Raw genomic sequence first — 72,089 nt, 5'->3', positions numbered from 1 at the left:
TTATTATTCTCACTTTAACAGATGAAAATAAACAAGGGAGATCGGGGAAATGTAAGTTTTTGATTTAGCTGCATAAAAATTCTGCACACTGATAGTTGCCTAATAATTGTGCACACATGTGTATTCACCTGATAATGTTCACGCTCACATTTTCTTTGCATAACATTCAGGTTTCAGGTTTATTAACATTTTGGATTGACTGATGGCACTGTATTTGTTTCATATTAAAATTAATCCCAAAAATACAACTTGCCTTATAATTGTGCACACAATGTAAGAGACTTAAAGTCAAGTTTAAATTCATTCAAAGTACAATTATTTTCTGAAAGACGTACATTCATTTTCAAAACACAGAGGCAGAACATGGATGAAACTCTTGTGTAAGTTATAATTGAACCATTTAGTTTGTTGATTCAGTAACAACATGTTGATCAATAACATGTTCATAAAATTATTTTGCATGTTTTTCTTATGGGCCTGGTTATGTTGTTTTGGCAGCATCACATGTTGTCAGGCTTGGGATCTGCTTGCATTGTAATGCATTACATTTTATTATTCATGTAGAACATTAGACTAAGGCTTAAAAGTTTGCTCTGCACTTTTAGGCTATGACTATTTAGATGTTCATTCAAACGTTTGTGGATTAGTTTTTTGTTATGCCTCTGGTTCTGATTCCTGCCTAGACTCTAATTATTAATTTTGTTTGTCCCAAAAAAAAAACCTCTGCTTATCATCCATCCATCCATTATCCAACCCGCTATATCCTAACTATAGGGTCACGGGGTCTGTTGGAGCCAATCCCAGCCAACACAGGGTGCAAGGCAGGGAACAAACCCCGGGCAGGGCGCCAGCCCATCGCAGTCTGCTTATCAGGCCTTAAGCAAATACTAAAACTAAACTAAACTAAAATTATTTCTTCAAAATGTCTCATATATCTGTCTCTTTCTTTTTTGCCCGGTGCTGTATTGACATCATGCACCAGAATGCGTGAGCTTAATCCGTGCAAGCAACCGTCGGCAGTTGCTTGTGCTATATCACGCTTGACTTGGCAGCGATCAACGCACATGTACTGTACAAGGCATGCACGGGGGCCACTGAGAAAAGAAGAGTGTTCTTTGCTCAGCTTGCAGAGGAACTTCGTCATCGCTTCTTACAAGAAAAGGCGATGGATAAAACAAAAGAGGATGCAACATCGACAAGCTTCTGTTCCAAGACAGCCACTTCCCCCAGGAAAGCAAACTCGGTTAGTCAGTGTCACGCATCCCTTCGATGTAATAGGTACCACAGCACAGAGAGAAGTGTGTACATTGCAACAGGTACACATGTCGTAAACGTAGAAAGGACGGTCCTTGGGTGTGTGGGAACTATTAACATTTGAATCTGATGATTGCATATAGCGCGGAACTGACCTCTCTGTACTATTCTTTCCTCTGCATGTCCTGGAATACAAAAGAAAGAGCACTGTGCACCCAAAAGTGGACACTAGCAAGATCGAAAAAAAAATGCGATCACTGATTACAAGCGCAAGAAGGCATGCGAATGAATATGAATAATGTTACATCAGTGCCACAATGTTTTCCAAAATGTACTATACAGGTCATAAAATGAGTTATTCCAAATATCATATATACTGTATATTAAGGAAAGTAGATTTCATTTATCTAGAATGCTAAAAAGGTCACTAATTAAAAGGATATTTCAAAGATGTAAATCATAGGATGGCATCGCATTAGCTAACTTCTATCTTTACAACTTGGTTGTGAATATTCGTATTCAGAGAATATGGAAGGAATTTGACACTAGTAGAAGAGCACTTGCTTAGTCAACCTTACAAAAAAATTGTTCTCAAAATGCCTTAATTTTCAGTTCATTCATCAATGACCATTGTCAGTTCACAGGCTGTGCATTACTTGCTCAGTTACATACTCCAGCCTTCTGTAACTAATATGGTTTTTAATTAATGAAAGTCATTAGGTATCTGGAACTTCAAAAATGTATATACTGACAGTGATGCCTTGATCAACTTATCTTAAGATATGAAATTTGATCAATGAAATTCCTACTTTTGTCTGATTACAGGTTAAAAGCATTGTTTAAAAATAACATTGCAAACTTGATGATCCATCAATGTTTATAGCTGAATATATTCTAGACAGTAAGAAGAAGAATGTAAGTAGCATGTCTAGATTTTATGAACTAACTTCTGGAAGTGAACATCTACCTGATCTTGACAATGACGAGCAAAAATAATCAGAAAATCTCCGAAGATGAATGAAAATTCAGTCATTCATAACATACTTTCTTCAAAACATTGTGCAAACATGATATCAGTCAGCTTAACATTACACACTGCACAGATATTTCAAGAGAAAAATTACCCAATTATCCAAAATAAATTAAGCACCTGTCCCTATAGAAAAATACCTAATCATTTAGCTGTACTGTGTGAAATAACACATGAATTGGACAATATTAGTTAAATAATAACTTCATAGAGATTTTTATACTGCATTCAGTAATATGTTTACTTTTTTGCAATGATTGGTAAGAACATTTATTAATCTGTCTTAAAATAAGTCTATAAGGCATTTGCCTGTTGATGTTTTTGTGTGTTACAGTATATATCAGGGACCATTTTCTTATGGGTCCTTTGTTCACATAGTTCTCTGAATTGGACAGGGGTAAGGCAGTCAGTGCTCACTTGTAGTTTTAATTGTATTTTACAAGTTGTAATGTGATGTGTAAGCTCAACAATATTAAAAAAGTCTGCACACAGTTTGGAGCTTAAATTTACAACTGATATGCAGTAGTTAAATAAAGTTTTGTTTGTTACATCTGGCAGAGTAAATACTACATCAGTGAGTTGCTGGAAATAGGATATATTTTATCCCACATTGCCACTTTCAAGTGTTTAAAACATTGGCATATGTATCTAAAAATGTTGTTTAATTGAAAATCCAAAACATTATTTTGATTTTGGTTAAAGAACAAATGAGCCAAAGTAAACTCAAGTAACAGTATACTGTACATCAAAAAAGAAACAAATGTTATAATACTTTTTTAATTTTAATAATCTTTCCTGGATTGGGAATTGTTATTTTCTATTAGTTTTCTTATGCTCAGGAGCAGTTTTTGATTAAGAATATAATCTTTTATTAATCATGTAACAGCTTCTAATTCCTTTCCCGACAGAGTGTGCCAGCTGTTCTTTAAACTTATTATGTATTAATAAAAAAAATGAAACTCTTTCTAAAAGTTAACAATGTAGTTAGGAATCTTAAATCACTTAAAGTCATTTTAGTTTTGTAATCTTTTAATAGTTCTTTAATGGGTCCCAGATGGTTATCAATTATCTGTTTTATAAGAATGCCTGTTTAGTTTTTTTTTTTTTAATTGTTCTCTGTTGTGTTAATTGGCTAAGTAAAGATTTAACATTTTGTGCTAAATATTCACCATTTAATCAAGTATTTCTGGATTCATTTTTTAAGTATTTACTAATAATGCTATATAATTTAAATACTGTGGTTCCCAGGCAGGTTTTGTTTTTGTTCCCTTTGAGGACATTTTCTGGAGTTTACTTCAAAATAGTTGCAGCCTCTTCTCATTTATTCTATTTCCTTTAGAGAATGTGTGTTGGTTTTCTTGGGTTGGTCTATTCTCCTTGTAGGTGGTACTTGACTTCAGGTGGGCTAACCAGTTCTTTTAAAATCATGGCATATTTTTCATTCCATATGGTAAACTCAATACTAGTGCTGACTGGCTAAATTCACCTGTGTGTTTTACAGCAAATATGCTGTGTTCGCTTGTGACCTTGTTCAGCAAATATTTTCCATTAAATTTGCAATGAAGTCTGGAACTCTGTGAGTGCAATGCTATATGTTTTTTTTTTTTACGTATTGGTAGTTTGTGGCCATTTATTGTATTGTTTGTTTATGGCTATTGTTCAGTCTGCATCTTTTGTTGTTTAAGGCACAGTGGTGCAGTGGTTAGCACTGCTACGCTACAGTTAATGTCACATTTTTGACCACGATAATCAATCAAGCACAGTTGGCAGATGTTTCCCTAGCCCTCAGCAAAGTTACAGAACATTTCTGTGATTTCACTGAACTCACAGCGAAGTGAACTCGGTGGTGTTTGGTCACCATTACTCATTATGTTCCATTGTGTACAAGGTATAATTTACTTTTATTGCAGTCATTTTCTGCTAATTAAAATATTTTGTTAATATACAAAACTTTGTTCAGTGGCTGTGTTTGTGCAATTGTACCATGTTATTTTGCCATTTTAGGTCATAAATGTTTATATAGTATGCTTTAATGTTAAAATTTACAATCATAAAAAAAATTAGTGGAGCAAATTTGAAATTTAAGAATAGCATAGTTTACAAGATAACAAAGTTCAGTTAAAAATCCATCCTTTGCTTTCCACAATAACTCATCATCATTAACTCACAATGGACCAATTTAGAGTCATCAGGTAACAACACAGACATGACACTGTGTAAATGGATGGAGTCGGGGCAAATTCTGACTGTTTTCTTGCCCTAAGCCAGACCTCCTTTGGTGCCCCTTACGAACCATCACCAAAACACACATACTGTACATGCACAACACAAGTCACAGCCATCATTATGCTTCCGTTCCGTAAACAGGATGCAGCCTTCATTAGTTTATTAAAAACTAGGAGGCTCTGCCCCCTGCTTGCTTCGCTCGCTAATCCCCGCTGCGGACCCTACACGCTAGTCATTTCCCAGATCTACTGCTTGTGACTAATCATGCTGTGCTTTTAGATAAACACGAATATCAACTCTGTCTTCGATATCTCCGTCTTTTGAAACTATTATCGCTGATAGTTCGTCAAATGTTGGTTTATTATATATGCAAGCGTGATCTTTCGGATTCATATAGAAATCCAAGAAAAATTCTTTGTCCGTGTTTTTCAGGTACATTTCGTGTAAAGTACGATACTTTTGGATATATGGATTTGTATTCATTATTGGCTGTAGAATTTCTAATACATCCGATTGTTTAACTCTTTCAATTCTATGTTGCATTGCTTCACCGTGATTGTAAATATAATCCTGACCAAATTGTGGTTTCTTTGAAATTAAACTTGTAGTTGCTTTAATTGTTGCAGGACCATAGATTATCATAGCGTATGGTCCTGAATCGTGTAAATCTACATTTTGAGCATTGAATGATGCGAACGTGAATGGATTATTGTAGATTCTGATATTTTGCCTGTAGTGTTTGTGGATTCCACTTTCACCAAATAACAAATCTTTTATTTCTTGCGGATATGCCTCTTGGGTCTCATCTCGTCCCAAAATTTTTTTATATAATAGAGAGACAATTCAGCTTTTTATTAATACACTTAAATATCAAAATTATGTTTAAGAAGATAAATAAAGCCACAATGCAATAAATAAATAACCATTCAAAATTCAAATGAAGTAACGACCAAAATAACTCCATTAAATAAATTGGTGAGGACAAAAGTGCACTTGTTTTACATTGATCGTTCATATCATTAAACTCAATGACTGGATGTGCTATTTGTAATATATGATAACACAATTCATACCATGGTAAAGAACCTCAACTTTACACCTTATAGTCTTTTCTAAGAGCAGTAAATTTCATAAAGAGAATTTTATTTTTATTGGTAATAAAACTTATTATCTGTTTAAGTTAATCAGAGTACATAACAGTTCAAATATGAGCTGAAGAAAAAACATAAAGCTAATACAACATAGACGACTGAAAGATTACCTTTAAGAAACAACATATTTAACATCAGAGGAACTGACTCCAGCAACGGAGAAATATTCAAGAATTCAAATGGGTTGACACTCACTTTACCTATTACCATACAAATCAGTTACTTACTTAAAATAACAGAAAATAGATTGTCAATATAGTAATATTATGATACTGTTTGTGATTCCAGGGTCTATTTGGAACAGGTAAAAGTTGTGGAAAATCCATGAAGAGACCAGAAATTGATTTTGATTGATTATATTTTTCATAAGCTTTAACATAACCAATGACAATTTGCTTTACATTTAATAATAATTATAATTTTATTTATATAGTGCTTTTCCCATGCTCATTTGTCCACCAATAATGCCCAGTAATAAACCCCTTAGTCGTTTCAGTTACCTAGATGTTCCACAATTAAGGAATCACAACACTATAATAGAACAGAACCAAATATGAATCCTTTACGATATTCTCCAAAAGTAACACATCCAACAAAACCAATTGCTTTAATTCAAATGAGTCTCAAATTTCCACTGGTACCAGACATGTTTCATTTACAATAAGTAATTCTTCTTGTTTTATGATTTCAAATTGAAGATTAAACATAATCTGTCCTCCTGTTGTTCTCACCAGATGAATAAATTACTAGAAATTAAAACTTTCTTAAACTCAACATGCCTGCATTGCTTTTAACTCTTTTGCTGTTATTAAATTTTTCCAGTCAGCAAATACTAAAGGAATCTTGAATCCTTCATACCAGTGTCTCCATTTCTCTGCAGATAATAGCAGAGATAGCAGATAATCGCAAAATGTCCTTATTAGTGACATCAAAAAGTTTCCAAGAAGAGAAAGTACACAGGTGTAAACTTCCTGTGTCAAGAAGAAGTTAAGTTAACCTAACTACACACAGCTACAATTTGGAATTGTAAATAAATATCAAGATGTTATAAAATGGATGCAACTTTAATAATTTCTGAAAAGAAAAATTTTATCTTTATTTCTGTTTTCTTTTGTTAGGGACTTTTTTCTGCGGTGGGCTAGCGCCCTGCCCAGGGTTTGTTTCCTGCAATGTGCCCTGTGTTGGCTGGGATTGGCTCCAGCAGATCCCCGTGACCCTGTAGTTAGGATATAGTGGGTTGGATAATGGATGGATGGATGGACTTTTTATGCTATTTTCATTATTCCTGCATCATTCTTTTGGTTTCTTGTTTATTTTGGGGGTGACTCTATTTTCATATGATTTTGAGATGGATATCGCGATATCATTTATATCAACAACACTCATAGCTGTCTACATGGATGTGGAGTAAGAGGTCATATGAGACGTCCACAGTGACCATTATTAACAAGGAAGCATTTTACTAAGGTTTAACCAAGACTGTGGATCCTAATAAAATGCTCTCAAATATTCTAGTGAGGTTGGAAACAGTTATAGACAGCATTAAGGACTTTTGCTGTTTTCTTTACTTGTATTGTCATTTGGTGCTTTTAAAGCTAATCTTGTTTACAATTATTTTTGTTTTCGTCTGACTCTTGTTTGTTTGATTACAACAATTCAGGATTGCAGCTTAAATGTTTAGTTTTCTGATTAATAATTCAAACAGTTAGTCAATATGTCTAACTTTATACTAACAAAGACAACAAAAACTACTATGGCAGACTCCAAATGTTTCTTCAGAAAGAAATGGTTTAGGCTATTTTAAGTTATGTAAAAAGAGCCTGACGGTAAATCAAAAATAACTCCACACTGGGAAAGAAAGCCCCAGTAACTACTACGGTCTTGTACATAATGTTGCAAGTATGGAATCAAGTTTCTTTGTTACTATTAAAGGAGTATCAGCACTAATATTCTACTGCGGTTCTTCCATTTCTACTACTAACTGTTTGACTGTTGTTGTTAATAATGAATCTTGAAACTGAATATTACCTTCTTTAGCTTGCAGAGTTGTCACCTTAGGATTTAAACGTGGAATTTCCAGGTCACTTATCATCTCACATTAAAAAATGCACTAAACTACACTTAATTTAAGTGTACTTAGTATACTTCCATATTGTATCAAAAGTGAGCTATTTTCAAGCACTAATTTTGTACTTATATTATTAGTGTAACTAAATATTTACTTAAACACAACTAAGTGTGCTTGGATGTGCTATTTTGAGACACTAGTAAAATGTGCTTAAATATGCTTAAGTACACTTTTTTATCATTTCTGCACTTTTATAAATGTGGTTTATTCCCACTTGGATTTTATTTGAATCCACCTTTCAGTTACTTGCTACCTTACATAGGAAATAGATTTATATTTCAATCAAAATGCAAAGATAATACATTGAAAACGTATTTGTGATATAATTCAAAGTATTTGCAATTCAAAAATCATATACCTTTGGTATATTATGGAAGCATATTTAGTGTACTTAAATTATGTGTACTTTACTGTATTTTTTTCATTGGTCTCTGCAAATAAGTGTAAGAAAGTGCAACAAAGTGCTTATGGTTGGTACAAAAGGGCCAATCAAAACAGTTACTCTGTCATAGCACATTATTGGAATTTTAATTACATTTCAAGCATTCAAACAGACTGCAACAAACACTTGTGTCCAAATGAACTTCTGTGGGAAATTGTCACAAGATAATGAAGGTTATCTGGTATGGAATGAAAAGGCTAAATGAATGAAATGAAATAAATGCTCAAGTGAGCCCAGGGCACAAACATAAACAAAACACAGAATCAACAAACCATTTTATCACACAATTTTACATTTTGACTGGGGCAGAAAATTTCAGTGCCACAGACCTATTCCTGTGTGAATGTGTGTGCGTCTGTATATGCTTGTGTGTGTGAAGAGTTAAAAAGCCAAAAGAACTTAATATTAAACTTTAACTTAACATTATGCTGATTACAAAATCTTTGTCGGAACAAAATTCTCGTTGTTGCACTTCAGGGAGTGTTGTCCCTGGAAATTTAGAAATTCATGTATCTGTAGAAAAAGAAAAGGACAAATGAAATGACATTAAAAATAATGTTTGTTTGTAAGGCATGTGGCACCTACAAAAATAATAGTTGTTTTTTTGTTTTTTTAATTGACTGATGAGTATTAAGACATAAAACGAATGACACAAAGAAGAAAAACAAAAGGATAATAACAAAATAGATTCAATACAAACCAACAAGGGCATTCAACTTTTCAGAGTCCAGTTTATCCTTCTGTGATACAGTTGATGACGACTTTACTAGTAAGGCTTGAAGATGCCAGCACATCCCGCCCAAACAGCGGTGAAGAGGAATATTCTGGTCCTGTTCAATCTGTGGAAGCAGGTTTTGCTGACCTGGATCCCAGTGTTACACAGAAAAATCTGTCCGGGAAATAAAGTATCCACATTACTATACACAGTAGATTGTTTGAATGCAAACTGAGAACACATTAACCAGTAAACAGCAAAATATTTAACTTTAGCCATCAACCAGCCAGAAGTTAAGCTACGTTGATCTATTATGCCAGCTATAAGGGACAACAAAGATGGTCAGCGACAGCTAAAATTAAGATGTTACCAGAAGAAATTTCTTAAATGACAGTAGAGTGAGTAGAGTGTGAGAATGCCAAATGTCTGCAAAGCTGTCATTTCTGCACATGGTCTTTGAATCAAACATATGCTGAACAGAACAATTCTATGAAAGAAAAAGAATGTCAATGTATCGACTATAATTTATGATCAGTGTGATCCTGCAATGGAAAATACAAGTAACATTCAAAACATGTAATTCTAGACAACTGCAAATACTGAGCAAGAAATTCACTTTTCTAATTGGCTGGGAGGTGGCTATTAATTCCATACAACAGGACAACTACTGTATCAAGTAGATCTGGCAAAACATTTAGTCACCTTCCTCTGTCTATATTCTGGAAACTTTAAACAGTAACTATAACAACAATAGTAACCAATGGTTGATTGAAAAGCTGCCCATCAATAGGGGCTACTACAGATGAATGAACTAAAACAATCTCATTTTGCTGAGTGGTGGAAACGTGATGAATTTTGTGTTATTTGAGATGCTAGCAAGTCTTCTCAAGTGGTAACATATTTTGATAGCTGTCAAATGTGAAATGAACCAAGCTTTGAAATATGTGCTTTCTTTAATGACAATAAAAGTACAAATTTAAAAAAATATATTTCAAGACTCTCCTGTCATATATTGTAACAGCATTATTAGAAATGCTGGTTTATGTGTCACATGTTATTCTTTGTGTTCATCCAAACTCAGTTAAAAAGAAACACAAATTTTAAGTACTGCTTAAAAGCACTGGTAACTTTGAAGTTTTTTACAAAAGAAAAGTCCTGTTAAAATTAAGGAAATTAACTTTTTTATATATGTTTTTTACACTGATCAAAACATACTTTAAAAGAAAGGACTACATGGTCACTAGTTTGTATTGATTTATAGTGTATTTTGGAGGAATACAAAATGTAGTCGTTTTAATCATTAATACACCTTATATAGTACTTCAAAACTGCTATGCTAATAATACCTTAAAAACATATTGTGTGACAAAAGTAAACTTCTTAATCGATTAAACACACTTCATAATTTGAAACTCCATCATTTTATATTTAAAGCATTGAAAGCACACTATTCAGTAATTATTTTTCTTTGTGGTAGCATGCTTTATCTGAATACCATACATATCAATTGAAGTGTAAGTGGTAATTTGTGTGTTTATATTAAGTACATTGAAGTATTATGGAGGTAGAAATATACTTGTAACTAGTACATTTCCAATATTAAAAGCAGGAGTTGATAGCAGTCCACTAAAATTGAACTTCAATTTAAAGCTTTTAAAGCACACTATTAAGTAACACTAACAATACACTTCTGTTTATTTCAGGGTATATCAGAATGCACTAAATATCAAGTATTAGTGGTGATTAGTGCACTTACTTTAAATAAACTAAAGTACTACTCTGGTAAAAAATATATTTGTAATTAATCCATTTCTAATGCATTTTCTTGAAAATCCAGTAAAAATGAACTTGACAATAGTGTATGAAAGTACATTAAAATTGAACTTACATTTAAAACATACATAGTACAAAATTAACTAATGCATGTACTCCAGCTTGATTTGCACTCTTTTGGAGACACATTCTCAGCACAAACCTCCGCACTTAACTATATTTCTGAGCAGCTGATTTTATATATATATATAATTTTTTTTTTTACCTGGAAATCCAAAAAGGGAGCAAATGAATCATGTATCTTAAAATAGTTTTTTATTCATAACCTTTCAGTTCCTACCAGGATTCATCATCAGAGGAAAATGATTAGACTTACAGGAATCCAAGGTAATTTATAGTAAATAAGGAGGGTAGGACAGGTAGATATCATTGCAGGGTTTGGGGGGATTGATGACATGGCGTTCGGAGAGTGTTGGTCAAAAAGTCTTATTATTTGCATGTTCTTTTCAAACCTACATGTCCAAATGTCTGTTAAAGGCGTTTTCATTGGATAGCCACATTTCAGCCAGTTCTCTGGCACTATTTAGCCTTGAATTTCACTTGCACTGAGTCCAATTTAAATGTGTGTCTGGTTGAATTTGTATGTTCGTAAATCAGAGACTACGAATCCTTCCTTCTGACTGCATTGAGACGTTTCTGTATATGTGTGTCTTCCCCACATATACTGCTGGACATGCATTGCATGGAATGCCTTAAACCATGTTACATGTCTCTGCTACTGATTTCTTGCTTTTAGCATTAAAAAGGACTAAAAGCAAGAAATCAAGATCATAGGTTGCTGCAGCATTCCATCTAATGCATGTTCAGAGGTTTATGCGAGACAAACATCAAAAGCAACGGCCACATTCCGAACCTCATGTCATCAATCCCCCCCGACCCTGACATCCACCTATCCTCCTCTCCTTAATTTGCTCAATATTGCATTGGATTCCTGTAAGTCTAATCATTTTCCTTTGATGATGATTCCTGGTAGGAATCGAAAGCTTAGGAATAAAAACATTTTATGATATATGATTCATTTACTCCCATTATGTATTTCCAGCTACAAATATGAAAAGCATATCACAGACCTTTGCTTCCGTATATAAAATACAAAGCTGACCCACTCAGTCACTCCTTCGCTCACTTATTCATTTATCAATATATTTATCAATACAAACACTATTTCTAGCTTACTTCAAAAACTGAAATTTGGCAAGATAATACATTTAGAGCAATAGGCATCTGCTAAGAAAAGACAATTCAGCATATCAATAGTTAGGGGTTAAAACAACTCCTACAATAATAAAACTTAATATCCCAAAGTTTAAAAAGATTTTATTGATATTCCATGAGGTTATAGAAAATGAAAATTACCAGACAATTAGTCGACCTGTGTTTTTTTTTTTTTTATTGTCGATAAAAATACCATGGTAAGTAGGCTAGGGTGAGGCACTGGGTACTTTTATTGGCTGAGCACTTGAAGGGAATTGTTCAGAGACATGGAGCTTGTCCATTTATGCAAGTTAAGGCAGCCAGCAAAAGTAAAAAAGGAGATCAAGAACACACAGTACTCCCTATACTATTAGCTTCTTGTTACTCATCATGATGCAGTATAAAACACATACAAGTTTGAGCTGAGGAGTTTGTACTTCTTGAATGTTCAACTTAAATAATATACATATACTTCAAAGAACTGAAGGCTGGGATATGGGGAAGTTCCCTCTTGGTGATATAATTTATGCAGTATTACAGAGAAATGGGGTGATGCCTTTACAAACCAGAAACAGGCTGGCACAGCATAATGACCCACTTTAAGCCTTATGCACAACACAACCCAGGAGCGACGGCAGATTTTGATCAGTTTACTGTAAATATTTGTGAAGCTCAGTAAAGAGGTCTCCATGGACAGAACATGTAGGAGGTGGACATTGTACATAGTTTAAGATATTCTTTTTTTCACCTGTCAGTTTTTGTACTATGCTTACAGTATAACATTCAGTTCATTCTATGGGACTTGCAAATGTGTAGCCTGTAAATGTTAATACATCAGTATTAAGTTAAAGTAAACCAAGATTCAGTGTATACTACCTTTGATCTAAGCCATCCAAAACTTTTTAATGACAAGATTACATTCATATCTAATTGAACCTAGCGCTTTTACAGGTTGTAAGATATTTCATGAATGTAGCCAGGTAATAAAGCTAGTTATTGCATACTGTATATTCAAACTATTCCACTGACACTTCCAAATCCTTTGTTTCTGGGAAAGCTATAGGTCTCTCTTTTTCATTTTATAAGTGAATCCTACTGTAGCTTCTTTTCACAGTTCTCAAGTGCATGTCCCTTTAATGTGTAACATCCTTTAATTTTATTTTTATCAGTGGCAGAATATGAGGTGTTTGCTTCATTGTCAGGTTTCAAAATGATTTCTCTTCATATTTTTATCAAAATCTCAATTTAATATACAATATACACTCACCTAAAGGATTATTAGGAACACCGTACTAATACGGTGTTTGACCCCCTTTCGCCTTAATTCTACGTGGCATTGATTCAACAAGGTGCTGAAAGCATTCTTTAGAAATGTTGGCCCATATTGATAGGATAGCAGCTTGCAGTTGATGGAGATTTCTGGGATGCACATCCAGGGCACGAAGCTCCCGTTCCACCACATCCCAAAGATGCTCTACTGGGTTGAGATCTGGTGACTGTGGGGGCCATTTTAGTACAGTGAACTCATTGTCATGTTCAAGAAAACAATTTGAAATGATTCAAGCTTTGTGACATGGTGCATTATCCTGCTGGAAGTAGCCATCAGAGGATGGGTACATGATGGTCATGAAGGGATGGACATGGTCAGAAACAATGCTCAGGTAGCCCGTGGCATTTAAATGTTAGAACATTAGAACAATCTAGACGAGAACAGGCCATTCAGCCCAACAAAGCTCGCCAGTCCTATCCACTTGTTTCCTCCAAGAAAACATCAAGTCAAGTTTTGAAAGTCCCTAACGTCTTACTGCCCAATGATGCCCAATTGGCACTAAGGGGCCTAAAGTGTGCCAAGAAAACATCCCCCACACCATTATACCACCACCACCAGCCTGTACAGTGGTAACAAGGCGTGATGGATCCATGTTCTCATTCTGTTTACGCCAAATTCTGACTCTACCATTTGAATGTCTCAACAGAAATCGAGACTCATCTGACCAGGCAACATTTTTCCAGTCTTCAACTGTCCAATTTTGGTGAGCTCGTGCAAATTGTAGCCTCTTTTTCCTATTTGTAGTGGAGATGAGTGGTACCCGGTGGGGTCTTCTGCTGTTGTATCCCATCCGCCTCAAGGTTGTGCGTGTTGTGGCTTCACAAATGCTTTGCTGCATACCTCGGTTGTAACGAGTGGTTATTTCAGTCAAAGTTGCTCTTCTATCAGCTTGAATCAGTCGGCCCATTCTCCTCTGACCTCTAGCATCAACAAGGCATTTTCGCCCACAGGACTGCCGCATACTGGATGTTTTTCCCTTTTCACACCATTCTTTGTAAACCCTAGAAATGGTTGTGTGTGAAAATCCCAGTAACTGAGCAGATTGTGAAATACTCAGACCGGCCCGTCTGGCACCAACAACCATGCCACGCTCAAAATTGCTTAAATCACCTTTCTTTCCCATTCTGACATTCAGTTTGGAGTTCAGGAGATTGTCTTGACCAGGACCACACCCCTAAATGCATTGAAGCAACTGCCATGTGATTGGTTGATTAGATAATTGCATTAATGAGAAATTGAACAGGTGTTCCTAATAATCCTTTAGGTGAGTGTATAATGAATAGGAGACTAACCAAAACCCATAAATATCAGTTCTTTTCTGTAATATACTGGCTGTTTTTTGAGCCAGTTAAAGGGACATCTTTTAAAAATGCTTATAATATAGGTATTATACCAGTTTAGATGGTTGTTACCTATCATTTCTTGCATTACTAGGTGCCTCATATGCTGCTCTGTACACTTTGTGCGTATGTGTGAGAGAACAAGAGTATTTTATCATTTACTTTGAGCAACCACTTCAGTTCTTGACCTATACTGATGCCAGACTTCACCAGCATATCATTTGTTTAGCTGGTTTTCTGCCACATAGAGACCTCCCCTGTTTTTAGTTATTTGTTGCATACTCTCACCTATATATTTGTAGGGAACAGAAATCATCATGTAGTTGCCAGCAGGTTATGCCAATTTATTACTTTTATAACTCACAATTTTTTTGTACTTTAATGAATCTTCAATAAATCATTTATTTGACAATAATTCACACTTATTTGTCATGTGGAGCAGAATGTTTTACCTATAAGGTCATTTTAGAGTTCATAGTTAATGATTTGTGTTAAAACTGTTCTGACTGATGAAGTTGGTGTCTAATTAACATTTTGCTTCATTCTCTTTGTGCATATTCACAAAATGCACGAAAACCTTGACATTACTAGCTGTACTTTTCACAAATTAATTTTGTTGTTAAAATTTCTAAGCAATTAGTTTACTCATATGGTATGGTATTCAGTTATGAAATTCATTATTCAGTATCTTGGATACTTTCAGATTTTCACAGTATGAACTGAAAATTTAAAAAAGATCTAATTTTCTCTTTGAGGAGCATTCCAAACACTCTTAATCATTTGCCAAGAAATCATTAATATTATTCTGAAATAACAAGTTGAGGCTCTGTTAACATTTTTGATGCTTAGGATATGACTGTTAAGACATGTCAAACACACATATTTGCAGTAATTACTTCCATGATTGACTGGTGTAATATTCATTGTTATATAATTTGTAAAATCAGTAGAAAAATTTGGTAACTTAAGTGACTTATTTTTGACTTTCAGTATGTTTTGAGCCTTAATGTCAAAGATTTATGCTGTTCAATGTTATTTTTTGTGTTTTTACCATTCATTTCTTTATGACATTGATTCATATTTCAAATTTTCCATTTCACGTGCATCAGTTATTAATGAAACAAATTTATTTTATCAATTGTGAGTGGTAGCAATGTTCTTTGTCTGAACTTTAAATAGCATTAAAGTAAAGGACCTAAAATGCCCTTCCCAATGTCTTTAAAATAACTGTCACTTTAACTCCTAATTTAACCACACAAATTAATTAAGAAATGCACTTTAACCACTAAGATAAAAAAGCAGAAACAACTAAATATAAAACGCAATAATTAGAGGAAAACCAAAACTAATTAAACTGATTCTTCAATAACTAATAAACACACTAAACACTAGAACACTAAGGGACATAAGAGAGAAAAAGATCTTAAAGATATTAAATACTCATCTTGGTAACAAAGGCTTTAAAAAAATAGTATAAAAAATTAGAAATTCTAAACTACAAAACACAGTTAATATTTCCCAAATTTTTTCTGCTAAGGTTTAAATAGTAAGTCTGTAAATCTAAATCCAAAAGCCATGAAAAAAAACTCCTAAACAAATCATAATCCAGGGGTGGCGAACTACAGGCCTCGAGTGCTGCAGTGGCTGCAGGTTTTCATTCTTACCATCTTCTTAATTAGTGACCAGTTTGTGCTGCTGATTACTTCTTTTAATTAACTTGACTCAGGCCCCATAGTTGTTTCTTTGTCTTTAATTAGTAGCCAAACAATAATAAGACACAAAACAAGTCACCACATGACCAGCTCGCCTGTGCCCATCAAACAATATGTGAAATTAAAGAGAGGTGATGGTCTTGGTAAGGTTGATCTCTAAGGTCACCAAAACATTTTGATGGTGCTGTTAGAAATAAAAGAAAAACAACAGTTTTCGAAATGTGTGCTGTGGCAGAATGAGAGCAGCACCAAGCCATGGAATTAAATAACGGGTTTAATTAACAGCAAGAACTGGCTTCTCATTGAGAAAGTGTTTGGAATTCAATTGGTTGGAGTTTGAAGCCCCAGTTTAGCTGGTCATCTGTTAGCTCGTTTCACATCTCATTTCTGCATGGCTGTCATTCAATGAAGAAAGGAATCAATTCAAAGGGCTGAACTCTTCTAACAGGGCTATTAAACTGATAGGGAAAAAGTTAATTAGCAGTGAAAACTGGTCACTGATTAGGAAAAGGGTTAGAATGAGAACCTGTAGCCACTGCAGCATTCCAGGCCTGGAGTTCACCACCCCTGTCCTGATCCTTATCCTTAATTTAAATTTGTAAACTACCTGAAGATGAGAGAAGAAAATAGGAATATCCAAAAGATAAAGTTTTTGATCTTTATCAAAAAAGATAAAGACAATAGTAAAGACACCTAAACCACAAATTAAAATTATATCTGAAGCTCAAGCCACATTAGATATTAGCCTCAGCAGCTATTGCAGAAAAACAAGTGCTGGAGTGCTGTAGTAATAAAGTGCTGGAGTCTATTTAAAAAATAGAAGAATTGAAAAGTGCTTTTGTTGGCAAAACCCAGACTGAATAATGACACAGTCATTTGGAAAAAGTGAGTTGAATTTCTTGAATTATCATAAAAGTATTCAGAAAAGACATGTACACAAATCTCTTTATTTTATCCACAATCTTGGATGAGGAGAGATGTGTTGTGCTGTATTTAAAGCATCATTTTAAAGACATGAGATGCTTTGACTTTCGATACAATGCCCCATGGCAATTCACTTTGTGAAGATGGGACACACAAACGTATGTTGTCTATAAACAAAACAAAATTGCTTTGTGGGAATGGTACTTGTAAGAGCCATTTGCCAGTTATTTAGAAGATGTTAAGTTGATAGAAGTATTTTCTTAATTATGTTAAATGTTTGCATTTAAATTAGTGCATAGTATTTGGGAGGTTCATATAACCCCCACAAGCTGAATTGAAATGGAATATTCAAACTATTTATTGTTCCTCTGATTGCAGATTAATCTTAGTTACCTGCCTTGCTGTGTGTAAGGCATAGAGGGCACACGGTTTCAAACCATGCCTTAATGTTCAGTTGTATGTGCAGAGCTGTACGTTTAGAACGTACAGAATGTGAAGTAAAGCATAGAGAAATAACTCATCCTTAATGGCAGAAACAATTGAAGTTTAACAAGATGAAACATTTTTCTTTTTTTTGCCTTTTATTCTACATGTGTAACAAAGTTTCTCTATTCTTGTGTGGATTCTTTGCTTTGAAATTTCATTAAACCTTTTTAAAATGAACTTTTTTGGATTGAGAGATTTCTTTTGGCACATGTTTGGCTCATGCTTGATCTTGCCTTTTACACCAGCAGATACAAATAAAGTATGACAAAAATAAAATATACTTTATTCTAGAGAAAACAAAGGCTAAAACATAACCAAAATTGCTCATTGACATCCAAAACCCAGAAAGTCATGCATGAATTTCTCTGAAAAAAATTGATTAAACCAATAATACATTTTTGAAGTCATCAAACACATCAAAAACTTCTTGGCAAGCATAATGATTAATGGGTCCTTAAAAGATTGAAAATATAATATATAGCTGAAGTAATAATTCAAGTGAGTGAGTCTCGAGGTTAATAAAAGCTTACCTTCCTCAGAATCTAGAAGTTGAAATCTCACACTAGCCTAGAAATAAAATGTGGGTTTTGTTCCAGAAAGACTAGAATGCATTTCACTTGGTCGTATGATCATAATTTTTCATGTCAAAATGCTAATTAGTTTGCTACAATGTCCACTTCATGGACAGTTATCTGTGTTGCAAGTTTAGGGGATAGATAGACATGTGACCTCTCTCTGTTGCTTTAGTTCAGTAACATATGAAGCCTAAATTCACCAAGCACAGACATTTAAATTAAATTAATACGGTTGGTTCAGTGGTATATGGAACAGTGCCAGAAATATCCTACTATTAACTTCGAGTGAGCTGAAAATGCATACAGGATCACTAGAAAGAAGTTTAAGCCTGCAAAAGAGTTGGGTGCATATTAGATGTTTAAGATGTTGAAGGAATAGCTGTACTTTATTGCATAGCAAGTAGGAGATTTTTGTCCTGCTCACATCTTCGTTTTTTATGTGCATTCCATCTGTTTATGTTTTTTCTGCCAATTTGTGTGTGAGGCACCAAAATAATAATATAGAATGCAGAAAATGTACTGTAGCAGAATGCAGTATGCTGTAATGACTTTTAATTCATTTAACAGTTTTATCATAAAATTAGTTGCATTCATAGGTCACCCACATCTTGCTTTTCATTTTCATTTGCATGCAAACTGCTTATGCTTAAATGATAACCATTGGGCATTCAACTATAAACCAAAAAGATTTTAAAAAGCTTTAAACATTGAAAGGAAAGCAGTAATTCAAAAATATTTTTGCAGAGTATATTGCTAGCCAAATTAGTCTGAAGTTATTAATTTTGAGTAGAAGGAAAAATTAATAAATTTGCACAAAACATCTGATCCAAGTTTTCCCTTTTGGTTACAGATATAAATAACATTTGCATTGTCTGTTGTGAATGCAATTCTCATTCTTTTAGGATACCAATAAAGCAGATACAGTAGCTGTTCACTTCTTCAGGTGTTCATGAATTCATAATTATTCTCATAATTAGGAGCCAAAAAGTACTACAGTGTTAAAGAAATGATTTTCAATAATCTTTTTTTCCTTTAAGAGATTTTTTTTTTTTATTTTTGGTTTTATGCCTGACAACGCAAGAAAATGTCAGTGATCATTGTAATAACACTAAAATGGCACGCAGAGCCAAGCATATAAAATAACTTACAGGCTTTCAGCTCAGCTGAGATGCAAGTCATTGCATTAGTTATCCAGGTGAGTGTCTTTTGCCTCAGATTTAGTATGTTTATTTTGTTGCTTAAATTATGTTGAATAAGTGAAATGTTAGTTGTATGATGTAACTAATGTATTCAAGAAACAAACATGAAGTCAAGATACAGATATAACAAGTTTAATAATTTGTTATTTACACATTCATTCATTGACTTCATTACAGGTCCTTGGTAGCTTCAGGATCCAGACCACAGCCGTTGAAATCAGGTCCTTTGTTCAACCAATATTCCTTTAGTTTACAATTGCCTCTCAATGGAAATTGTTTCTTTCTCTTTATACCTGTTCCTCCTTCTCATCTTCCTCCATGTGAGATTTTTCCCGTACTCCATTCCCAACTCTAAACTGCCTTGGCTAAGGAAGAAAGACTCCTTTAAAAGCCAAACCAGAGCAGAGAAGCTATGTCCCAGTAGTTCCCTGCATTGGCTTCAGAGGACCCCAGAAGGGGCTGCTTTTCAGAATACATACCTCATGCTGCCCTCCAGGAATCCAAACTGGAGCAATGACAAAGGTTTGCTGCCACCCTTTGTACTGATGGAACATGTTCTCCTGGGAGGTACTCTTCCACTCCACTGACCCTCTTTTATTCTGTATTCCCATCCAGGAAATATACTAACAACTATCATGGCCACCATGCCAGTCCATTCACACTGTCCTAGCAATGGGATGCCAGTCTCCCTAATATATCACTAATATATATTTATGAAATTTGAATGGTTCCCAGGCCACAGAAAAAGTACCTCATTTTTACTCCAAAAAACACCAAAATACATAAAAATCTAACAGAAGTAGTTTAATAATATTAGTCATCCAAACAAACCCTAATAATATATTATACCTTCATTAAATACAGTCCAATAAAGATATTTATGTATGCTTTTTAACTTCAAATAACTTTATAACTAAAGAAAAATGATTTTGAAGTTTTTTGGATTTTCCAACAATTTCTTAATGTTTTTGGAGCCATGATATTCAAGCTAATGTTAATGTAATGACTGACATTATGATTTTTGCATTACCAATATTCAGTCCCACTTCAAACATTCAGCTATGCTTCAAACATGAGGTTTGTATGAATAATCAAATAATCCATACCTTTTTATTTATATTAAACATGCTGATAATGCCCTTCATATAACATTGTCCTTTTTGAAAGCACAAAGCATGATAACATACTGAAAGTACGTAATTAAAATAAGACAATATGCTCAAGAATTATAATTGAATAAGAACTGTGTGACTCATTCTAATTCAATTCACAAATAAGATAAATTAGAATTGTGTTTCTCTTTCTCAATGTAGGACTAAAGTTCCATCCCCCATATGGCAAGTGGCAGTGGTCCTCATGTGGCAGCCCATTTGGGACACCTGCACTGGTGCTTGGGAGTTGGAATCCAGAAGTGCAGCCCTGTCGGAGTCCCAGGTGGTTATATGAGGGCACTGTTGGGGCAGGACAACCCTACTTTCTTTATTGTCCAGAAGTGCTTCCAGAGAGGCACTTCCTAACACTGGAAGCATTCCTGTATCCGGCTTAACAGGGAGCCCACTGCCTCACATCAATGAATCAGAGTTGGGAGGCAGTGGACAACACTCAACTGGAGTACGAGAGGAGGAAGAATTGGTTTATTTTATTTATTTTGCAATAGGTATCGGAAAGGTGTTGTGGAAACATGCCTAGGATAAATAAATATGTTATTTAATCCTAAAACTGTGTTAGGCATTACTGTGTCTTGGCGTTTGAGGCGCAGTGGCACCCTCTAGTGGTTATGTCAGGTAATGGTTCAGTTTGTGAAAAAAATGAATGAGAATATGCACCTCATTCTTGGGTAAAGATTTACTTCGACAATCAAATGAACAAGAATCATACACCATGTTCTTGGGTAGTGATTCAAAAGACAAACAAATGAACAAGAATCGTGTGACTGATAAAAAAAAATTAAAAGGTAAAGTTGAAAGCAAATAACTGTTAAAAGTTAGAATATTATCTAATAATATTTATATTATAACTATATCCATCCATCCATTTTCCAACCCGCTGAATCCAAACACAGGGGTCTGCTGGAGCCAATCCCAGCCAACACAGGGCACAAGGCAGGAACCAATCCCAGGCAGGGCACCAACCCACCACAGGACACACACAAACACCAAGCACACACTAGGGCCAATTTAGAATCGCCAATCCACCTAACCTGCATGTCTTTGGACTGTGGGAGGAAACCGGAGCGGACACGGGGAGAACATGCAAACTCCACACAGGGAGGACCCGGGAGGCGAACCCGGGTCTCCTAACTGTGAGGCAGCAATTAATTAAACAATTTCAATAACATATTTAAACAAAACCTATGATTAATACATTCTATTATAAAAGTGTTGTTACTGTATTTTACTTGTATGATGAATGAGAGATTGATCAGCAACAGATCTCTTGTTCACTGGTAATGATTCAGCTTGAACTCAAAAGAACGACAAGTGAAGTGATCAAGAATCATGAATCAGACAGGTGTTTAAACATCTGCCCACAAAATGAATAACAGTGGTAACATCACGCATGTGCTACAGCACTCCTGTTGAGCTCCGCTTTTATTCTATGAAAGTGGATAGATTAATGACTGTAACAGTGTTAAATATGAGTATAATTTACAGATCTAGTATTTGAATCTATGGGTATCATAACTATTTGCCAGTAAGGGAAACAACTAAAACTAAATGAAAATGGTGATGCAAAATAATGAGTGAGTTGTGTAAAATGAATAGAATCGGGTCATATAACCAAAATTAATACCATAATGTGATAATAACAGAACAAATTTATATACAAGTACATTTATCAAAATGTACATACTGTAATTTACTTGAATAAATTACACTGGTAGCATGATATGTATGTGATGAAACAATGCATAAGTATAGAGCACTGTAAAAGCTAGCAATTCATGTGGAACTAATGCTCATAATTCAATTAAGTAAATACAACAGATGGTTTTGAAACCTGGCTGGCCTGTCAGCCAATGGTAGGACACATACACCCACCAAATTAACATCAACAATCAACCCAGCATACATTTTTTGGTATAATTATTCAAACTGGAGAGTATCTAGAAATTCTATACAAGATTAGAGCTAAACTTCCTACAGCTGTGAGGAAACAATGCTAAACATTTTGCCACAATGCCATCCCCTCTATGAATCTGCTGTGTTAAATAAAAGAGGCATAATCTGTTCTTTGTTTTTAATTTATTTAAAGAGTAAATATCAAGATTTAAATATTAACCATTTCAGAAGAATGTACTTTGAATTTTGCCGAGCTTTACAATGAAAGTAATACAATATACAGGGACCACAAGACTTACGGTCACCACTAAACTGGATTTATCAAGATATCTTTTTTTTAAATGCTTGCTGAACAGTTACCTGTAACCCATAATAAAATAATGTAACTGAAATACATGGCTCAGCAAAGAAAGGGTTAAGACTATTATATAATGTTAGATTTGGCACATAAAGGTACCATATTGTAAATTATTCTTACATTTTTATTTTAATTTTACTTTGCCATTGATGGTTGTTCCAGTTTTGTAACTGGTTGATAATCACATTTTTTGAGCAAAATTACAATAAAAGTGTAGATTTAATAATAGATTACTGAAGATGAACAATGAACTGAAGGACACTGGATATAACCTTAGTTATGTACCATTTTACTGTATCTGTGTGATTTGCAATGTAACTTGGGAATCAAAAAGAATGCTTCTATTGTGCTTTCTTTAAAGATTAACTTACACTGACAACTGCTGATGGTATCTCATCTGTGCAGTATTATTCTCTATGTATTTATGTGTGAGCTTTTTAAAAGAAGGATTATAGCAAGTTAACCTAAATGGTATCCATATCGACTTCTGATGACAAAACTAAATGAAGTGTAAATGTAAACTCCTTTCACATCTTACCACAAAAATGAATGACTTTACACTCGTTTGGTCTTTACTGCAACTCAAACTGGTGTAGCACTTCACTTCAAGAATGGACAACACAATGGTGATATAAATTTAAAAGACAGTGCAGATAGCTTTTGATTCATTACAATTATATTGCTTAGGTTTAGGGGTCCAACATTCTTGTTTATTTAGTCACATTACAGTTTCCATGATATTGTCAGAAGTGATGTTCCATTGTACTGTCTTTCACTGTCAGGGTAAAAGAACATTCTATGTTCTTTTTTTCTTCTTGTTGAATAAAGTCTGTTGCTTAGTAAATAAAAAATATGTCACTCTAATATTTGCAGACTAATCAGATGTGAATACCATGTTGTTTACTCATTCTCAGCTTTAAAATACTGTAGTTACTGTAACAGAATTTAAAGTGAATTAAAGAAAGATTTAGATTGTACTGCTTCTCTATTGAATCTCCTGTGGTGGTCTCTGATTTTCTCAATAGAAAATACAAAATTATTGATATGATAAAACAGTGTCCACTAAATTTAATCAATTGTATCTTTCCAAACTACTGAACAAAAAAAGATGTCCAATGAAATGTTTTGACAATCTTGTACAAATTGAAGTTACTGTCTTGTTTGAAATTAATATAATATACTATTAATTTTCTGTATAAATTATAAAGATTCCTAGATAATATGAGGTTTCTTCTATCCAAACATATCATATAGATAATTGACCTGTATCAGATAAAACATTCTAAAAAAAATACATTTTATTCTTCTTTGCTTCTTATTGAGTTTAATGTCCATATGCTGATTTTGATGTTTTGTGAATGGGTGGATTCTTGCATCTTTAATTTGCTCCTTGTGATATTGTAAGCTATATGCATATGTGCATATATACTTTCTCAATCTCCACCTCCCTTCAATGAAACAGCACACCGAAGTGGGACTGCCACGTCTGTTGAGGACTGCTTGTATGTTGCCATGATAACCACAGGTTCGCAGAGCACCACAGAAACAACTACAAGCCAATCGACATTGTGTTTTAAGCGCCTGTCGCCAATGGGTGATGGAAGGGACATTATAAATGCAGGGAACAGTCTAACGTGGCCACTGACCTGGCCCCCACTATGCCCGTTAGCTGTGTCTGTGTATAGAAGAGTGGTAGCTCCCATTGCAATAAATAACTCTGCTTTTCCTGTTTCAAGATGAATAAAGCTGGTTTTGCTAAAGTACTGAGAGTCAGCCTCGTGTTTTGGGGTGCAAGACAGTGACTCACGCATCACAATATAATTGGCTGTCAGTAATTTTACAATCGATGGATAGAAATTGTCTCTAAATCTTCTGGTGCAAGTTTCTATTATTCTGTTCTATTTGCCAGATGGCAGGAGTGAGAAAAATGACTGAGGTGTTTATTTATCTTTATTGTCTTTCTAAGGTAGTGTATGTTAGCTATGTCTTAAACATAAGGCAGCTCGGTGTCAGTGATAGTCTGAGCCTTCATCAATACCTTCTGCAGTACTTTATGATCTTGAGCCAAACAGGTGCTATACCAGGATGTCATGCAGTCAATAAAGATGTACTCTGCTGTGCACCTACAGAAGTTAATAAGAACTGATGGAAAAATCTGAACTTTCCTCAGTCATCTGGAGAAGAAGTATTGGTGAGCTTTCTTGACAATAGCTGAAATGTGTTGTGCCTGCTTTAGTTCATCAGTGATACTCATGCCAAGAAATTTAAAGCTGCTCACCCTCTCAACAGCATTTGCTCCTTGGTTGATTAAGGTTGAAATTGTTGTCCGGACAGCTGCTAAAATTCTTCTAAGCTGTCTCCTCATTGTTGGTGATAAGGCCTATGATGGTGATATCATTATAAAATGTAATAATGGAGTTGGAGCTGTGACTGGCCACACAGTCATCTGTGATCAAGGAGGTCAGAACAGGGTCCAGCAAACCACCCTTTGGAGTGCCTATCCCAAAGGCCATAATGGAGGATTTGATGCTGCCAATCTGCACGTACTGTGATCTGTTAGTTAGAAAGTTCAAAATTCATTTGCAGAACTTGGTGCTAGGCCCTTAACTGAGGCAGAGGGTGTGCAGCTATATTGGTGCATTTGGGTTAAATGCTGAGCTGTAGTCTACAAATAGCACTGTGACATAATTAATTTTTTTATCCAGATGTTAGATGATATTTAATGCAAGGGATAGGGCACTAGTTATGACAATATGCAGACTGGAGGCGATCATGATCAACTGAATATTTTGTTTAATGTGTCTCAAATAGCACTTCATCATAACTGTAGTGAGTATCCATAGTAGGCATTCAGATTGTCAACTTTTGCTTCTTAGACATAGGGATAATAAATTAAATAAATAAATAAATACATTTTGAAATTTCAACAACACAAATTACAATGTATTAAACAACATATGAACATAGATAAAGCAATTAAACAACCATGTATACCAAAGTATAATGTGCTAATTTATGTCATTATGTTTGACTTTATTAGTTTCAAATTATCAATGCAATGTTAACTATAAAAGCTAATAAACAAATTTCAGTTACATATTGAATATACAGTATTAAAGTTACTTTCCAATCACCCTTTTTCACTAAGAAAAAGTTACACCTATTGTATAATCAGTCAGTCAGTAACATAAAGAAGTGTAAATAAATATATACAAATAAAATAGAGAAGAAAATTAAATACCATAGAGCAAGCAGGAATTAAAGAAAAGACCAGCCAATGATGCCATTAAACAGACAGGCACATCCTCAACTTCATTTACCTCTAACATTCAAGGTTCCATGATGGCATTTTAATCTCTCTCTTTTACAAAATAGCACATTAAAAGAACAGCTTTCTACTAAACTGGACAAACTGGTATTGTTGAATATTAATTTGGTTTAAGACCACTGTTTGTTTTGGTGGTTGTTGAGGATTTTATCTTAAATTTTCTTATTTAATTTGTCTCTAACCTGGACTATGTGACATGCAAGAAAATTACCATCCTTTAATAACATTTGATTAATAAGCTTGGCACACAAAATCCATACTCACAGATGAAGAGTAAGCTTAACAGTCTTCTTTAATGTATGGACAAATTTCAAGTACATCACAGCAGGACAATCCAACTTAATAAAAGTGTATGTGTCTGTGTGTCTGCCTGGGTGTTCATTCAGTTGCTATGTCTCTGTTGTTCCAACATATAGTGCATCAGAAACATTTTAACTCTTTGAGGGCTGAATATTTATTTCAAGCAACTCAGTTTTCTAAAAAGCACAAAATGCACTAGTTTCACACATAAATCAACATAAAACATCTTTTTCTGCGTGCTGTGGTGGGCTGTTGGCACCTGTTCTGCATCTCTGGCAGCAGTGGCTGTGCTGGGGCAGCTTGATGGACAGCTGGAATGCATGGCGGGCTGGCTACCTCTCTGCCTTAGCACAGCAGGTGGGCGATGGTGACAGTTGCAGTGTGACACAATATGGTTTGTAGCTCTTGTCATCATAAGTGGTGGTCCTCCTAGGTGAATACTGCTGTAAGCGTATCAGGTACGCAAATATTTTCAGCACCATTATCAGCTGGGGACCAATAGGCTGATGCTGGTACCTCACTTTCGTCTTTGATATCCATCTTCAGATTACTTGCATCAAATTCAGAGTCTGAAAAGTCAGTGTCTGATTCAGCGATAATACAGAAAACGTCCATGGAGTATTTTGCTTTGCACATTTGCTTTATACTCGCCAGATGCTGATACCATTTTCAAGGCTGTTTGCTCTTCACTACTCATGCACATGCAGGGAATCGAGGTCAAATCAACAAAGCTACGTAACTTTCCTTCAAGCAAAGAGAGTTGAACTAAAAAGTAATGGCGAGTTTTGTATCAGTTTACAGCCGATTACGATCCTCTACCCCTGAATTTTGACAAAAGTCAATGTCAGCCTTGAAAGAGTTAATAAAATACATTGCATTTGCCTTTCCAATAGATGGCATATCACAAACAGTAACACTGTGTGAATGACAAAACACACAGTGAAAAGCAATCAAGGGTTTGGGGAATTACCTGTATAATGTTTTGCTTCATGGATTGATCGTTTGGGTTTGAAATCCAGTCATAAATGGCACATTTGACAAAGACATGGAGTTTTTGGAGGTGTTTTTATAGAGGAGCAAACTAAAAATTGGATGAACACAAAATGGAACTGTGTTGGCAGGAAAAGGTGGAAGTGACATCTTCTTCAGTGGACGGGGAAGACGTCATCAATGGAAGCTGAAAGTGAAGTCATCGACGTGGGAATGGAAAGGAGGAGATCACTACAGGACGGAGGTGACGTCTTTGGTAGTGGAACCCGGAAGCGGAGAGATCGCGGACTACTGTAGACACATGGCTCAGAGATATTTTATGGCTGTTGTTCTTCCATTTTTCTGTTAATGAAAAAGAAAAGGAGTTAATACTCTGTTCCGCTCCCCAGTCATTCGGATTTTCATACTCGTTTGGGCCCTTTGGCTGCCCCCTAAGCATGCGTGTGTGACAACCTCTTTTACGAATTCCATAACAAATGGCATATAACAGAGACATATGCATTGCATTGTGCACTGCAAACATTAACACTGAGGTCTACATCGATTATTTAGAGTTCAACCTGTCTTAGGCAGGTAGCACAATTAGTATATTAATACCTGTGTAGTGAAGCCAAGTAAATTGTTAACTCTAAGGATGCTATTACCGAAGCCCACTCAGAATTAATGACAGTTTTGTGTATTTCTCCACTGAACTTTTCTTGGTTGACTGAACCCCCAGACACACTTTAAATCCTTTAATCCTTCAATGGCAATACCTAAAGTTTACCAAGATGATTGTTCACTACTGGAATCTTCTATTATTGTAAGTGAGATTGAATATCTTCTAAGATCCTTTTCAATTGGAAAGCACCAGGACTGGATGAGATCCAAGAAGATTTATTGTTGGTTGTTTTTCTTCAGATGGCTAACTCTTTATTTCAGATGATACCCTTTGCTATAACCTCCACATGGATTCATGCTTTCTATAACATTCGCTATTATTTGTCCTTTACTAAAGCAAGTTAAGAACTCTACTGCACTTTCTAACCATATTATCAGCAAAAACTATTCGTAAGTTTTCCCTGTAACAATGTTTTCATTGCAGGTAGAAAAGTCATTTGACGAGCTCAATTGGCATGGAAACTATTGACTTTGGACCTACTTTTATTGACAAAACTTTATACCCTTCTCCCACTGTCATCTTGCTTATTAACTATATAATGTCATCCATATAAGTATTCACAGGAATGCACTGCAGGGACATCTAGTATTGCCCTTTCTTTTTGTTCTCTCTCTCTCTTTCTCAAGCTTCTGGTGATAGCTTTATGCATGTCTAGTTTGTTTACCTAAACTTGTGTAGAATTTATCTCACAGGATCTCTTTATATGGTTGCAATGTGCTGATATATATGGAGAATATATTATTTTACCTTCCTTTTGTAATAAATCTATTTTGCAAGTACAAAGCCCTTTCTGGTTACTAAAAAAATTACATCAAATCTATGTTTGTTCCTTCAAATAGAGAACTTAATTTCCTGTCCATCCATTTATTTATTTTGTCCATTTCTTCCTTTAAGTATTTAGGCATCACAGTATCTTCTTTCATGAAAAACATTATTTCTTCTAATTTTGGAAATGTGTTATGTGTTAATTATGTTACGATATCTATAATTACCTGAAACGTTATTGTTGTATTGGTATCTCTGGTGCTGCTCTTTCTTGGTTCACATCATTTCTCAAGACGATATCGGGGCAGCCGAGCCGGCGCAAAGATAAAAGATAAGATAAAAGCCAGGCAATTTGAGAGAAAATGGCGTTATAAACCGTCGGTGCCTTCTGTGATCCTGGGAAATGTGAAATTTAATGTGAATTTCCCCTTGGGATTAATAAAGTATCTATCTATCTATCTATCTATCTATCTATCTATCTATCTATCTATCTATCTATCTATCTATCTATCTGTCTATCTATCTATCTATCTATCTATCTATCTATCTATCTATCTATCTATCTATCTCAGTGATCGCCAGTATTATGTCTTCATTAGGGAACACAAATTTACCACTACTTCACTCACACAAGGTATCCCTCAAGGGTCAGTCCTAGGTTCAATTCTCTTTAACATCTATATGCTCTCATTAGGTGAGATTATTCATTGCTATGGTCTAAGCTTCCACTGCTATGCCGATGACACACAACTTTATATAAGTGTTGATGCAACTGCAACATCTTCACCTGTTGTACTGGCTGATTGCATTCAGGAAATCAATCACTGGATGACAGATCATTTTTTACAACTTAATCCTGATAAAACAGAAATCTTATTAGTTGGTATCAAATCTTTTCTCTCTGCCCTTCGTGAGCTAAAAATTGACATTGATGGGATCCTGGTTGAACCCTCAGCATCAGTCCGCAATTTGGGTGTCATCTTTGATCAGCTTCTTACTTTTCAACCACACATTAGCTCAATAGTACAGACTTTTTTTCATCTTCGTAATATTGCTCTTTCCTCAATGTGAAGGATACTTAAAAACTGATTCATGCTTTCATCACTACCCATCTGGACTACTGCAATGCATTGTTTTATGGCCTCCCAACTAAATATATCAATAGACTACAATATGTTCAAAATTATGCTGCTCGTCTTCTTACACACACTAAAAAATCTGCTCATATCACTCCTGTCCTTTACGATTTGAATTGGTTACCAGACTTTTCAAGAATCAAATATAAAATTGTTCTTCTCATCATTAAAGCCCTTCATGGTTTAGCCCCTCATTATTTGTCTGAGCTGCTGCTTCCTTACACTCCTGCTCGTGCATTAAGATCATCGGACGCTAACTTACTCACTGTACCTAAACACAGGTTAGTAACTATGGGTGGCAGAGCATTCAGTATGATAGCCCCTAAAATTTGGAATGTTCTTCCTCTCAGCCTTCATGAGGAAAAATCTATTATTAATTTCAAACTCCTGTTAAAAACACATTTCTTCAATGAGCATTATTCATTTTCTTGTATGTAATTTTTATTGTATTGTTAATGTGTTTATTGAATTGTAAAGTGTCCTTGAGTGTATGAAAGATGCTACATAAATATAACATTATTATTATTGTCATTCCATTCTTCAATGGTTATCATTAAGATGAACGCCCTTCCTTATTTAAACGTTCTGAGTTCAATGCTTTCTCTCCCGCCCCTGACTCCACCTGACTCCACAGGAAGGATTCAGCCTACTAGCCAGAAATCAGGAACTGACATTCAAAGTACCAAACAAACTCTTTTAGTGTCCAAAATTATATAAAATAAACAAACATGCCCTTCTAGAGGAAGGTACCATACAACCTTTTGCTAGAAAGGACAATTCTTAGAGCAAAATCTTTATAAATAATAATATGTATTCAGAAAATCTCTAACAGAATAAGAATGTGAAAAGCAAAAATGAGTTGCCTAAAAGGGAATCCTTAGTAAACAACTCCCAAAACACAATTCAAATATAAAAAACCAAGAACAGAAGCAAAAATCCTAATAAACCAGAAAAAAATTCAAAGGAACACGCAAAGATCCACTTTCAACAGTTAAAGGCTGAGAATGGTCCTTCTGTGGTGACATTAGGTAGCCCTGAAGTAATAGTACAAGTAATATAGAACACTACATAACACACTGAAACACAATAGTGTAAATTAAAATAATTAAATAAAAAACAATCTAAAAACTTCAGCATGCATTGGGATGGTTTGCAACCGAATGTGAAGCGGCCAGGATAAAGATCAGCACCTTTAGATCTCAAGCCATGGTCCTTAATAGGAAAAAGGTGGACTGTCCTCTCTGAGTGACAGTTGACTTACTGCCTCAAGTGGAGGAGTTCAAGTAACTTGGAGCTTGTTTACAAAAGAAGGGAAAAAGGATGGTGAAATCGGCAAACGTATCAAGGCTGCAAGCACAGTTATGTGGTCACCATACTGATCAGTATTGTTGAAGAACCAACTTAGCCAGACAGCAAAGCTCTCAATTTTCTAGTCAATCTACATCCCTTCCCTCACCCATGGTCATTAGCTTTGGGTAATGACGAATGAAATTTGTGGGGACAAGCGCCAAAATGAGCATTATCTGCATGGTGACTGGGAACTCCCTTAGAGATAGGGTGAAAAGCACAGACATCAGGAAGAGACTTGGAGCCAGTTGAGGTGGTTTGGGCGTCTGATACGGATGCATCCCTGATAGGTTTTTACTGGGCACAACCAGCTGGAAAGAGACACCTGGGAAGACTTAGGGACTGTTGGGAGGATTTTGGCTCCCAGGTGGCTTGCTATCTCACACTATGAGTTAGCAAGTGTGGCTGGGGAAAGGAATGTAAGAGCTTTACTGCTAAGATACTGAAGTTGCTCAACAACCCAGCCTTGGATAAGTGGTAGAAACATTAATGACTGAATAATTTTCAAAAATATCATTTTACAAAAAAGAGAACAAGAAAAAAACTAATGGAACATGGAAACATAATAAACAAAAACTAAACATTAAACACAACAAACACAAATCTACACCTGGGTTATAACCCTGGCTGAACCATAACTGTTTGCTTTTTACTTAGTTTGGCATTGGCTTAATCCAACCTTGCATATTCTTTGCAAGCTTCCTATTGCTATTTTTAAAACCAAGGAGAGTAATACATTTGGTTTGATAGTCTCATATGCCCTTCAGATTCATAATTCTGAAACATACATTGGTTTGACTCTTTGTTTGCACTTCAACTCCCTTTCTTTCAGAAGTTACACACAGGGTGACTTATGTGATTGGTCAGGGCTTTTTATGTTCCAATCTCTTTGCTCTAAATTTTCAATTTCACCTTCTTCCTTTTTCTTTTATCTGCAGCTCAGAGGACTCATGAATTAAAGTTTGCTTAGATTCCATATTAAAATCCAGCTAACTTTCTAAAGGCAAAAATGGTGTGTGTACAAAAAAAAAATCAGATTTATAAAGCTGTGTTTGCCAGGTGCCATGCCACATTCCTTTATAAATCTCAAATCAACTTAAATATATGCACTAGTGCACAAGCTTTTAGCCACACCCCATCACCTCCCACCAGTAACCATGTATGGCTAAAGAATGCCTGTTTTAAAAATTCAAGATATATTCACCATGTAAATTTAGCTATGTTCCTGAGTGACGATTTTAGTACAAACCATAGGAACACAGGAAATGAAAATTTAGTAAATGTGAACTAGAAGTATTACTGACTGAAATGGAGACCACAAAGACATTGTTTTTGCTTATTTTTCTGGGGGTGTCACAAATAAATGGAAAATAAAGGAGTGAGGGCAGGTGACATCAATTGAGTGCAAAAAGAAAAAATAAATAAATAAAATCATTTTGCAAAGTAAATATCAATGTTGCAATACAAGTCTCTTTACATTCAACAACTAACACCCAAACATGTTTGTACTGCCATTGTGTTCATGTCTTGAAGGACAGGGTCCTCTTATATATACATGTATTGCTTCAAAGTGCAGGGAGGGTGGTGTGTTGTGTCAGTTGTGTTTAAATACATGCAAGGTCAGAGCAAGTTGTGCCAGTATGCACCAATACGCATTTGCTTTCTGCCACAAAAGCAAGAAAATGTCAATACAGAGTACTGGTGCATACCAGCTCATTTTAAGCCAATGGAATATTGAAGATATCACCTAGATATATCCAGTTTCCTTATAGTCAGAATGAACGGTTCGAGATCCAAAGAAAAATTTCAACAATTGTTCATTTTCCTAATTTTCCGTGTTCTGATAAAGGCACTATCACAGAATTAATCTGTGTTTGTAAAAAGAAAGCACTTTCATTCAACTAATATACAACTAATATGTGATGTCTGACTAACATTGTTATAAGTGGGCCCAGTTCAACCTAGGATTACTTGATTTTATGAAATAGTAGTGTGGGAAACATATTTCAGGGTTATGTTGTGTGTAGTGGTTGGCATTTTGGCAACACTGCAGTTTCCAATTATGTAATACAATACAAAGCACAAATAATATACTCCTTAGTAAGGCAATTTACATTAAGCATATGCAGTAGGCGTTATTACCAATGATGACAGCTAAATTGGAAGAACATGTAAGTTAACTGTGATATTAGTTGAAATATTTCAGAATGTGACTGATGCATTATTGAAGTCTTCAATGAAATAAAATTTTCTTTTCACTTTATTGTCCAGCCACCTGGATTTACTGAAATGCCAATAAAAATTGTCTGTGTAGGAGTTGCATATAGTTATTTGGCTGTATTTTCACTTCATGTTTGTGATTTATAAATATCAACGGTTGCTTAAGAAATGGCTTGGACACGTTTCCTAATGTAATCCAATTTTATACATGTGGCTCCAGGTCGTTTTACAGAGCATATGGAATTTGTCTTTCTGCTCCTTTACCAGCTCCTCCCTTGTACAATTTCACTGTCTCTTCAGTTTGTTTCATGTGACACTGACAGTGTGCCTGTTCCTATACTAAGAAAATCAGCTTTTGACCTTACTTCAGCCAATCCTGACTGCTAGTGAACTGTTTTTTAAAGCTTTCACTTACCTCTAAAATCCTAAATCTGCAGCTCATACAATAGTGTTTTTTCATAGAACGTATTTTACTCCTGATTAATAGTCTTCAACAGGAAGCTGGCAGGTTCAGATTTTGCTATACTTCTTATCTTTCTCTCTTGATGTCAGATGTTGCCTAAATCTTTTCTTGATTGGATAGTTCTGGATAAAAAAAAATTCAATAAAAAATTAGAAAAACAAATTCTTCAGACAGTGCTTAGGTCAAATCTGAGGTGATGACAGTGAAGAATGCTGCAGTATGGAATACCATATAGATGACAGCAATTTTGATTGGGGTATTTTGAATCCTGTTATATTTTACAAACTTTACAAACTATTTTTTTACAGTGGATATCACATTCTATCAGATGGCTTTTCTGTTCTGTGCATTTGTGTATATCTCCTACGCAATACTTCTAACAATCAGACAACTCCCTAACCATGAAGTGGTTAAAATTCACGAGTACATGTTTATTTTTCCCACATTGCTTTACATTTTTTTAACAGTAAGACCATCATATATTTGCATCTTGATCCAGCTCTGACTTGGCTGCAGTTGTGAGTGTATGAATGGCCATAGCTTTGGAAAATGGACAGGAAGGACCAGTGGAGGGCAGAGATATGGGATTTAACTGTTATCAGGAAAACGTTCTTCCTGTCCTAGCAAAAAAATGGCATACACTTCACTAAAAATATATAATGTAAGCTGCATTTTATATTAGAGTGAGGGCTTGTAGTCACACTCGATGGACACTATCTGTAGGCTAGAAAGGATGGCATTCCACATCAGCAGTCGGTTCATCTTGGCTAGTTTTGATTGTTCTGGCATGAAAGTTTGTAACCATATAATATCGATGCAAATGCAAAATGATATTTTGACATAAAGCTAAAACATCAACCTGATGTAATTTAAATGTGCAGTTGTTTTAACACAACCATCATATTCCCCTTTCAGTTCTAGTGGTGTCTTCCATCATGTTCTTGGCTAAGCACTTTGTATGGTTATTTATCAGTTTTACCACATGCTCCCAGAAGGATGTTTGACATTTTGGTATACAGTATATAATAATGTAGTGAATGAGCCAAAAGCAAGTGATAGAATGAAGAAAGCTTTTGGACGCACCCATCCAAGCACAGAATCCTGTGGGGCAGCTTAACTTGACACATGAGCAGCTTATAGGTGTACATGAAATTTTTCTCACCCAGCAGCATAAGCAGCAGGCATGAGGCCCAGCAGTATAGTCACTAGGCCTGAGGCCAGTATCTGTCAATCCAGCCTAGACCTCTAAAACTAAACGATAGGCTAGAAAGGCGCTTTTATGTTTGTGAGTTTTAATGAATATCCATAACTTAAAACTATGGTTTAGTATTGATAAAGAGTTACTCTAATTTATTCACTGACAGTGGGGAGGTGAGTCTTTGTGTTTCATACCTGCTGATCTCAGTTAGTCATTCCTGCAGAATAAGATTTTGTATGTCTGGGTTTTATTGTTGTCTACTTAACAGAGTCAAGTTTTTGTATCTGCTAATTTTGTAAAAATGATAATGAGAGAGTGACAGCAGTATACAGAGAGCAAAAAGGCATTTTGTCACCTGCTCAGGAAGTTATTACGGTTCACAGGATTGTGATTCTATAAGCTATTGTCAGTAGGAATCCTACACATAGCATAAGGCCTTCAATAATAACCCCTAAAACAGGCCAGGACCTTCTCTGCTCTGCTCAGAATAGGCTCACTCTATACATGGCCAGCCCTAAACTACTATCAGCAAGCTTTGACTGAGCAGGACCCAAAAATGGTGAGCTGGCATTAAAGGATTCAAAATATACTTTATTGTCCCAAAATACCTCACCAGAGAGAAATACTCTGAAAACTCTGTCTTGAACACAAATTGAAATGTAGAAACATAAAAAAACAAGAAAACTTGCTAAAAAAAAAGGAACTGCTAGAAAGGTAATCCTAGTTAACCAAGTCCCACTACAGTAGAAATTGTGCACAGCAGGTTAAGTGAATCCAAACTGGTACCTAAACAGCACTTGAATATGATCATTTATAGGGTTGCCCAGAACACACTACATGATCCACTTTCCCAGGGCAAGTTACCTCTGCAACAGCTGACATGAATATATCAAAATGGTGTCACCCTTCAACATTCATGATGGCATTTCTGAAGGATGGTAGAAAATTATGGCTTCCTCAGGATATGCGAAAGAACAAAATAAATGTCAAAATCAGATTCCTTGGCTTCAGAAACCCCAAATTAGCTTCCAAGATGTTCAAGAAACTTCCCAGAAAAGATGCAAAAAATGAATAACTTACACAAATAACACCACCAAACTTCAATGAACCACTGTTTATTCCTTTCCTCTGGGTTACATATAAAGCCGGAGTGAGGATTTAGTAGCTGTGAGATCAGGGTGGCCCCATCTAAGTACACATTTAAAAGGACCATACATTGAGGTTTACAAGTAAAACATAAAATGCACACAAACAATTCACATGATAGGAAATGCATATGATAGTATTTATCTTGATTTTCAGAAATGTTTTGATAACATAACCCCCATAAGAGGCTAACAATCAAAATAAAACAAGTAGCAAATCAAGTCACATGTAGGTGAATGAAACATTGGCGTAAGCATCAGGAACAAAGGGTTATGCTGAGAGGATGTTTTTCACAGTTTTGTAAAGTTACAAGTGGTGTCCCACTGGGAGCAGTGGTATAGCTACTGCTCTTTTTAATGTATATAAATGATTTTATAAGAATATACAAATTACATGCTGATTAAGTTTACAGATGAGATCAAACTAAGAGGAAAGGCAGCTGAATCAACTAAGTTATTATAGAATAACCTCAATTATGGCAGATGAAATTCAATGTAAGTACATTTTAAGTATTATGCTTAGTGTGTAGAAATATTAGCTATGAATAAACAAGATGTTTAAAACTTAATGGTACACCTTATGAGAATAGATCTAGGAGTCATTGTGGATTCATTACCCTCTACATCTATACAGTGTGCAAAAGCCTTTAGGAAGGCTAATGGAATGTTAGGTTATATGGTATGATGTGTAGAATACAACTTAGAGGAGGTTATGCTTAAGCTGTATAACACATTTTAGCTTCTCTGTTCTGAAAAGAAAATAGCTGCACTAGAGAAAGCCCATCATTGCATCCCAGAATATATCATATCCAAGGATTTCCTCATGTTTTACTGGGTGTGATTTCTGTTCCGGTTAATGGAAAAAATGGAATTAGTGTAGGAATCAATTAAGATATAACTGAAATGGCTTGGGAATAGAAATGTCCATACTCCAGTACTCTGTACTTTAGCACAGATTTAAAAGGAGTTCTGATTGTGAATTTACTTGTAAGTCAAAATCAAAACATAATGTACAGTATTAATCAGATTAAGTACTACCCTTTCTCATTGAACATTTCCAAATACTATGCTGTAACTTTCCCAACATCTTCAGGAAGCACTTTCTGCCTCAGATATTTCTAATCTGATGAATTAGAAATGAGAACTCCTATTTTATCAGTGATTGAGTGGAATTGTTCTGTACTATTTGTGTTGCAAAGGGAAAATGTGGTGCAAAGAAAGAAACTTATATCTACTGCAAGTTAGAAAGTGCAGATTTAATATGTTTGTGCTTATGTAAGCAAGATGTAGCTTCTTTTCCATTTCTGTCTGTACAGAATGAATTCCAGTGCTGTCCCCCTGCTTATTGAAATGTGCCTTTATTTAATTTCACATTAAAACTGCAAACTTCATAAACATTGTTTTCACATTTTATCAAATGTGTGTTTACCATACTTCTATTTTTTCGGTCCATATTATTTCAGAATTTGTTTATATTCTTTTAAATAATCTTTTTTTACCATTGTATCAGTGTCATATATTCAGCATTTAGATGCTTTTTGAATTAATTATTTAATTGATGAGCATACTTAAAGACTTGTTTTCCTAAGCCATATCAATTAGTTTGGATGTTAATAATATGAAAAAAGTTCACACTATACAATAAAGAATTACATGGGAAAAAATATAACTTAGTATGCAGGAGAAGGGTATCCAGCTTAAAAAGGTGACTGATGTGAATGTTTTAGCAGCATAAAGCTGGTATGCTTAGAGAACAAAGCTATTGGAGCGGTGGATTCCATCCCAGCCCCCATTTCCCTAAGCTCCGCTTATCAACAGCATCAAAGATCCATCTCTGACACTGGGAGCAGCTGACAGAAAAGGTTACGCAAACACGAGGACGATTTTTCAGGCAGAAGTTCTCCTAGATATTTCAAATCAAAGTGTGTTGAGAGAGGATAGTAATAAAACTAGCAACTCTGCGGTTTCAGAATAGTTAACATTAAGTGATGAAGCTTTAAATCCCATTGAGTCAATAAAATAATCCAAGCTGTTACAGTTTTGAATGCTCATTTATTATTTATAGTTGGCTTGGAGAACGTATTGCAAAAGAGCTAAAGCAAAAATTGACTCTAAAGAGGTGGACAGTTGAGTTACACCTTAATTTGTATTCAAGTCATGAAAGCACAAACATGCCTTTGGATTTGTTAGAATCATTCTGCAGATGATTCTGTAAGGCAGTCACCAAAATTGTTGTTGCCTTATGGCATGTAAATTATATGATTAAAACCAATTAATGCCTTGTTTGTTAAAAATGGATTGGTAAGTTAATTGCAATATTAGAGCTTTAAGATATTTGTTAAATACAAATAATTCATTATGTTATTATTAATACCTAAATAAATGCCATTGCAATGCAGAAGTTGACAAAAATCAAATATATTAATATCTAATTTTTAGATCTTAAATAACACATAATAAAACTGCTATATTTTAAGCAAAAAGAGCTAATCTATTCTTTTGATATGAGCTGTATTGAATATGAGTGACAATCTAGGCCTGCAGGCAAGTCTGGCAGACATTACGACAGCTGGACTACAAATTAATTATAAGTTAATTCTGGGCAGCTGAAATTAATTTTCTGTCGTTAAAGAAGACGCTGCTCAGGGATCCACAATTAAATCAGATGACAATGGCCTAGTGGATGTAAAAAAAAAAAAGTATGAAAAAATATTACAGTGAGAGGATCCAAAAATCTGAAAAGCTGTCTCAAGGAGCATAGTCTGATAGGCTCTAGAGAATCCAGTTGCAATGTGGCTGACAATTTAAGATTATTTGGCTTATTGCAAAGAAGTTAACTTAATGTCCTGATTTTGGCAATAAAGAGTGGTAGACGTTATATTTTGCTTATTAAAAGTAATACAGTGGTACTTGAAAGTTTGTGAACCCTTTAGAATTTTCTATATTTCTGCATAAATATGACCTAAAACATCATCAGATTTTCACTCAAATCCTAAAAGTAGATAAAGGGAAACCAGTTAAACAAATGAGACAAAAATACTATACTTGGTCATTTATTTATTGAGGAAAATGATCGAATATTACATTTGTGAGTGGCAAAAGTATGTGAACCTCTAGGATTAGAGGTTAGTTTGAAGGTGAAATTAGAGTCAGGTGTTTTCAATCAATGGGATGACAATCAGGTGTGAGTGGGCACCCTGTGTTATTTAAAGAACAGGGATCTATCAAAGTCTGCTCTTCACAACACGTGTTTGTGGAAGTGTATCATGGTATGAATAAAGGAGATTTCTGAGGACCTCAGAAAAAGAGTTGTTGATGCTCATCAGGCTGGAAAAGGTTACAAAACCATCTCTAAAGAGTTTGGACTCCACCAATCCACAGTCAGACAGATTGTGTACAAATGGAGGAAATTCAAGACCATTGTTACCCTCCCCAGGAGTGGTCGACCAACAATGATCACTCCAAGAGCAAGGCGTGTAATAGTTAGTGAGGTCACAAAGGACCCCAGGGTAACTTCTAAGCAACTAAAGGCCTCTCTCACATTGGCTAATGTTCATGTCCACCATCAAGAATACACTGAACAACAATGGTGTGCATGGCAGGGTTGCAAAGCCACTGCTCTTCAAAAAAAATTGCTGCTCCTCTACAGTTTGCTAAAGATCACGTGGGCAAACCAGAAGGCTATTGGAAGAATGTTTTGTAGATGGATGGGACCAAAATAAAACTTTTTGGTTTAAATGAAAAACATTATGTTTGGAGAAAGGAAAACACTGTATTCCAGCATAAGAACCTTATCCCATCTGTGAAACATGGTGGTGGTGGTATCATGGTTTGGGCCTGTTTTGCTGCATTTGGGCCAGGAACAATGAATTCTGAATTATATCAGAGAATTCTAAAGGACAATGTCAGGACATCTGTCCATGAACTGAATCACAAGAGAAGGTGGGTCATGCAGCAAGATAACGACCCTAAGCACACAAGTACACAAGTCGTTCTACCAAAGAAATGTTAAAGAAGAATAAAGTTAATGTTTTGGAATGGCCAAGTCAAAGTCCTGACCTTAATCCAATCGAAATGCTGTGGAAGGACCTGAAGTGAGCAGTTAATGCGAGGAAACCCACCAACATACCAGAGTTGAAGCTGTTATATATGGATGGATGGGCTAAAATTCATCCAAGACGGTGTGCAGGAATGATCAAAGTTACCGGAAACGTTTAGTTGCAGTTATTGCTGCAAAGGGGGTCACACCAGATACTGAAAGCATATGTTCAGATACTTTTGCCACTCAAAAATATGAAATATTCTATCATTTTCCTCAATAAATGAATGACAAAGTATAATATTTTTGTCTCATTTGTTTAACTGGTTTCTCTTTATCTACTTTTAGGACTTGAGTGAAAATCTGGGGATGTTTTAGGTCATATTTATGCAGAAATACTGAAAATTCTAAAGGGTTCAAAAACTTTCAAGCACCACTGTATGTTGATGATACTGGATGACATTTGTTAGTACTGCAGTCTCCCAGCTCCAAAATCCAGTATTTTTATTTTGGAATGCAAACTTCCAAAATGGGTTTCCATGGACACTCTAGTTTCTTCCCATATCCCAAAAGCAGCTAATAAGTGTGACTGGTAATTCTGAATTTATCTTTTGTGAGTTGAATGTACCCTGCAATTGACTGGTGATGCATTTAGGACTGGTCCCTGCCTGTTCCCGAATGCTACAGGGTGTGGCTTAGAAATTATGTAGCAATAAACAAATGTGAAAAATGAATGAATGAATCAAGTAAATAAATCAAATGCAGAAATAAGTGGGTATACTAAATATGTGTATCTGTGATTAGATAGATGGTCTAGCAAAAATATTGTACAGGTGTTTTAATATAAAACGCTGTTACAGTGCTTTGATACTCCCACCCTCAGAGATAACATGATGCATGCTATCCAGGCAAAAGAAGTACTTCTATAGTGTAATCGGTCAGATCCATTGAATGTTCAATCTACAGCTGGCTGATGAATATGAAAACTATGATTCTATCCCTGATATTTTAGTTTTCATTTTATTACAGTACCACTTAAATGATTATACAGCATTTTACACATAACATATTAGCAGTGCAAATATGATCTGTTGTAGACATACATACAATTTTGCCAGATACAATGTTTGATCAGTCATGTTTGTCTCAAAACATTGCTCACTCCTTCATTTTGAGGCTTATTAACACTTAACTACTATCCAATAAAGTGTCAGATTGTTTGTTATTTGTACATGAATATAAAGGCTGAAAAGTAAAATGAGAAAGTTGGGGTGTACAGAACTCAGCAAATGTCAGGGAAATGCCAAGGCAGAAAAGATAAAGCAAGCTCACACTGGTCTGAAGGCAAAGCAAAGTTAACATTTTTTAATACTAAATGTTAAAGAAATAAATTGGCAAATTCCATAATTTGTTTAATTTTATTTCCAATTATCTTTCTCTTTTATTATGATTTCTCTTTATTTTTGTGGAAACACATTCTTAGAGCAATTGCATGCTCCCTTTCACTTCAGTTTCATGCAGTACTTCAAAACAGAGTCATTGAAAGCAAAGTGAGTGGAAGCCAGTACAAAAGGCACATGACAATCAAATCCTAAAAGCTTGTTAGGAGATGGAATTACTAGTTGATGCACATTATTTAAAAAGTGTTAGATTTACTGTATGAACTAAAAATGATTACTGTATATGAGTGAGGTGTAAAGTAGGAGAAGAAAAAGAAAAAAAAGTCAATGAGGTAAAAAATGTCAAAGGATCCTAATAGCTTGTGTGTATTTATGAAATAATTGACTAGGAAATGCACATCTTTGGAAAAACAGTAAATATCTAAAAGTTCAGACTCACAAAAGGGGTAAAATGTAAATGAAGTCTTTAACAAAGGGACAAGATTATCACCATAGCCAAGAAGCTAAAACTATGAACCAAATCAAGAAATGGAATTATTTGAATCACATACAGAAGACCAGCAGAACCAGGTTGTCCTAGTAACCTACTAACAAATTACTCAAGCTAGAGAATGGCATCAGGATGCACTTAAAATTAGACAACAAAATAATTTAAATCAAACACATACATACATGGTCAGATTTCTTAAGCTTTCAAAATATCCATAACAGATGAATAGACACAATTTACCTAAATGTACCTAAAGCAACAGAAATCTCTAATAGAAGTGTCCCAGTTCTTGACAGGGTAATGAAAAAAGCCTTTAGAGAAATTTCAAGATGAATACATTGTAGCTGAAATATAAAAATCTTTTAAGCTGAGCATCAAAGTAGTTGTGTCTACAGCATGCATAAGCCAGCCTTTACCTTTGACTAGCACCATGCACCATTCGGGGGTTCTGGAGAGGAGGGTTCGTCGGATAGTCGAACCTCGGATTCAGGAGGAACAGTGTGGTTTTCGTCCTGGTCGCGGAACAGTGGACCAGCTCTTCACCCTTAGTAGAGTCCTGGAGGGTGCATGGGAGTTTACATGTCTACATGTGTTTTGTGGACTTGGAAAAGGCATTCGACCGTGTCCCTCGGGGAATCCTGTGGGGGGTGCTCCGGGAGTATGGGGTACCGGACCCCTGATAAGAGCTGTTCGGTCTCTGTACAACCGGTGTCAGAGCTTGGTCCGCATTGCCGGCAGTAAGTCGAGCCCATTTCCAGTGAGAGTTGGACTCCGCCAGGGCTGCCCTTTGTCACCGATTCTGTTCATAACTTTTATGGACAGAATTTCTAGGCGCAGCCAGGGTGTTGAAGGGGTCCGGTTTGGTGGACTCAGGATTGGGTCACTGCTTTTTGCAGATGATGTTGTCCTGTTTGCTTCATCAGGCCGTGATCTTCAGCTCTCTCTGGATCGGTTCGCAGCTGAGTGTGAAGCGGCTGGGATGAGAATCAGCACCTCCAAATCCGAGTGCATGGTCCTCAGCCGGAAAAGGGTGGAGTGCCCTCTTAGGGTTGGGGGAGAGATCCTGCCCCAAGTGGAGGAGTTCAAGTATCTCGGGGTCTTGTTCACGAGTGAGGGAAGAATGGAGCGTGAGATCGACAGGCGGATCGGTGCGGCATCCGCAGTGATGCGGGCTCTGCATCGGTCTGTCGTGGTGAAAAAGGAGCTGAGCCGTAAGGCAAAGCTCTCAATTTACCAGTCGATCTACGCTCCTACCCTCACCTATGGTCATGAGCTATGGGTAGTGACCGAAAGAACGAGATCGCGAATACAAGCGGCTGAAATGAGTTTCCTCCGCAGGGTGTCTGGGCTTTCCCTTAAAGATAGGGTGAAAAGCTCAGTCATCCGGGAGGGGCTCAGAGTAGAGCCGCTGCTCCTCCGCATCGAGAGGAGTCAGATGAGGTGGCTCGGGCATCTGATCAGGATGCCTCCTGGACGCCTCCCTGGTGAGGTGTTCCGGGCACGTCCAACCAGGAGGAGGCCCCGGGGAAGACCCAGGACACGCTGGAGGGACTGTCTCCCTGCTGGCCTGGGAACGCCTTGGGATTCTCCCGGAACAGCTGGAAGAAGTGGCCGGGGAGAGGGAGGTCTGGGCCTCTCTGCTTAAGCTGCTGCCCCCGCGACCCGACCTCGGATAAGCGGAAGAGGATGGATAGCACCATGCATGTGGATACAAAATACAAAGAAAGATATATTAGGTAGTTAAGTAATCAACAATCGCTAACTAATATGTCAGTGTGAATTGTGCTTTAAATACTATGGCAGATATACTGTATACATACATGTCCCAAGTCATATGCATCTGGACACAACAATACTCGTAAGTGAATCTGCTTAAAACTGGGTGGGAACAACTAGACAGCTCACAGAGTGTCATATTTCCAAACCAATCCAAAGCCTCATGAAAGAGGTGATCAAAGTATGGGAGGTGATTTTAAACTGCAAAGATCAGAGATGCTCTCAACCTGATCTGACAGAGAGCATACTTGAACAGTCTCCAGTCAAAAAGCCTTCTAAAAGAGCCCTATTTAACATATAAATGTGTGTGATACGTAGAGAGAGCATATTGCATGTTTTAAAAAAACCTGAAGCAAAAGAAAAACTTTTCTGTAGCATCAGGTTATATATTGGCATTCGATGGCTTCAATGTCTGAATGGTAAACTTGAATGATATTTTGTTGTAGATGTTGTGTGTACTCTCTGCTGTTCAGTGTTATGACAACAGTTTTGAAGCTGATGTAAGTTTGAAAGAATTGTCAGCTATGTTCAAGCTATTGTCAGGTATGTCCATGAAGATATGAACTGCAAAATATGCATTAGAAGTAAATGGTGAGTCACACTCTATCAAAAGTACTGATAATGATAATGAAGAACTACAGGAGATGCAGATTTCAGTACTCAAAACACCTGAATCAACACATCTGTCTAACAACACCAGTAGATTCACAGATGAAGCTGCACAACAGAGAAGAGGCACTTCTCAAAAGTGTGGAGCCCAGTAGCTACAGTGGTATATATGTGTATCTGTCTCTCTGTCTCCTCTGCTGCCGCTCTCATTACAACAGGCAAATTAATTATCAAGCTTCAGTTACCTTGTGCTACTGATCTCATGAATGGATACCAGCAATTTTAGCTTTTGTATTTTCTCTTAGCATCGAGTCTTTTGTTCAGTATCTTTTGCTCTCACCATGAAACCCCAGTGGCAGTTTAAAATGCAAAGACAGAAGCCTTGTGGGTGTAACCTTTGCAGTGTAGGATTTGGCTGCTATTCACTACACACTTTTTAAGCAGTTGTCCACAGACACTTATTCTCGTTTGAGTGTCATGTCTGGCCTGGCGAGACTAGGAACTGACTGGTCAAAATGAATTATGGCTTCTTACTTCCAAGAGCTGCATCCTTAAGGTTTCACTCTTTTATGGTCAGCTCTTCAGAACATGAATCGATAGTCATTTGAAGAGATGAGTAAGGATAGTGAAAATAGGATTTCTTTTAAGTACATCAGATTCTTTTTGGTTTTAAGTACTTTGTGATTTATGTTTGGTGGTGTTTCTTTTTGGATTGCTTTGTTATTAGCGTCCTTTGTAAAGGGACTTCTTGTAGCATTATAAGTTTATGAGACATTTTGTGGATTATGGGAAAAGGTTAGGAATCTAGTTAGCAATAACTATTAAGACCCGACAGTTATTTTTGGTGAAGCCTAGTATGCTGTATTATTGTAATTAAAATGAGCTATTTTTATGTAATTCCCATTTCTCTTAAATGCCTCTTTGATGATTCTGGGAATAAATATTATTATTTTGAAATTTATTCACTATGGTTTCTCTCTAATACTACTACAACTACTACTATGTAAACTTGTCTGTTTCCTACCATTTTGTTTAATCTGCATTATTAACTGAAGAGAGAATCATATGGACACTGGCCTCTGAAAGCATAGTTGATTGTCATGGACATGATTTTCTGTTTTCATTATATTTAAACATTTACATATAGCTTTAACTTTTGTTTATTAAGACATATAAAAGTATTTAGGTTGTAATAGAAACAGTATGGGTGGCACGGTGGCGCAGTGGGTAGTGCTGCCATCTCACAGTTAGGAGACCTGGGTTCGCTTCCCGGGTCCTCCCTGCGTGGAGTTTGCATGTTCTCCTCATGTCTGCGTGGGTTTCCTCCCACAGTCTAAAGACATACAGGTTAGGTGCATTGGTGATTCTAAATTGTCCCTATTGTGTGGGTGTGTGTATGCCCTCTGGTGGGCTGGTGCCCTGCTCAGGGTTTGTTGGCTGGGATTGGCTCCAGCAGACCCCCATGACCCTGTAGTTAGAATATAGCGGGTTGGAGGATGGATAGAAACAATATTTTATTTGGTGTCTTATTATTATATTAAGTTGAAGTTAGTACAATGAACTTTTACCTGCATGCGTCCCACACACTAGTAACAGTTGCACAACAACACAGACAGTGTTTAAAACATCATGCAGTAAACGACATTAGACAATTTAGAAACACACTAGGTACACTGATGCAGTTGTCAGTATGGGCGGCTATTGAACAGCCTTATGGCCAAAGGATAAAACTACCCTTGAATCTAGTAGAATGAATGGTAGGCATCCTACACTGTTTGGTAGAAAGGAGAACAGAGAAGCGTGATGGGATTGTCGAGGTGCGAAACTGCTAGAATTAGACAATGTTCTTTACAAGTTTAAGCATCCTACACTACAAAAAACATACATACATCTTGAAGGTCAGGTTTTATATAACAATATACTCCACATTTTTCAGTTAAGAATTAATTAGAGACTTTAAGGGCTCATATTATAACTTCAAAATGTATTATTTTTTTAAGTAAAATTTGGATAAGGTGATTAAAAAGTGTAACTTCCACAGATTGTTGCAGGTGTCTGTCACTGTAGTTAACATCTGGCCATCTGGCAGCAGTCCTGTTGGAATTCATCAAGCAATCCAGCCTATTCATATGAACCTAGCAATATGTGGCCAGCTGGGAAAACCTGGGAGTGTGCAAACCAACAGGAGTATCCCTGTTTGTTCCAGGGACAAGAATTCATGCTCTTCTTCTTCTGATAATATTCTGCCTCTACATGTATTAGAATCTGGGTAAAGAAGCTAAAGTTACTTGTTATTTTTCTCCAATGTGTGTGCATTTGTCTGTCTGCTGGATGTTTTATTGTGTTTGTTTATTATAGAACAGTCAGGCTGTGAGTTGAGATTGGAAAGAAAAACGGTTTCAATAGGGAGGACTCTTCTGCAAAATTAATACTGTGATTATTTTAATTCTAAACAACACGAATGTATCAAGAAAATTATGGAGTAAACTAATGGGGCAAAAAGCGTACACTTCGCCAGGAAATCCTGTGTTTACACAGGGCTGAAATCACATGAAACCTTTAATGCCAAAAAATATTTATAATTGCAAATAAATCTACATAGTCCCAGAAGTTTCTGGACCTCTTTCCACTCTTGAGAAATAAAATCTTTAAAAGACAGTGTATCATGTTTTGGATTACTCCTTATGTTGAGCATAAGAAGTGAACTTGTCTTGGTAAACTTCAATCTTTCAATGCTTATCAGGTTGTCTGGAAGGTCAATTGCCAGATTACATGTAGACAATTTCCAAAGATGTCACCTTTGATGCCTGCTAGGAGTGTGGTGTCATGCTGTGAATAAATACTGTGTTGCTATCTCATGAAAGAGTGACATATTTTTTGAGAATGCATTTAGGAAACCAGCAATTATCTTAAACGCATTACAGGGTTTTATCATAACATTTATCATTTAATCTTAAAATACATTTGCAGTTGTAATGGTAAGCGAAATGCATTTATATTTACCATACACCGAAAATTTCAAAGAAGAAACAATACTCAAATTCAAATAACACACTTTATTTACCCAAATATAAGAGCATTAAAATAAGGTAAACCCAAACCAAATGAGAAAATACCAATTTGTCACAAAGGTCTTACTTTACCATTTTTGGGTACCCTAATTATTACTGAAATTAGCATGCCTGCTTTTTCCATGCACAGTTTTTATCTGTTCAGTCTTCTCTTGTGCCTGCTTTATTGTCTTTCTCCTACTTGGGGATAATTTATTCTTGTACATGCTTCAAATTCAATTGATTCTTTCAGAGCAACATTTTTGTTACTTTCATGGTGAGAATAACTCCAGAAACGTAAAAACATCTGCCAGATTAATTTTTTGTAACTCCTAACTCTTTCTTAACCATGAGGTCCTTGTTTTTTTAAATAATCCAAAATTCAGAACTTGGTCTTTAGCTAGTTAATCTTTTCTCAACAGAGTAGGTAGTTACCCAGCACAGGTACTCCCCTGCTGACAGCTATCAGGCTAGGGAACACAATCAAGCTCAAGACAAGGGTATTTTGCAGTCCTCCTGTACTCAAATGGCAATGGCAACTACTCCCTAGAAGCTACAGTATGCGATCAGGCTACCAATGAAGTGTTTTCCTTTCCTAGCATGAGGCATACCAACCATACCTTTTCAATACTCAAGGTAACTTCTAGAACATTGATGTTACATCTCACACTTTGCAACGATATCCTCCTTTTCCAAACAAAAAACCTGCATTTTCAGACACCCTACTAAGCTCAGCCATATAAAATCTGTGTACGCACAAAAAAAGGCCTGAAGTGTATGTACACATCTTTTCACACAAAAGGCAGGCTTTGTAAAAGAAAATTTGATGGAAGACCTTAAGCATATTTATGGTGATACATATGAACACAACATTTCAAAGGAGCTGGGAAATAACAACACCCTTGATCAAGCAGGGAAGTGCAGCCAAACCAGCTAAATGATGACTCACGTACACCTTGATTCATATCACCACGTCGATATTATAATGTGCTTTGACTTGACAAACATTAAACCTCAAAAGTGATGAATATGATGTTCAGACTCTATTTTAGTTCCCTATTAAGGAGGGTCAAGAGAGCCTTTTTGAACTGAAAAACTTTTTTGTTCTTTTGTCAATTTATATAGTCTGTCTGTTGTCATTTCTCGGAATATCTCAGCTAAACTGCAGCTCCATCATGCCTGCTGTGCTGGAAGCCATTAACTGACTGATGATATCCTACATTGAATTTCCAAATGGTGTGGTTTTATATACATAAAACATAACATGATTTTTGCCAAAATCAAAAATTGCCAACATAAACCGGCAATTTGCTGCAGTCTCCAGTTCTGCTAATGTAATTGGGCAATTAACTGCAGTTATAGTACAATAAGGGCACCTAGAAGGAATGCAGCTGCTTTTCTTAATTGTGAGCAGGAACATTTCTTTAATGCACTTGCCCTCTATGATCCCAAGATGACACTGACAAACGTCATGGCTCAGTTGCCTGGGTGAAACCACGGTTTAACAGTAATCCCTTATCGATCGCGGGGGTTGCGTTCCAGAACCCCCCGCGATAGGTGAAAATCCGCGAAGTAGAAACCATATGTTTGTATGGTTATTTTTATATATTTTAAGCAATTATAAACTCACCCACACTGTTTATAAATATTCTCCGCTCAGTTATACAGTAAACCCTCGTTTATCGCGTTTGATCTGTTCCAGACTCTACCGTGATAAATGAATTTCCACGAAGTAGGATTCTTTATTTATAAATGTAATATTTCCACAGTTAGAGCATAGAAAACCTGTTTATAACCTTCTAAATACGTTTTTTTAACATTATTAGAGCCCTCTAGACATGAAATAACACCCTTTAGTCAAAAGTTTAAACTGTGCTTCATGACAAGACAGAGATGACAGTTCTTTCTCACAATTAAAAGAATGCAAACATATCTTCCTCTTCAAAGGAGTGCACATCAGGATCAGAGAATGTCAAAGAGAGAGGGAGAAACAGAGAGAGAGAAAAGCAAACAATCAAAAATCAATACGTGCTGTTGGGCTTTTAAGTATGCGAAGCACCGCGATAAAATGGCTGCAAGGAAGGGAGCAATGTGAAGGTAGTCTTTCAGCATTTTTTAGAAGAGCGTCCATATCCTCTAGGCAAACAACCTCTGTGCAAACAGCCCCTCTGCTCACACCCCCTCTGTCAGGAGCAGAGAATGTCAGGGAGAGAGAGAGACAGAGAGAGAAAAGCAAACAATCAAAAATCAATAGGTGCTGTTTGGGCTTTTAAGTATGCGAAGCACCGCGCGGGAAGCATATCGTATATCATTGAGGAGTTTTACTTAATACAATGGTGTGAAAAACTATTTGCCCCCTTCCTGATTTCTTATTCTTTTGCATGTTTGTCACACAAAATGTTTCTGATCATCAAACACATTTAACCATTAGTCAAATATAACACAAGTAAACACAAAATGCAGTTTTTAAATGATGGTTTTTATTATTTAGGGAGAAAAAAAATCCAAATCTACATGGCCCTGTGTGAAAAAGTAATTGCCCCCTTGTTAAAAAATAACCTAACTGTGGTGTATCACACCTGAGTTCAATTTCCGTAGCCACCCCCAGGCCTGATTACTGCCACACCTGTTTCAATCAAGAAATCACTTAAATAGGAGCTGCCTGACACAGAGAAGTAGACCAAAAGCACCTCAAAAGCTAGACATCATGCCAAGATCCAAAGAAATTCAGGAACAAATGAAAACAGAAGTAATTGTGATCTATCAGTCTTGTAAAGGTTATAAAGCCATTTCTAAAGCTTTGGGACTCCAGCGAACCACAGTGAGAGCCATTATCCACAAATGGCAAAAACATGGAACAGTGGTGAACCTTCCTAGGACTGGCCGGCCGACCAAAATTACCCCAAGAGCGCAGAGACGACTCATCCGAGAGGTCACAAAAGACCCCAGGACAACGTCTAAAGAACTGCAGGCCTCACTTGCCTCAATTAAGGTCAGTGTTCACGACTCCACCATAAGAAAGAGACTGGGCAAAAACGGCCTACATGGCAGATTTCCAAGACGCAAACCACTGTTAAGCAAAAAGAACATTAGGGCTCGTCTTAATTTTGCTAAGAAACATCTCAATGATTGCCAAGACTTTTGGGAAAATACCTTGTGGACTGATGAGACAAAAGTTGAACTTTTTGAAAGGCAAATGGCGTGAAAGGAACACAGCATTTCAGAAAAAGAACATCATACCAACAGTAAAATATGGTGGTGGTAGTGTGATGGTCTGGGGTTGTTTTGCTGCTTCAGGACCTGGAAGGCTTGCTGTAATAGATGGAACCATGAATTCTACTGTCTACCAAAAAATCCTGAAGGAGAATGTCCGGCTATCTGTTCGTCAACTCAAGCTGAAGCGATCTTGGGTGCTGCAACAGGACAATGACCCAAAACACACCAGCAAATCCACCTCTGAATGGCTGAAGAAAAACAAAATGAAGACTTTGGAGTGGCCTAGTCAAAGTCCTGACCTGAATCCAATTGAGATGCTATGGCATGACCTTAAAAAGGCAGTTCATGCTAGAAAACCCTCAAATAAAGCTGAATTACAAAAATTCTGCAAAGATGAGTGGGCCAAAATTCCTCCAGAGCGCTGTAAAAGACTCATTGCAAGTTATCGCAAACGCTTGATTGCAGTTATTGCTGCTAAGGGTGGCCCAACCAGTTATTAGGTTCAGGGGGCAATTACTTTTTCACACAGGGCCATGTAGGTTTGGATTTTTTTTAATAAAAACCATCATTTAAAAACTGCATTTTGTGTTTACTTGTGTTATATTTGACTAATGGTTAAATGTGTTTGATGATCAGAAACATTTTGTGTGACAAACAAGCAAAAGAATAAAAAAACAGGAAGGAGGCAAATAGTTTTTCACACCACTGTACGTAATACATGCTGTGATTGGGTAGCTTCTCAGCCATCCGCCAATAGCGTCCCTTGTATGAAATCAACTGGCCAAACAAACTGAGGAAGCATGTACCATAAATTAAAAGACCCATTGTCCACATAGATCCGTGAACCAGCGAAAAATCTGTGATATATATTTAGATATGCTTACATTAAAATCCGCGATGGAGTTAAGATATAAAGAGCGATATAGCGAGGGATCACTGTATTTATTTTGAAGAAAAGTAGCTTTTGCAGATGACATGCACATGGTCATGTACATGATGGCTGGCGTATTGACATATTTTAATGAAAAATATAAAAAGCAAAACAAATAAACAGAATGTTTAACAGCAATATTGACAAGAATCCATACAAATCAAAAAAGATACATAGTATATGTTTGAAAAAGTATTGTTACAGACAGCCTGAATTATGACACACACTGTAGTCACACTGCTGACAAGCATCTAATTTCTTTATTTACATGTATTCAAATAATTGGTGTTACTTACTTTCAGTTGTCAGGGTCACTGAAAATGCCTCCAGATTAATAAACCATTGCCTTTACAATCTGCCAGCCTTGCATTTTCTTTCTGTTCCCTCCTTCTCTGTCCTGTCCTGTTGGAAGCAGGCTCTGTTTTGGTTCTCAGTCTATTTTCAAACAGGCTTTTATAAAAAGAGTCATTCATAGTATCCATAATTAGAGTAAATCTCCTACCTAAAGTTCTGGTCCCGCCTACTTTTTTAATGCAACCTTATTCCACAACTTCCTAAGGTTTTGCAGGCAGTCAGTCAGTATATTACAACAAATTAATATACTGAAGAGGCATCAATCTATATGTTTCCATTAGGTCTGATCATTTTGATACATTAATGGAATTACCACAGCTATGTAAACAACATGCCATCTTATTTATCAATAGTGCAAGATGACCATGAGGCTCTAAATCCTCTGATGGAGTTGTCTCACTAGTATCACAAAATGAATGAATAGTAATTTCCTTAAACTAAACATGATAAAAACAAAAATTTTAATTATTGGCAACAAAAAAGTGAAGATCCTAGGAATAAACTATATCATCTGTCTTTACAAAGAAGGCCAGAAGTAAGAAACCAGTGCATCAATATATATTTAGAGCTAAATTTTAAACCATACATTAAACACAAGTGTTCCTTTATTTAAAAATACAGAATTGAATGATGGCAAAAATGTAGTAATGTTTTGTAATCTTTATGTGTATTTCATGATTTATTGGCTTTATTGAGTTATTTTTACATTTTTTTACATATTTTCCTTTATGTTCATATGGTTTGTGCTTTGTTGGTGGAGCCTCACGGGGTAGTACCACACTGATATCACTCAGGCTTATCTCTCTGGCTATTTAAGGACAGAGCTGAGTAAGCTAAGATCAGGAAATCATTGCTCTTGTGTTTGGAATATCATGCATTTTTCTATTTTTGTTGATTTTTCAGTTGTTTTTGATTTTCTAGCTTCTGTTTAAGGATTTAATCTTCTGAATTGTGTTTTTGGAATTGTTTACTTAGGATTGGCCTTTAGTCAACTCCTTTTTACCTATTTTTGGTTTTTTAGCATTTTCCTGAATTTTTTTATTTTTTTATAAACATTCTTTTATTTATAAAGATTTTTTGTTTGCCCTTTTATACACAAGACTGAGGTTTATGGGCATCCCTCCTCTGTTGTGCCTTTTGATATATTTTCGGATTTTTTTAGTTATTTAAGCCAGCTTCCAATTTCTGTGGTCTGCAGTTAGCAGTTGAAGGAAAATAGATTAGGATGGACTTCTTCTAGGCTAGTTATTGAAGGTCCTGGCCTCCTACGTAGCATTTTTGAGGCCTCATTCCATTTGTGTTATGTTTGTTACTTCTAATTACAACAAATTAATTATTTGGCTTTAGCCATCTAATTATTGTATTGCATTCCCATCAACATACCTAACAAATATACTGTACATCTCGGCTGCAGTTTATTCAAGATGTAGCTATAAGAACCATAACTAAAAAAACAAAATCTGAACACATTACCTCAATCTCAGTATCATCACACTGCCTGCCTATGTCATTTAGGATTTATTTTAAAATACTTTCAGTTGCATATAAGACTCTGAAAAATACACAGAATATATAAAATTCTTTTTTATATATTACAGTATCTGTCCTGTTACATTTTCATTATCATCTTAGATCCTATAACACTGGTTTGCTCAATATTCTAAGAGTGAAGTATACAATAACTGGTGAGGTGCACTTTTGCACTTATGCACCAAAACTCTAGAATATTTTATTGTTAAAGATATGTCAGGCTAGTATGGGTTTTTCGTAACATCTTTTTAATTGTTCACATGTTGCAGCCACCCATAATGGTAGCAAGAATGAAGAAAGTTCCACAAGACTCTTCTCATATTCTTGTTTTGAATAATTGTTGATGGATTTATGAATGTTAAACTATTCAGAAGGGGCTGGGTATTCTTTTGGATTTGAAACCCTAAAAGTTGATTTCCTTCACCGTCCTCGCTCACTAAAGTTTTTGTTTGTTTGTCTCCTCTCTGACCATCAGACCATAGCATTTATTTGTTAAGCTTGAAATTTACTTCAATTTTACTCTCTTGTAAGTCCTTCTGTAAATTATTGTTTATTAATTTTTCACACCTGTTTTAGCTCATATTACTGTTAAGCACTTCAATTTACTTTTGTTTATCAGAATTTTCTATATAAAAAATGTTGTTGAAGTGTAATGGCATAAAAAAGAATCACAATGATTTCTTGATGGCTTTTTTAGCAAGTGGTTGCACTAAATGGTACTATCAGCTCTGCATATACTAAAAAGTAATTCATTTGTGATTATGTTTATTTATGGTGTTCTTAATTTTGTTTTGTTGATATTATGTTGTTTTAATCATCACAGTACTGCCATGCACTTCTGGGTTTCCCACAGCCATTGTTTGGTTTGCACCTGTTGCCAGCCAGGTGGTGTGCATAAGCAGCTGATTGTCATTATATAAAAATGGGGGCTGCAGGCATCTCCTTTGTGAACTTTTCGAAAGTAAGTACCGTTTGTTTGTGAGGAAATAGTGTAAAATAATAAACAAGCATCCTGCAGCTTTGTTCTGCTGGTAAGATAAATAAATAAAAGAAGCCATGCTAGATCATTGTCTTTCCATGGACAAATCTGTCAGTTCAATACAAATGTAGAAAAAAGTGCATTACATTTCAGTTTACTTAGGAGAAATTCTAAGCTCAGACCAAGGTAGGTTGAGCTTATACAATATCCTCAAGTAAACCGTATAGGAAAAATAAAATTCTGAGTCAAAACTAGAGTGAAATGACTTCACTCAGCATCTTGACACAATAATATTTAAAAAGGAAAACAATTTAACACCAGTAAACCAACTAATTTTGACTCATCCAAGATCGTAAATGTTTGTAAAACTCCAAATATTACATTCAAAAGAATTAAGAATGTAGGTAGCAATGAGTCTATCAGTTATAGTTTGTACATTGTAATTAATTTTTAGATGATTGAAAAATTTATGTAAGTTTCTAACTCACACCTCTTGGCTGATGTTTGAATCATGGGCTTTTTGAGTACTCTTTATCTGGAGTTTGAGCTATATTGTCCATCCAGCCATCCATTTTCCAACCCGCTGAATCCAAACACAGGGGTCTGCTGGAGCCAATCCCAGCCAACACAAGGCAGGAACCAATTCTGCACAGGGTGCCAACCCACTGCAGGACACACACAAACACACCCACACACCAAGGCCAATTCACCTAACTGGCATGTCTTAGGACTGTGGGAGGAAACCGGAGCACCCAGAGGAAACCCACGCAGACATGGGAAGAACATGCAAACTCCACACAGGGAGGACCTGGGAGGTGAACCTGGGTCTCCTAACTGCGAGGCAGCAGCAGCGCTACCACTGCACCACCATGCCGCCCAAGCTATATTGTGTTGCTTGTCATTTGGTTTGTTAATTTAACTATACTATATTTGTAATCAATTTATAAAATAATTGTAAATGCACTAACACTATGCGTGGATTTTCCTCCTGGTTCCCTCTTAGACATGCCTGCCAGTTTCATTAGTGATTCTTTATTGAGCTGGTATGAATGAGTGTGGATGTGTACATGAGGGTAGGTTTTTATTGACTAGGTCCTTGTCCAGAACTGAATCCTGCCTTGTGCCCACTGCTAGCTGGATAGGCATAGGCTCCCAATGTCTCAGAATTGGGTACAAAAATTAGAAAATGGATAAATACATTGATAATTGTAAGAGGAAACCATGATAAAGTCTGCATTGTATGAATAGTATAAGGCAGTGTAACAACCACAAAGATGATGAAGAATAAAATCATAGTGCTGGGGTAGCACCTGGTAACCTCATTAAGGCTAAAGGAAGTGAATTAGCAGTTGTTGGTAGGTCTTTTCTCTGTTCTGCCAGTATTAAGAATGATGACTACTTCCACTTGGACTTGGATTTAGAATGGAAGGACCAGATAGGGAATGGCAGGAGGTGGTGTCATGATTTATTTTTTGATTAGTCTTTTAGGCACTGGAAAAAAGGAATAAACATAGCTGAGAGAAGGAGGTGAGGTCTGAAGGAGGACATTATGAGCAAACAATTTGCACAATGCATTGCAGTAGTGAACAATTCATCTTTCATTTCCATGCATTTTACATCTTATTTAAAGTTGCTCACAGAACCATACTTGTGTGCCTTTGCAAACTGTAAACACAGTGATTCATACTCATGGGCCTGGTACCATAATTCAAACATTTTTCATAGCTGTGACAATTTTCGCAATGACCGTCTAAAGTGTTAACAGCGTGGGAAATGCAAGTATACAATATTAGGCAAGAAATCCCATTTGATTCTGAAATACTTTATTTTTCAAAGCTGCAAACATATAATCACATATGGCAAACCACTGACAAAAAGCAAAAATCCTGTTTCATTTCACTAACAATAATCAATTCTCAAATAAAAGTGAATAAACTTGACAAGCAAGTTGCTTTATGGAAAAGCTCACCTGTTTTTTTTACCATTCAAGAGTTGAAATATCACATACTCATGATTGAATCTATCAGGTTCTCCTTTTATTCCCAATAAATGCAGGTCATTTTGCTTGATGACATGTTTCTGACTAAAGGCTAAACACATAAATGAGAATTACAGAAGCAAATGGCAATCAAAAAATGACCCACATGATGCTTATTTGAAAAAAATATTGTTTTAAAAATCAAGACACTACATAGCATTTAATCACAATTTCCCCCAATTTAACCAGACAAACATGAAGGTATAAGTTATAGTACATAAAGGTGTGAGTACCAGAATGGTATAGTTCCACAAATGAAGTTGCTTTCAAACTGATGACCTTTCAACTGTGTTGCTAGATAACATTTTGTGGAGTTTCTTGACAGGTCTTATATTGCCAAGTAGTACTGTTCACAAAAAAAAAATATTATAATAAATTAAGAGTTTTATACAGTTTGTGTGTTTCTAAGCAGTGCTATTGATGGCACAAAAGTTTAGATAAAAATCTGTATTAAATTGGGGGTTCACAGTTTTTGTCAAAATCTAAATGTGCCTGTAATTAATTGCATTATAACGAGTGTGAAGTCCTGGCCGGGATGGACCCCGCTCCCTTACCTGGCCTAGAAGCCAAAATAAGGAACGGTCAGGAAGCTTCATTCTTCCTTCTCTCTGTTAGGAGATAAGCAGTGGGTACACTAGCTGCTGCGATGGACATGTTGACTGGTTAAGCATACCTGTCCAGGTTGGATGACAGTTCCTTTCCTTGGCAGGAGGTTAGAAATACAAGACAGTGGGAATTGGCATATTATTCTGTCATACACTACATGGCAGCAACCCTTATGGCTAGCCCTGATATGGATGCCCATAGGGCAGCTTGGGAGTTGCGGTCCCATGTGGCTGCCCTGTTGGGTTCTGTGTTGTCTGCCAGGGGAAGTTGTCAGGAATTAACTGCTGAGCAATCAGGGTGATCCTCACTAAGTCAGAGTTGCTTCGCACTGGAAGTTCTCTAAAGTTGGGAGTTAAATGAGAGAGCCTATTTAGCCAGAATTTGATTTGGAGAAGGGTGGCACTCATCTCAAAGGAGTGGAGGAGTAAAGAATAGAAGAAGAACAAAGGAAAGGGTTTGTTTGTGTTGAGAAGCTGAAAGTGAAGCCTTTGGAAAGTTGCTTTGCTAAATAAAAACATTAAGTGTGAGCCTGGGACTTGTCTGTGCAATTGTGTCTGTGGTTTTGGATCTGCTGTGCTCCTAGAGGCCACAGGAGACTATTGTGACAAAGTGGCTAGTTCCCATGAGTGATCAAACTATATAGGCAAATGTTGATGACAAGTAGATGGACTTTATAGTGTCTGGCAAAGAGCAGCTATTACCTATCAAGTTTTTTCTGTTAACACCTATACTACCTCTAAACCTAAATCTAACAAGCTTGTTTGAAGAGTTATTCAATCTGGATAAAGTGAGTATAAGACAAGCTATTCATGGCTGTGCAGAGACCTCTTAAATTTACTTCATATATTCATCTGTGAAGTGGTGCCTTAGAGCTTCACCCCACAGAATGGGTGAAATTAATCAGCGTTGCCATCTTGTTGCAAAACAACAACAACATTTATTTAAATAGCACATTTTCATACAAAAAATGTAGTTCAAAGTGCTTTACATAATGAAGAATAGAAAAATAAAAGACACAGTAAGTAAAATAAGTCAACATTAATTAACATAGAATAAGAGTAAGGTCTGATGGCCAGGGAGGACAGAAAAAACTCCAGACAGCTGGATAAAAAATTAAATCTGCAGGGATTCCAGACCATGAGACCGCCCAGTCCCCTCTGGGCAATCTACCTAACATAAATGAAACAGTCCTCTTTGTATTTAGGGTTCTCACGGAAGGACTTGATGATGATGGTCACGTAGACTTCTGGCTTTTAGTCCATCAATGTTGGAGCATCATGATGCTTTGAGTAGGTGGTGGTGGCGTAGGCCGAAAAAAGAAACAGAAGAGAGAGTAGAGGTTAGTACGGATTTTAGAGCCACCATGAATAGTTATTATAATGAATTGAACATACAGAGTATCAGGATTAAATTAAAGTGAAGTTATGAAAAGGCCATGTTAAAGTAATGTGTTTACAGCAGTGTTTTAAAGTGCTCTACTGTATTTGCCTGGCGAATTCCTATTGGCAGGCTATTCCAGATTTTAGGTGCATAACAGCAGAAGGCCGCCTCACCACTTCTTTTAAGTTTTGTTCTTGGAATTCTAAGGAGACACTCATTTGAGGATCTAAGGTTACGATTTGGAATATAAGGTGTCAGACATTCCGATATATAAGATGGAGCAGATTATTTAAGGCTTTATAAACCATAAGCAGAATTTTAAAGTCAATCCTGAATGACACAGGTAACCAGTGTAGTGACATCAAAACTGGAGAAATGTGTTCGGATTTTCTTTTCCTAGTTAGGATTCTAGCAGCTGCATTCTGCACTGTTGCAAACGATTTATGTCTTTTTGGGTAGTCCTGAGAGGAGTGCGTTACAGTAATCCAGTCTACTGAAAACAAAAGTGTGAATTCATTTCTCAGCATCTTTTAATGATATAAGAGGTCTAACTTATGTTTCTTAAGTGAAAAAATGCTGTCCTAGTGGTCTGATGAATATTCCGATTTAAAATTCAGGTTACAGTCACAGTTACCCCTAAGTTTTTTACTTCCGTCTTGACTTTTAATCCTAATGCATCAAGTTTATTTCTGATAACCTCATTGAATCCATTATTGCCAATCACTAAAATTTCAGTTTTCTTTACTTAGCTTGAGAAAATTACTATTCATCCATTCAGAAATACCAGTAAGACATTGTGTTAGTGAATCGAGAGAATCGGTGTCATCAGGTGCTATTGATAAGTACAGCTGTGTGTCATCAGCATAGCGTTGTGCCCTGAGATAATCTGACCTAACGGAAGCATATAGATTGATAAGAGCAGCGGATCCAGGATAGAGCCTTGTGGAACACCATATAGAATATCATGTGTCTTTGAGATTTGATTACCATAACTTACAAAGAATTTTCTCCCTGCCAGGTAGGATTCAAACCAATTTAAGACACTGCCAGAGAGGCCCACCCATTGACTAAGGCGATTTCTAAGAATATTGTGATCAATGGTGTCAAATGCAGCACTCAGATCTAAGAGGATGAGAACAGATAAATGGCCTCTGTCTGCATTTACCCGCAAGTCATTTACTACTTTAATGAGTGCAGTTTCTGTGCTGTGATTTGTTCTAAAACCTGACTGAAATTTATCAAGAATAGCATGTTTTTTTGAGGTGGTCATTTAACTGCATAATGACTGCCTTCTCTAGAATTTTACTTAAGAAGGGCAGGTTAGAGATAGGTCTAAAATTTTCAAAGCAGAGGGGTCAAGATTATTTTTCTTGAGTAGGGGTTTAACTACAGCAGTCTTAAGACAGTCTGGGAAGACCCCGTATCTAATGACAATTTACTATGTCAAGAATATTATCAATTAGCACGCCTGATACTTCTTTGAAAAAACTTGTTGGTATTGGGTCAAGAACGCAGGTGGAGGGTTTCAGTTGAGATTATTCTGTGTAAATCAGGTAAATCTATCCCGATGAAAGAATTTAATTTGTTTATAACGGAGTACTGGGGCTTAGGAGGATCCAGTGTTGGGGAGATATACTATGTTATTTCTAATATCATTAATTTTTTGATTGAAAAATACAACAATGTTCTCACAGGTTTCACTAGAAGTATTCTGGGGGCATTCCTTTGTTTACCTGGGTTTAGCAGACGATCAATTGTAGAAAATAAGACTCTGGGATTACTAGCATTGTTATTTATAATCTTAGAGAAATAGCAGTGCCTCTCAAGACAGACTGTATTATTGTATTCTGTTATTTTAACCTTTAATATCTCATAGTGGATACTTAGTTTAGTTTTCCTCCATTTACGCTCAGCTCTACGACATGTTCTTTTAAATCAGACACTCTTTGGGTCTTCCATGGTATAACAATGCTAGAAGATTTTTTTAACTGTCTTTTCAGGTGCAGACTATGTCAACAGCAGCTCTTACTTTAGAATTAAATTTTCCACCTTACTATTTACATTATCCTCGCTATTATAGTTGGCACTATAAACGGACTGATTGCTTAGAATGTCTGTAAGTTTTAAAGCTTCTGATGAGTCAAAGAAGCGTTTTTTAACAATATGCTTCTCATGAATGTTTTCTATCACTATTTCTATATTAAATAGTAGAAGAAATGGTCTGATAGACCAATATCAATGATCTGCTTTATATCAACTTTAGTCCTTTAGTAATCACTAAGTCTAACTTATGACCTGCTTTATGTGTAGGCTGATTAACGAGCTGTCTCAAATCAAAAGAGTCCAGGAGGTTCATGAATTCCTTTACTTTTAGGTCACCTGATTATCGATATGAAAGTTAAAGTCGACGACTATTAAGAGTGTGTCATAGTTCGTAATTAAAATTGACATTAAGTCTGAGAATTCCTCAAAGAAAGACGCGTTAAATTTAGGAGGTCTCTACACGGATAAAACTAGAACGTGAGAATCTCCATGAATAACAACGCAGATACTCAAAGGACTTGAATTTACCAAAACTGACATCTTTACATTTTAACCGCAGGAAAATGTTTGCCAAGCCGCCCCCTTTTTCCCTGGGGTCCACGAGTAAAACTGTAATCCGGAGGCGCAGATTCGATTAAAACAGCGCGCCGTCTGAGCTAAGCCACGCTTTACTTAGTGCAATAAAATCAATTTTTCTATCACTAATAAGATCGTTGATAAAAAACGTCTGGTTAGTTAAAGCTCTAACATTTAATAGTGCCATATTTAATGGGCTGAATTCGATGCGCGTTATTAATATTTGAGACAGAAACTAGGTTATTTTTGTTAGCGCCGCTCTGTGTGTATTTTTTATGTAATCTGTAATCTGTTTTTATAGTTTTAAAGCATTGTTCATCTAAAGTAGTAATTGGTGTTTATGCCACACTTAGGTTTTTACGTGCATTAAGATTGGTTACTAGAGTATTAATGTTGTGCACTTTTACAGAAGACTTTGTTAACCCATTATCATGTCCTAGCAAAGCAGTAGCATTACGGAAGGTGTTTAAAGTAGAAATACAGTCAAGATAGACGAATTACCTTAGCAATGTTTTCGAGGAGAACCTGGATGCCGAATCTATTCGGATGCATGCCATCCCGCTTGAAGAAATGCAGCCTTTCCCAAAAGACGTCCCAGTTGTCGATGAACCCAATGTCTTAATTCTCGCAGAAGCCTTTCAGCCAGTTGTTTAATCCCAGCAGACGACTGTAGCATTCATTTGATCGTATGACGAGAGGCAGTGGACCCGAAATAAAGATCTTTGCCAATGGGGTCCTCTCCTTCGTGTCTTTAATCAGTGCTGCGAAGTCAGCCTTGAGAATCTCCAACTGTCGGTGCCTTATGTTGTTTACGCCGGCGTGTAATACAATGGATCCAACTGCCCTCTTGTGCTTCTCATAGATGGTCAGCGCACATCTCATCACATCTCGGAATTGAGCACCAGGAAAGCAAGAAACAAAACATTTTCAATTAGGGCATGTGATATTGAGGTTTTGTACAATCAAATCACCTACCACGATTACATCACCCGGTGTTGAAGGCAAACTGGGGATGTGGAGAGGATCGAACTGGCTCTGGGTCGAGATGCTCACCTGTGCCGATGGAGGTGTTCTAGCCTTGAACCCCCGCCTGCATAGCTGAAACACGCCGAGGTCTTCATCTGCGTATTCGTCGCTCCTACGAGGCGTGGGGTTGAAGCTTACTTGTCCTTGGAAGTGAGCGGCACGACACAGGGTTGATGTTACCTCGACTTCAGATGTCGAGGATGGTTTATCCAGCAGCCGAGCCATCAAATCCCTAAGGTACCTTCGTCTGGACAGGAGTTTCTGAATCTGTTTGTCGAGTGCCTGGAGTTCTTCCACGACGACGGCAACACGATTCATCTCACTATCGTCCATTGTCTGCTTCTACTTCCACTTCCGCTTTGTGCCATAGGAAAGAATGAGAGAGAGATTAGTTAAGAACATTATTAACAGCACCAAAATTCAGCAGTATATCTTTAATGTCAGATATAAGTAAGTTAGATGAAACTTATAAACATAAAGAGTCACAAAGTGCAAATGTTGCCATTTGATAAACATTTACCATAAATGTACTATAAATGAAAAGCATTATACTGTATGTAAAAAATCAAATTGACCACTGCTAAATAAAGTAATTTTTTAAACAATCATGGTGGTCATAATTCTTAACATTGCTGTAAATATGTTTCTGAGAAGATGCATATACTTATAGTATATACAGAGATTTTACATTTAATTTCATGTTTTTGACTTTAATTATGTATAACAACTCTTCAGAGGGACGGCAGGATGGCATAATGGTAGCACTGTTGCCTCGCAGTAAGGAGAAAAGGGTTTGCATCCTGGGTTTTTCCTGCATGGAATTTGTTTGTTCTCTTTGTGTCTGCATGTGTTTCCTCCAGGTTCTCCGGTTTCCTCCAGCTGTCCAAAGAAATGCAGGTTAGGCTACGCTAAATTGTGTGTGTGTATGTGTGTGTTTTCCCAGCAATGGACTGGTGCCCTGTCCAGAGTTTGTTCCTGCCTTGGGCCTTATGCTATCTGATATTGACTCCATTACCCTGCAATCATGGTCTGGATTGAGGAGGTTAATAAATGACATGACAATACTTCAGCTACTTCTTTCTGCAGCAGTAATACATTGTGTTAATCAACTTGTACTACTTCTTCTTTCTGCTGCTCCTGTTAGGGGTTGCAACAGCAGATCATCTTCTTCCATATCATCCTGTCTTCTGCCTCTTGCTCTGTTACACCCACCACCTGCATGTCTTCTCTCACCACATCCATAAACCTTCTTTTAGGCCTTCCTCTTTTCCTCTTGCCTGGCAGCTCTGTCGTTAACATCCTTTTCACAATATACCCCAGCATCTCTCCTCTGCACTTGTCCAAACCAATGCAATCTCACATCTCTGTCTTTGTCTCTCAACCATCCAACACTAGCTGACCATCTATCCATCCATGCATTTTCCAACCCGCTGAATCCGAACACAGGGTCATGGGGGTCTGCTGGAGCCAATCACAGCCAACACAGGGCACAAAGCAGGAACCAATCCTGGGCAGGGTGTCAACCCACCGCAGGACCCTCTAATGTACCCATTTCTAATCCTATCCATCCTCATTACACCCAATGCAAATCTTAGCATCTTTAACTCTGCCACCTCCAGCTCTGTCTCCTGCTTTCTGGTCAGTGCCACCGTCTCCAACCCATATAACATAGCTGGTCTCACTACCGACCTGTAGACCTTTCCTTTCACTCTTGCTGATACCCGTCTGTCACAAATCACTCCTGACATTCTTCTCCATCCATTCCACCCTGCTTGTACTCTCTTTTTCACCTCTCTTCCACAATTCCTGTTACTCTGAATTGTTGATCACAAGGATTTAAACTCATTCACCTTCATCAACTCTACTCCCTGCATCCCCACCATTCCTCTGACCTCCATCTCATTTACACACATGTATTCTGTCTTGTTCTTACTGACCTTCATTCCTCTCCTCTCCTCTCTACAGCAAACCTCCAACTCTCCAGGGTCTCCTCAACCTGCTCCCTCCTCTCGCTACAGATCACAATGTCATCAGCAAACATCATAGTCCACAGGAACTCCTGTTCAATCTTGTCTGTCAACCTGTCCATCACCATTCCAAATAAGAAAGGCCTCAGAGCCGATACCTGATGTAATTTCACCTCCACGTCGAATGCATCCGTCACTCCTACTGCAGTTCTCAGCACAGTCACACTTCCCTCGTACATATCCTGTACAACTCTTACATACTTCTCTGCCACTCCTGACTTCTTTATACAATACCACAACTCTTCTCGCGGCAACCTGTCATATGCTTTCTCCAGGTCCACAAGGATGCAATGCAACTCCTTCTGGGTTTCTCTATACTTCTCCATCAACACCCTCAAAGCAAATATTGCATCTGTGGTGCTCTTTCCTGGCATGAAACTATACTGCTGCTCACTAATCATCACCTTCCTTCTTAACCTAGCTTTCACTACTCTTTCCTATAACTTCTTGCTGTGGCTCATCAATTTTATCCCACTGTAGTTACTACAGCTCTGCACATTCTTAAAAATCGGTACCAGTACACTTCTTCTTCTTTCTGCAGGCATCCTCTCACTTACCAAGATTCCATTAAACAATCTGGTTAAAAACTCCACTGCCATCTCTCCTAAACACCTCCATACTTCCACAGGTATGTCATCTGGACCAATGGCCTTTCCATTCTTCATCCTCTTCATAGCTGTCCTTACTTCCTCCTTGCTAATCCATTGCACTTCCTGATTTACTATCTCCACATCATCCAACCTTCTTTCTCTCTCATTCTCGTCATTCATCAGCCTTTCAAAGTACTCTTTCCATCTGCTCAACACACTCTCCTCACTTGTGAGTACATTTCCATCTTTATCCTTTATCACCCTAACCTGTTGCACATCTTTCCCAGCTCAATCCCTCTGTCTAATTCAATGAGCATGTGCCAGGATTACTACAATGGTGCGAGAGCCAGCTACACCTGAAGGATCAATAAAAATGATAGTTTTTGTACATAAAATATTTCAAAATTAAGAGAAAACATCAAAGCAATTTCCTTACATTTAAATTTTTCACAGTTGGAAAATTCAAGGATACATGCAATGTTGTTTGAAGACTTTTCTTGTACAGCAACATTCTAAGCAGCAAGGTCAAATGTCCCAGATACTACATATTGCATTCCTTCTAATCATATTTTAACATTGCCAATGGTCTGGTGAAAAAGGAGGAAAACTGATGAGTACTCTGGATTAAGATGTTTTGCTGGTAAAGCCACTCTAGCTTGCGGGGGTCCCATTGAAAGCAGCCACTTTGATCAAATTAAATGGTTTCACATATCACCTTCTGCATGTGCTTCATTCTTTCTGTCTTAATTTTATAGTAGCTAATTTTCATGGTTTAACCTGTAAATACACTCACCTAAAGGATTATTAGGAACACCTGTTCAATTTCTCATTAATGCAATTATCTAATCAACCAATCACATGGCAGTTGCTTCAATGCATTTAGGGGTGTGGTCCTGGTCAAGACAATCTCCTGAACTCCAAACTGAATGTCAGAATGGGAAAGAAAGGTGATTTAAGCAATTTTGAGCGTGGCATAGTTGTTGGTGCCAGACGGGCCGGTCTGAGTATTTCACAATCTGCTCAGTTACTGGGATTTTCACGCACAACCATTTCTAGGGTTTACAAAGAATGGTGTGAAAAGGGAAAAACATCCAGTATGCGGCAGTCCTGTGGGCGAAAATGCCTTGTTGATGCTAGAGGTCAGAGGAGAATGGGCCGACTGATTCAAGCTGATAGAAGAGCAACTTTGACTGAAATAACCACTCATTACAACCAAGGTATGCAGCAAAGCATTTGTGAAGCCACAACACGCACAACCTTGAGGCGGATTGGCTACAACAGCAGAAGACCCCACCGGGTACCACTCATCTCCACTACAAATAGGAAAAAGAGGCCACAATTTGCACGAGCTCACTAAAATTGGACAGTTGAAGACTGGAAAAATGTTGCCTGGTCTGATGAGTCTCGATTTCTGTTGAGACATTCAAATGGTAGAGTCAGAATTTGGTGTAAACAGAATGAGAACATGGATCCATCATGCCTTGTTACCACTGTGCAGGCTGGTGGTGGTGGTGTAATGGTGTGGGGGATGTTTTCCCAATAACAATATATATATTGTCAAATAGTGCATGCTTGAGGGCACTTTTGCCCCGTGAAACCCAGCAGACAGATGCAGACACAGGTTTAAAAGCATGAAGAAGTATTTTAATTTTCATCTTTAAAGTGCCCCAAAGCACCTCCACCACAATAAACAAGTAATAAATATAATAACCACACAATACTAATACAAAACAATTCTCCTCCTCTCCTCCCATCAGCTCTGTCACTCTCCCTCCCAACTCTAGCTCGCTTGCTGGGTTCCCATCAGTCCCTTAAATAGTCCTTGGCCTGGAAGTCCTTCTCCTCTTCTGTTCATGTGACTTGCCAGCACTTCCGGGTCAGATAGAGGATCACATTTTTCTTCAGCTCAGAAATACTTCTGGGCTATATTGGAAATGGAAATCCCCGTATCTCCATGCAGCGGCACCTACGGTACCCAACAGGGCTGTGAAGCCAAACTCCATCTCCCATGGTGCCCTGAGTTAATATATATATATATATATATATATATAGTCACGCATGCGCGAGTAGGAGACCGCGGACGGATCTTAAACTGCTTCGAAAGACGTTCGCCGGCAGGGAGTGGCAGGGTACTAACCTTTCTCCTTTGTCTTCCAGGAAAAAAGACGCTCCGCCATCATAGCCTTCCCGCAGTACGTTTACGCTCCGCCATCTTTCCTGATGTCAGCAGTCCCATCCTCCTTCACGGTTCCTTCCCAGCATTCCTCCACTTCCGGCTCCTCCTCTATAAAATGGCCACCGACGCCTCTGAAAGGCGTCGTGCATATGAACTGCTTTGTTTATATTTTGACCACTTTCTTTTTGAATTTATTGTGGATAATCTGCAATATACGGGGCCGGAAAACCCCAAACCTTTATGTTGTCTGTTGCTTCATCTTTTACAATATATATATATATATATATATATAGGCAAGTTACTGAGAATTCCTTTTGATGGTTCCACCACTTTTTATTGCATTTAAACACTTGCTCAGAACGCAAACATTTTGATCACACATAAAAAATATAATGAACTGAACTGAACACAACACTGCGGGTTTGTTTCCTGCCTTGCACCCTGTGTTGCCTGGGATTGGCTCCAGCAGACCCCCGTGACCCTGTAGTTATGGTATAGCAGGATGGATAATGGGTGGATGGATAGATGAACACAACACATTTTGACTCTTGTTGTAAAAGGCTTACCAGTACCATTACTTCTTCAGGACAGCTTGAATTTCTCCATCTGTTCTTACTTGCTTCTACAGGTACACAGTAGAGCCCATCTTCACTGGATGCATCACATCCTGGTACAGCATCTGCTTGGCTCAAGAACATAAACCACTGCAAAGGGCAATGAAGATGGCACAAAATATTATTGGCACCCTTGTATTTAAGTCATATACAACACTCACTGCTTTAGAAATTCAAACATAATTAAATACCTGAGCCATCCTGCACAGCCATTTTTCTCATTTGGGGACCATTTCTTACCCAGAAGTTTTGAGATTGCATTGAATCATAAAAAAATGAACATTAGAACATTCATGGAGAAGAACGAGTATTCAAAGCCTTTGAAATTACCTGGTTTTCTACATTAACTGGTCATAAAATGTGATCTGATCGTCATTTAAGTCACAGATTTAGAAAATATACTTAAGCTAATAACACACAAAAACCTATATTTTCATGTACTGAGAACACACTTTAATCATTCATAGTGTCTGTGGTAAAAGTAATAACCTCAACAAGCACTTCCAGTAGCTGCAGATCAGACCTCTACAACATTTTGTAGGGTTTTTGGACCATTGTTCCCTTCAGAACTGTTTCAGTTTAGCTATATTCTTAGAATGTCTATTGTGAATGGCTGTCTTGATGTCATACCACAGCAGCTCTATTGGGATAAGGTCTGGGTTCTGACTGAGTCACTCCAAAAGGTGGATTTTCTTTTTTTGAAGCATTTTGTAGTAGGTTTAATCGATATTTAGGATCAATGTCCTGCAGCACCACACAGTGCCTAAGGAGCTTCAGTTTGTGGACAAACACCCCAACATAATCTTGAGAATTAATTTGCCCATTGATAATGATGAGCTGCCTTGGTGATGGCAAGCTGCTGGGGGCGAAGCTGTCCCAAATCATGAAGCTCCCTGCACTGTACTTACTGTAATTGTTCTACCTGATTAACTCAGTCTTAGTTTTTCGTCCAAAAACATTTTCTCAATAGCATTGCAGAGTGTCAGGGTTGTTTTTGGCAAATTTCAGGCATGGAACAGAAGCTTCCTGCCTGGTGTCCTGCCATTGACGCCAGACCAGTTCAATGTTTTGTGTATAGTAGATTCATGAACAGAGATGTTAACCTTTTTTATGATTCATTCAAGCCTGTACCTGTTACTCTTTTTTATCTCAGTGAGCATTCTGCATTGTTAATTTTGAGTAATCTTTTTTGGATGCCCACTTCTACAGAGAGTAGCCAATAAACTAAATCATCTCCATGTATACACAGTTTGTCTGACTGTGGACTGATGAATATCTAAATGTTTTGACATTACTTTGTAACCCTTAATGAAAGGTAGCAATTTATTATCATACATCTTCTGAGATTTATTTTTTGGAAGACAAGCTTCAAATCAGAAAAAAAACTTCTTGTGAATATTATTTATAGGACAAAGTATGTTTAAATTACACCTACAATCTCATTTCATTGATTGCACTCCAGGTTTGGTAACTCCGAACTCCAGTTATCTATTGTTGACATTATTAGACTAGAGTTTCACATCATTTTTCCAACCTACACCGGGAATGCTTGAATGTTTGAATAATTTTTATGCCAAAGGTTTAAACCAGGCTGTGTTCATTCATTATTGAAACTTAGATATAGATCAGGCCATATTTTAAGACAAATTTACACTCAAATGTGAGTATTTCACAAGAGTTCACATTCTTTTTCTTGCTAATATATACATATTATATATTATATATATTTTAGCTTGTGTTCCAACAGGTGTTTCTTGATTCACATCTTTTTTTTCTTTCATCTGCAGACCAGAGGATCCGAGACTTGATGACCAGTGAAGGCACATTAGCTTTTGAAAGAAGCCCTACCCCTTCTGGACCCCTTTGTAAATGCCAAATGCAAGAGCCACAGAGCAGCAGTCTCATTCATGGACTTACCTCTGAAAAGATGTTTCAATTTTTTTTTGTTCATCTTTCAGTCTTTTTTTGTTTTCTTGCCAATATATGGGGATCACCAGCTGGTGCCCCAAACATTATCTGTGCTGTGCCATATCTTTTCCAGTGGCATAGTCTGCAAGATTTGCTTTGGGCTGACAGAGCCAATCGAACTAATGGCTATAATGGCAGCATTGATGGAGCAACTTCAGACACAGGAAAGCAACTTTGTGGAAGCAGAGGCAAGAAGGATGGCTCGGGAGGTGCTTTGAGAAGAAAGGGCTCTTAGCCCCACTGAAGTTCTGATGCCATTAATCATAAAAAGATAATGTACACGTGTTCCTGCTAATTTTTAAAAGAACTGTGGTAAAGCTGTACTAGGACAAAACAGTATGGGTCCATATAATTGAACCCTTTCTGAAGGGAAAGGCCCAAAGAGCATAATTTAGCAAGTAGGCCTCAGTAGATTATGAACAATTAAAGACTGAGTAATGGTGGACTAGCAATCATGCAAATGTTGTGAGTGGATATTTGACCCCGAAAGATCATCATGAGCCCAGGAATTCAGTCTCTGGGGTAAATTGGAAAGGTGGTTGAAACCAGGGGAAAATAATGCAGAGAATTTAGTAACTGCTTGTGACTATTTCATTACGCTCTTCCGGAGAATGTTGTTCAACACATATTGCTCCAGAGCTGGAAGAATGTAGACAGCCTGGTAGAGACACTTGAACATCACTGGGTGGCATTACTCACAGAAAAAACTTCCATATAAAATTGAAGATCAGCAAAAGCCAAAACAGGTGCAGGCCCAAAAGAAACATTCCCTCCTCCAATTAGCTGTTTCAAGTGTGGTGAACTGGGACATATTGTACCTCACTGCCTGCATCTTGACAAACAGATGAGATGCTGATGGACAATGGGCAGAAGGTACTGTGTCATGACTGTCACTAACTCTTTCTCCCATCCATCCATGGGTACAGTCAAGGTGAATAATTATAGAGTTACTGCTTTGGCAGTAACATTTCAATTATATTGATGTTATGTTCTTCCGGATCCCCAGGAAATACCAGTCTAACTTGTATCCACAGTAAAACCTGCTGGTATAGACCTTCCTCCTGTGTGGTTATGTATTCTGGGGAAACCCAGAAAATGGTGCTGGCTGTCATTCACAATCCTCTGCACTTTGTCATACTTTTGGGGGGATTGGTCAGACAAAAAAGTGAGAAGTAACAAACTGTGTCCTAACCAAAATACAGGAGTGGCTGTAGACAGAGAAACCCCACCTCAAGATGCTCCCACACCATATTTTGTACTTCCTGCTCAGAATGCCAACTTCAACAGATATCTGGTAAGGAGTGTGCTCCTCTCATACCCTTGCGTTTAAATGACACCCCTTTCAAGCAGACTAGTATTGCCAAAAGGTCAGTTATGGGTCATTCCTTTCCTTTGAGAATTTATATTAATATATACATTTGAAGAGTTGGTTCTTCTAGCAAGATATAATATGTATATTTAATTTAACAATTGAAGAGTAGTTTTCCCCCTTGAAGTTCCAATTGCACTAATAAAAGACTGATGGTGAGGTGCTTGAAAACTATCGTTTACGTTTGGTACCAAAATTTAAAAAATGCTTGTAATGTACCTTTTTAAAATATTGTTTCTTGGTACTTTTTCAGTACCGGTATACCGTACAACCCTATTGCATATGCATCAGCTGGTAACAAGTCACATTCTACCTTATTAAAGACAGATCAAAAACAAAAATGGTGTCTACAATGAAAATCGCTAATCATCAATGTAAAGGTACCAACTGAGATCTCATGACTACTGTTCCTGGTTTACCAGATCAAACATTTTCAATTCAAAGTTGCAGTTTTTGTTTAGCTTGTTCTAAGCTTTGTTTCTTAAAAGAATGATAATGTTGAGTTAAATCCATGATATTTGTAAGAAACTGTGAATTATAAATAGGGTGTTTATATCTTCAAAATGCTTTCCATGTATAAATAAAAGGGTAAATAAATGATTTTTCTTCCCTCCAAAAATAAAACTGTCATAAATGACATAAATGAGTAATGGTGAAAAGAGCATGTAAAAAAATTGTGGATATGCCTTAAATGCATTCATAAAGAATTATTTTCTGCCTTAAGGGATATGACACATTCTATTGTCTTAGTAGCTTGATATTTACAGTATCTCAGTTTATAATCAAAAAA

This window comes from Polypterus senegalus, chromosome 9 (assembly GCF_016835505.1).
Source record: "Polypterus senegalus isolate Bchr_013 chromosome 9, ASM1683550v1, whole genome shotgun sequence".
In the NCBI taxonomy this organism is placed as follows: domain Eukaryota; kingdom Metazoa; phylum Chordata; class Cladistia; order Polypteriformes; family Polypteridae; genus Polypterus; species Polypterus senegalus.
The sequence above is the reverse complement of the archived record's forward strand: the minus strand, read 5'-3'. Positions refer to the sequence as shown.